Genomic DNA, 72,089 nt, shown 5'->3' with positions numbered 1-72,089 from the left:
GTCATTTACTAATTTACTAATGCTAGGGCAGGATAGGTTTATTACTAACGATTACTAATCTCCTTGTTAAACTTGTCATCCTTCGCACCTGTTTTCCATTTCCTTGCTACGCTCTAACTAATTGTCTACACCTGTCTACACCCGCATTTATAGCCCAGTCGCGCAACTGTTCTTTGCGAAATTGTCTGCCTCTGTTTTCCACGCAACTCTTGAGCATTTACTGTTTTGATTACACGTTACGATCCAAGCCTGTTTACCGACCATAGTTTATTGATTTCTGTTTTGTGACCATCGTTTGTTTTTTGACTACGTCCTCGCCTACCGTTTTTGTACTTTTGCCCCGCTGATTGTTTCATGGTTTCGACTCCCGCTTCGCCCACGACTACGCCTCTGCCTGCCGTCCGCCTGTTCATCTGCCCCGCTGACAGCTCTCCTGCTACCGGACCTCCCAGCACGTCTACCGACTACGAGATTGCCTCTTCCCTCGGCACCGTGCTTTTTGTTTGTTTTATATTTGTTTGGCTGGATCTTCGTGTATGGACTTTGCTTGTGTTTACTACGCTCCTGGGACTCGTCCCGAATAAAGCCCTAACGGGACTTTATTTAACTATTGTTTCTGAGTCGTGCATTTTGGGTCCAACCCCCACGCACCCGTCTCAAGTAGTTCATTAAAGGAATGGAGACACCAATGTGTGTCACTTATCAGAATACTGGGGCACCACTGTTTTCGATTAAATAGGCTACTCTTGTGGCAACTTATGGAAATGGGTATTTATGGTCAATTGACCTCTGGTGGGTCGCCTGTTCTGCCTTTCACTTTGAAATAATGTATGGACATCATGGTCCGCTTGACCATGCTAGTCATAATTAAAGGCAGCCTGTCTAGCATTTTTATACATGACGCTATACATGCTGGGATGTTATTCGCTGAATTAATTTGTTAAATGTCTGTGGTTAAAGGTGTCTGGTAAACAATAGTTTGGAAACTTAGTCATTTAGATCATTTTAGTCATTTAGGTCGGCCTGTAGTGTAGTGGTTAAGGAACATGACTGGGACCCCGCGAGGTTGGTGGTTTGATCCCCGGTGTAGCCAGAATAAGATCCGCACAGACGTTGGGCCCTTGAGCAAGGCCCTTAACCCTGCATTGGTCCAGGGGAGGATTGTCTCCTGCTTAGTCTAATCAACTGTCAGTCGCTCTGGATGGATAAGAGTGTCTGCCAAATGGGAAAAATGTAATGTAATGGTCTGAACAATAGCTTAACCTCTTGACCACTTCTGCATGCTTTTGTGCATTTAGTTGCCTCCACATGATTGGCTGATGAAATATTTGCATAAACAAGCTGGTGTACAGGTCTACCTAATAAATTGCTCACTGAGTGTATATATATGTATATATATATATATATATTTTTTTTTTAATCCTAATTAGCAACCACCCACTTCATAAGGCTAGGAACTGAACAAACCACCTTTAGCATTTGCAACCATGTTGCACCTCAGCCAAGCAGTTGAACAAAGGGATGGCCTTTTTCAGGGAACAGTATAAATGCTCTGAGCGACAGCCATTGTTAGGAGACAAATGTTAGACCAGTGCAGTCTGTACATATGCACGTCCATAGCTTTGATTGTGAAGGAGACTGGGGCAAACTGTTTGAATAACACACAGATCAGGCAGGCACAAAGCAGTGATTAAGCCCAATCCCCCAAACAGCTGTAACTGGTTTGACAGCATTAATTTACCATGTCATCCGCAAATCATCCAGTGACAGAAACACTAAGAACAAACAGACAAACACTAAGAACAAACAAGCAAGCAAGCAAACAAATGCATGAATAAATACATTTCCATCTCTGTTCCTCCAGACATTTCTCAGAGGGGCAAAGGACACGGCAGTCCGTGTATTAAAAGGAATATTGACAGATATAACTACCACCTCATTATACGGAATATAAAGTGATAATTTACGCAGCCCGTGGGTAGAGAATGTAGGCCTGGGCCAGGCCAGTGGAACAGAAGCCACTCAGTGTAGTGACTTTCAGAGAGAGGCAGAGGACACATCCTTCTCTGGCTCACCTCTAAATTATAATTGGTTCTGCTGCAAGATAAACGATGTTTAAAAAGGAGCTGCAAAAGAGCAGGTGAAGAAATATATTACCTCCCTATGTCAGATTGCTATCAGGACATTGTCATTAAAAATAATAATATGATGTTAAGTTCTACCAAGTCAATATTTTAGAAATGTTTCATGGTGATAAACATTTTTCAAACTTTTAAGACTAAGATTTTTTGAGACTATTCCCGGTGGTTATATCAAGTTAGTTGAAATTCTATGCACTGGCTAACTGGCACAGTATTCAAATTAATTTAAGTATTCATTTTTCATAAATTGTCCAAGTTAACTCCTTGTATTTGTGTGTGCCTGGAACCATATACTTGACAGTAAGAGCTTTGGTTGCAGTGACAATGTCATTTTCTGTCTGTGTAAGAGGATGCGATTTTCAAGATCTTGAACAGATATTTCAACCTGAGATATTTTCACTGACTGTGATGAATTGTGTTTTTTCCATGTCATCCAAATTGAATATGCATCCACATCTGAACGAAACCTCAATATCTACCTGCATATCTGAAACACAAACTGAGTTTTATAATGGATTTTATTAAAGAGCCCTATGTGAAGATGTATAATACGGTCTTATATTTATGTCTTTCCTGCAAATATACTGCAGAAGGCACATGATGCTTAATACACTTTCATTTTTGCACTGGTGCACAGATTCTGCAGAAGTGACGAAGGCACTCGTCTTGTCCTTCTGATGTAAATTATCATCAGGAGTCTGAGATAAGAGTGTGAAAGGATTAGCATGATTGTGTTTGAGAGCATGGGTGTCCTCCAATAATTGCAGAAAAACTCCCAGTTTACTGGAGGACACAATACAAACGCAATCAGCGACTTGCACAAATTTACCATTTCCTCTCTGCAATTATACCAAACACCCATTAAATCGCTTTTTTTTCCTTCTTTTTTTTTTACAATTACATGCGTTCATATTTGCCCTTGTGTGGCTAGGAAAGAGCGACAGCTGTGCCGGGTGATTACGCTTGACGTCTGAAAGGGTTTTGTTCTGGAGTGCACTGGGAGCCAAGGAGAGGCAGAGACACAAACATGGCAACATCGTAAAAACGCCAGCCACTCAGAGTTTGGCACTCGAGCTACAGGAAAAGACCATTACCAATCCCGGGCAAGCGCTGGGAAGGAGGGAGGGGGGAGCTTCCTCCCATTCTCACCCACAACACGCAAGACCGACGAACGTCACCGGGCACGCTCAAACGACGGAAGCTGCCAGCAGCCGTCCTCAACGACGTCAACAACGTTATTGGGAGGCGACGTGAATGCTAAGCGTCTCTGCCCTCTGTCCCGTCTCTGAGGAACGCTGAGGGTTTAATGCCGTGGAAACGTGGAGCAGGAGCTGGATCCCAGGCACTGCTGGGGATCTGTCTGTCCCATCTGTGTCCTGCTGTACATTTAAACTCGCTTACCCAATTTCCACTTAACCATGCATTAACGTGTTAAACTGAAGCGTAAATCTATATCCAGGTCAGGCTTGTTTCTTGAAGACAGTGATGCAGGAGAAAATGTCATTTTGTGGCTAACTGATTATTAATAAACAAAAAAAACAAAAAAAAACACTGAGGCACACTCAGAAATAAAGGTATGAAAAGTGCCAAAAATGGCTGTAGCAGTACCCTATGGTTACATAAAATTGCACCCATAATTAATTTGTACCTTTTTTTACTTGGAAAACATACTCAATTGTACCCGAAGAGAACATTACTGAACATTCATGGTACATTTGGGAAATGTGGTCCTTGAAGAACAAAAATGTACTTCCACTGTCACTTCATTCCTGAGAGTGTATTCTCCAGTTGTTCACCTGTAAGAGCACAGTGCGTTCATAGAAAAGCAAGCAGACGAGAACAGCAGATTGTTAAATAAAATCATTTTCTAGAAGTCTTGCGTGTCTGTAAGGCACCTGAATGCCACTGCTCACTACAGCAACTGGGATCTGAAATCTGATGCTGGATAGCGGGTCATTTTGTGTATTCTGAGTCTATTACACTAACATAATCTCAAAATGTCTTATATTCTAACTGAGTCTTTTTAACGTGACAGACTTCAGTTAGCTTGAGGCAAACCAGATGAAGGTAATAAACCCTCACAACAGGGGCAGGAGGCTCCTCGGTCAAGAGTTGACTTCTTCCCAATCTTCTTAGCTGGGCCAGCTGTCCTCCATATTTGCTGTGAGTCAAGTCAAGTTTTTCATTAAGACAGAGAGCAACATTTTCTTTCGGTGATCCTTCATAAGAGCTTTATAACTAATTTATTAGCACATTATAGGCATTCCAGAATTCTTATGACATCAACCCCAAATAGGCATATGCTGTGTGTCACTTGGTATGCCATGGTAATGTCATTTGCTGCAATATCAGTAGTGGAATGTCAAACCACACTAAGGTAAAGGGTACAATGGGTATACCTTTGAGGGTAGCCTGTAGCCTAGTGGCAAAGGACTCAGGAGGTGTAGCCACAATAAGATCCATGCAGCTGTCGGGCCCTGAACCCCACATTGCTCCAGGGACGATTGCCCCCTGCTTAGCCTAATCAACTGCAAGTAATTTTGGATAAAAGCATCAGATAAATAACTGTACTGGGTACACCCCCAGCGACAAGCCATTGTACCACTGTTGGTAACATCCATGAATTAATTGACAGCAATGTGTGTCAATAGAACATCAGTGTGAGGCTACTCTGATTCTTAAGGCCCTTAAAATGACTGTTACTTTGATCTGTGAATCCACATCAATTTCTTGTTTAAATGGAGACAGTCAGCATCTACACTCTACCCGCTCTACATTTTGAAGAGGGGGCAAAATGCCAGCATGACCAACTATACTCTTATCACCGATGTCAAAGGAGATCCAATATGATTAGGGTTGGACAAGAAAGGAAAAAGAGAAAGACTAACAAGGCGGTTGGCTCAAATCTCAAAGGTGTTTCATTTATGTGCATTGGAAATAGCACCCAGAGGCACATATATATGAACTACTGTGGGTCAGCATGAGAAAAGGCTTTATGCTAATGCTTATAGCTTACACAGATTTTGTTTTCAGAGACTTTGGGGATTTAGTACAAGAAAAAAGATAACTTTTTCAGATGAAGGGGAGACCCCTGCATGTTGATCCTTACTCCCACTCAACACATGAAAGCCAGCCATTTTAAGAGATTCAGCACACTGCTGCCAAAGGTATTTTATCCTGCTCCGTATGATTTTGTAGTAAGAGCTTATTTTTAATACAGGCTACAAACAGATTTATTTATACTTGTAAATACACAAAGGTAGAGGGAAAACACATGATCAGCAAAAGTATGACTTTGGAAGGCAGTACTGTTTTGTTTTTAGCAACAGTGATTGTGGGAATTGTGGACAATTCAATGCTTCCCCTGGTGTAAAACCCAGCTATGACCAGCTTGAAATGACCTGCTACCAGCTATTTAAAACCATAGCCTGAGGTGGTCCAACTATGTTGAGTATAGAGCTGGTCTGAACTGGTCAACCAGCTACCAGCTGTTTAAAAACCTAGCTTGAGCTGTTTTTTTCAGCAGAGTCCATGAACTACTCAATAACACAATTGCATCATGAGTGCCACAGCCCTGCAGATTGACATTCAAATATGAAATAATAAAAAAAAAATATATATATATATAGTGGTCTGATGTACAACAGAAGAAATCATGACGTGGAAATATCAACAGCTCATAAGTCCTTATTACAGTAAGACTATCTCCTTGTAAGTGAGCAAAGGGCAAACAGATGCGTATTGTATTGGCTGAACAGTATGCTAGAAACTGCAATGAGATACCCTTTTGCATCGGTACAACTCACTTGAAAGGCACACATAATGCGCGCGTGCTGTCATTTCGCAAAGCGTGAGTGATAAAATGAAGCAAACAGAAGCTGTCAGATGAATTACGTCAAGTTCAGCATAATAACTTGTGCCGTCAGGCTCGTAAAAAACAAGCGGCCAACTCGCAAAATGGTCTAATGGCATCAATGAAGCTATTCTGTGCTCGCATGCATTTCAGTCACACAATTTCAGCAGCTTCGGTCTGCTCCTTTCTCAATACACTTAACACCCCACCCCTTGACAGTGTAATCAAATACATTACAACACAATCAAAAAGCCTGGGTATGACCTGACAGCAAAATAATATCCACTACACAGCCATGCATGCATGCAGATGATTTCATATTATATGTGTAATATGAATATGATGAACTAAACATCTTAATTGAACATTCAAGCACCAACTCTGTTCACTCGTTTCCCCGCCGTCGTTGACTGTAAAAAGCGACGTGACTATTTCTGAGTAATGAAAGTGACCTTGCTTAACGTCATTCCTCATAGACATCATTTGTTAATGGGCGCTCAAGGGATGATGGGTAACATATGAAAGCTACAAACTGACATCATCCATTCCATCGGTTCTGGACCGCCGCGAGTCCCCTCTGGATGAGCCACAGAGGGCGCACCCCAAAAACACGCTCGGTCACGCATCAAACCCAGCAATTAATCTCCAAGTGATTTAATATTTTACTCAATGTCAGCTGATGAGACCTCTTGGAAGAGCCACTGTTTCGCTCAAAGTGCAAAAGGACATCCATCAAGAAGCTTATTTAGGCAAGGTTAAATGAGAACATTCACATGGACCTCCCATTTTTCTGATACCGTCTCGGTGATGATAACAGTGCCTCCACAGACTGCGTCCCAGAAGATGCTGATACAATTTATGCCATGATAGATGAGATTGCAAAAGTTGACTGCAAAATTGCTTCAGAAATAAATGCATCAGTTCGCCTCCCAGTAAAAGTCCAACCACTTACAGAGACACTGGGGTGTTAAACAGCCTGCCTCAGACTGTCACCGGTAGAATTTCCAAAAGATATAATCTGTAGTTTCACAAAATTTCCCTAAAGATTTCCGAATGCATCGCTGGCCCTAGCTAATATTGCTGGCATTGCGTTCTGTATGTGGGTTTGTGTGTTTACAGTACTTCTGTTCACTGGTAAGGCTGGACTCGGGTAAAGTTTTTTTGAGCTCTATGCGTTTCAGCAAAATAAATAAATTCACCAATTTAGGAAGGTTTCTCAATGCTTAGTAATGTAATAATTGACTGAAATTGTGCCACTGTCAAAACCTTTCTCAGCAGGCATGACAATCTTGCCTGCTTTCCGATCGATGGCAAAATAATCCCATTCAGAGGCGTATTCGCAGGCAAATTAAACAAATCGTCCGCAAAGCAGAAATATTCCATTTTGTTTTTATGCATTTGCATCTTGCATGTTTTTGCCATAACAACATTTGAACCAGAGTTATGTGATCTATGTATTTTCTGTTAAGTTAAAATCAAGAAAGACAGAAAACGCACATGGAAAATAGTTATCGTTGATGAACTGTTTGTCCATTGTTTTGTTGCTGGCTATGAACACCCTAAGAGGCATACTCCAGTGCACTGTTAATTCTGACTTCTCCATGGCTCAAAGGCTCTGAATTAAGCACTGAGCATTTGGGCTGCTTTCAGTGCTATTTATTCATTTCCAGCTGCCTTGACCTTTAGCAGGATAAGCCGTCTCATCAGCCATATCAGACCACCTCTCTAGCCAATGAGGTGGCGTGCTCTTGTGACCCAGCCAATGCCAGTCGAGGCAGGCATTGCTGTCATTCACCGAGAAACCTTTAGATAAAATGAAACCAAAAATATTGTATAAATATTCTATCAAAATATCTAATCTCTTTCGTTTTCCAAAGCATGCATAAATAATTAGGTTCATTTCATGCACAGTATATTTTCATTGAGCTGCAGGGAATGTGTTAAAATATATTTAACTGCCCATCTCAGAAAAAGGACTAAGATTGTTGGCTCAGCACAAAAGAAAACATCTTAGATCTTCGGTCTCGAACACAAACCTGCAGCACATTTTCTACTGCAATGTACAGAAAATTACCCCATTATCTGTCTCGAGGAAATTCATTTAAATCGGGTTAGTGATGCATGTTCAACCACATGCCCATTGTTGCCCGGTCCGACTTAATTGGAAATCGCAGATTCATGCCCTCAAATGACACAAACTGAATCCACCTGCAATATAAAAAAGAAAATGCAGCTTTTTCTTTTAAACACAAAAGGCATCTGATTGTTTGAAAAGCAAAAAAAGAGTCCCTTTTCAAAGAGTATAAGAATGCAAGCTGGAATTGGGCGATCAAGTAATCAGCTATTGTGCAAGTGTCCTCTGATTGGGCCGGGAGAAACATTCTTTATCTGAGCTTTTACAAAGCTCTCAGATAATATATACAGGTTACAGAGCGAGCGTTAACCAAATTATTCTATTTTCCTTATCTTAACCTATATGAGCCATACACTTAAAGCAGATATGACACGCTGTTTTCACACCTGCCTGAGCAGCATAGTATCAGTAGGTTGTATCAGACCTAAACAGACCAGCAGAGATTTTACCTCAGTGCCCCATCCCCTTTCTACCACAAGCACCCAGATTACAAACTACCCCCCCCCCCCACACACACACACACACCCTTCTGCATTTGTTACTGTACCACTGGGAGCCATGTGACCCCACTTTGCTACCCTGTCCTCATTTCTGAAAGGTCAGCTTTGAAAATTAAATAGATTTCTCTGAAAATGTGACCTTTATGACCTGCATTACACCTCTAAAACAGTCATTCTGTTGCAGGGAATGAGCTTCGTACTGTGGGCTGATGTACAACTGAAGCACGAAGCCAGACAAATGGTAGAATAGAGCTACGCTAGACTAGTACACATAATTAAATTCACCCCCAGTGTAACACATAGGCTCTAAAGGTTTTTTTAGGTTTTTTCCATTTCCCAAGCCTGTACCACTCACTCCTGCAATCATCCAGCAGACTGTAAATTTGCTCACCTGTTGTGTCGCTGTCATCTCAAAGAGTCCTGAATGAAAGATGGATTTTGTCGCCTTTGTTTGTTTAAGAGTAGTTGCGGATGACTGAAAGTATTGACAGAAACAAAGCTTTAATCCAGCATAGCCGATGGGAGGTAGGATCCTGCAGAAATCAGAGCAGTTTGGACTATACTTTTTCCCAATGAAGTTCCTTTAGTAAGGCTGTGAGCTTCCAGTGTAGGGTAGAGTTGCATTTGGCCTGCTTTGATGTAATAGCCATTCTTGCTATCAAACTTCGGAAGGGTAACATAGGGCATTTTGCCAAGAGTACAATCGTTGCACCCTGCCAGTTTGTCCGAGTGCCCACTGATGAATTTTTTTATTTTAGACTGTTTATTTCACATTGTTTCATGGTTATTATTCAAAAGACTTTTGCTAGTCCAATCACTTTACAACCCTATCTATCTGCTCTGTGATATGAACATTTTAAGGTTGTAAACTGTTGGTTTTCAGGTAGTCCTGGTTTTAACAGTGATTTTGTAGTTGGAATCATTGCTTTTCTGTGTGTATAAGACAGCTTGATTTGTGTGGTTTGGGTAGTTACTCACATGTGTATAGTTATAATAGTTGTAATAATGTAATATTTTAAGGTGAATAGCATAACCATCTGTATTCAGAATGTAAAGTAGTTCAGTTGTGAGAATTAGAAACTGCCAACCTAGAAAGTAACACCAGCAGTCCACTGAGCTCTGTTTAATGTAGAATAAAATAATTTTCAAGGCTGTGGAGACTGCACCAGTTCTTTCATTTGAATGTGAGATCTCTATGTGCTCATTGTGCTTAAAGGTACAATAGGTAATAACACTCTGCCTGTGTTTATAGTCCAAATTTAAGTCAACATGTCAGAGAGCCTTTATCGATGATAGGAAGGGATTTACAATGGTGTTGTAACAATGTTTTAACACAAAATGTTTGACCAGTTGTACCTTTAAGTGATATTGGGCTGAGGCACCCGTCACCTCCTCAGGTTAACAAGGATTGGTGTAATTGGTGTAATAGTGCCCCTAGTGGCAGCCGCCATGCCAGTGAGCAAAAGCCAGAATCTAGACATTTTGGGTGAGAAACGTTTTGACATAAACGGACCTGGATATAGCCCGGCTACATCCTAGTTGGCGCAAGAAACTTCACGTTTCAACCAAATGTTTCACCAGAACACCTAGAACACCCAGTGTTTCATCTTCACTGGAAAGCTTCAGATGGCCTCATTGGATTGTGAGACCAGTTGCCCCGTTCAGTAAAGCCCAGTATTATACAACTTAGTGGGAGTCAAGAGACAATAACTGCTTGATGCTGTGCATCAGTACTGTGATTTTTGGATGCTACAGTGATTCAACTGACATCGTAAGTGATGGTGTAATGAGTCACATGCATTGTACTCACTTGTTATTAGTGTGGTGATTGTAAGTGGCACACACCACATGTGTTCAGCTGATGGACAGCTTCACATCCTTACAAAAGCACACCGAGTGGCAAGGCGTAGATTTCATAAAGAGAAGAGAGAGCTGTTTATGCTATTTTTTTATCATACCCATCTAGCCTGAACAATTTTTTCTGAGCAAAAGTTATTATTGTCATTTTTTAAATCCAAAGGCCCTGTTTTTTACCTACTCTGTGACCACACACATGACAATCCGGTCTCAGGCAGAAAGTGAAAGCTGCGAATGTGCAGAGTGCACTCAACTGTCAAAACTCTTTGCTCCACAGAGACGGCTTCAGAGCCAGGCGGTCTCGCGGGATTTTCGCTGGATGTTTTAGCCGTCTCTATCCCACTGGTCTTCTTCATCTATTTCTGCACAGTATATCCTCTTTGGATCAGATCTGAGAGAAATAACCTTTAACAGACAACGTTGTGTCCTCGGCTGACATTTTAAAGGTTTTGTGAGTTTCTGGGTGGCACATATAACACCTGACTGTGGAAAGAGATGTTACTGCTATACTTCAATAAATACTTTTTGTACTGGACGTACAGTCGTAGTTATTGTTGTTTACTGACAGGATGTGAGCCTGGGTAGCAACATAACAGACAGACAATTAATGCATAAGATAGTAAATCTGCACAAGGTAACAACTCAATGTTCAATAATATTTATGTTTATTTGCTATAGGATGCTGCAGCAAAAGCTAAATACTGAACTAAAACTGAACCCCATGCATTTTTTTCCATCAGTATATATTGCCTCTAACCACCACAACTGAGTCAGATTCTAATTCAGAGACTGAACTGGTTGTAGTGAGTTAAGCCTCTTTAACCATATGAACAAGGGCAAAATTAATGTGAAAGCAAAATATTTTGTTTCGTTTGCTAGTACAAGCAATCTGAGTATTTTGTGTGAACTATTTTGCTTTTATGCATATAGCTGTGTTGCGTAGCTCATGACCATCAATTGATGCTTTTAGCTAGGCAGACAAGATAATGGCCAATTATACAACTCCAATACATTTTCATTTCTTCTGCGGGTGGACTGATTCAGCACTCACCACCCCCAAATCAGCATCTACACATATTATATATTCTTCGCATACTGAGGAAATGCACTGCTTGCTATGCATTTTGCATTACACATGAGCATAGGCATACACACATACACACACACACACACACACACACACTTATGTATGTACTGTTTCTTCACTCACATGTTCCCTTTTGAATGACTCATGGACAGTTCTGTACTTTCCTATACTCTTATATGACAACCACTGCCTATGTAAAGTACAGTACAAATGTGTGGGTTTGTATGGATGACTAAAGCAAAGTCCACACACAGATACTGTATAACAATGTAACCTCTACAATCCAGTAACTAATGGTGGTTACATTAGCTACATTATCCACCTTGTTAGACTCTCTATGAACCATGACTGCTTTAGTCACTGACAGAAACCCATACCTCATGCTGGATATCTGAGGTACTGTCTGTCCATGCAAGCCTGTTTGTTTTCAACTCCTTCATGGGGACTACATATATAAGCTAGCCGTTTGGGCTAACTGGCACATTTACAGTAATGTTATTAATGTGCATGAAATTATCAATTATCAAAATGAGGACGGTAGGAAATAAACTGCTAAATAAACAGTAAATAAATAAATAAAAATGATACTTGCTGCCTTTTTTTAAATGTGAATGCTGCACAATGAGCTCTGTATTCTACAATCAAGCTAAATTTTTAGAGTGCATTAGAGACTGAAACCATAGACCATTTGGGACAAGCTGTCCGCATTTCTCTCATTAATTTTACATTAAAGCCCCTCAGTCTGTTACGAGCTGCTGGATAGTCAGTGAGAGTTGTTATATCAAAGTCTGAATTTGCCATGGGGGTTTTTTTTAGGTGCCTGCATCAGCTGGTGTCACATTAAATACAATAAAATTCACCGATACTTAGACCCAAAGCACCATAGAAATGGGGCCTGTATTATGTTTTATCATCATTAATTGGATTCTGGAAGTCCTACAGGTTCTTTAGTGGTTGTTCGGTCTGAAGCTGGAGGTCAGCTCTGTGCTGCCTTTGTTATGCTGCGATCGAGCAGATAGATATCTAACAGTGCTGTTTTAATTGATATTGAGTTTAAAAAGCATTAAAGTCATGGTACCTGGTTTTCACAACACCGGGGACCACACTGCATACAGTGAAATAATTACCGCTGCACTGTTTGTGCCTGGTAAATGGCATCATGTGCTTCCATTACTTTTTTCTGGTCAATTCCAGGAGGGATTTTCATTGATGTCTATAACCACCCATCCCATGAGTGTGTGTGCGTGTGTGTGTGTGTGTGTGTGTGTGTGTGCTTGTGGGCCTGTGCACATGGGCCTGTGTGTGTGTGGTGTGTGTGTGTGCACGTGCATGTCTGTGTGCATGCTTTTGAGTGGTGTGTGTGTGTGTGAGAGTGTGCTTGCGTGCATGTGGTGTGTGTGGTGTGTGGTGTGTCTGCATGTGTGTGTGCTTGCATGTGTGTGTGGTGTACGTGTGTGTGTGTGGTGTGTGTGTGCATGTGTGTGTGCTTGCATGTGGGTGTTACAGTGTGCTTGCGTGTGTGGTGTGTGTGTGCGCATGCATGCATGTGTCTGTGGTGTGTGTAGGCTATTGCTATGGGAGAATTCCTTCTCTGGTGTGTGTGTGTGATGTGGGTGCATGCATGTGATGTTTGTGTGCATATGTGTGATCTTGCATGCGCGTGTGTTATGGTGTAGCTGCGTGTGTGGTGTGTGTGTGTGCTCGTGCATGTGTGTGGTGTGTGTAGGCTATTGCTACAGGAGAATTCCTTCTCTGGTGTATGTGTGTGGTGTGTGTGCATGCATGTGTGTTAGTGTGTTTGCATACGTGTGTGTTATGGTGTGTGCGTGTGTGTGCGTGTGTGGTGTCGGTGTGTATGTGTGGTGTGTGTGCTTGCATGTGTGTGTTATGGTGTGCTTGCATGTGTGGTGTGTGTGTGTGTGTTACAGTGTGCTTGCATGCGTGATGTGTGTGTATTGCAGTGTGCTTGCGTGTGTGGTGTGTGTGTGTGTGTGTGTGCGCGTGCATGCGTGTGCGTTATGATGTGCTTCTGTGTGTGGTGTGTGTGTGTGTGTGTTACAGTGTGCTTGCATGCGTGGTGTGTGTGTGTTGCAGTTTGCTTGCATGTGTGGTGTGTGTGTGCGTGTGCATGCGTGTGTTATGATGTGCTTCTGTGCGTGGTGTGTGTGTCCGTGGAGTGTGTGTTGGCTATTGCTACGGGAGAATTCCTTCTTGAGGCAGCGTGGGCAGCCGGTGGGTGCTGTGAGTAAGCAGCAGAAATGATTCCTCAGCTAACGGATATCACTGCCCACCTGTATTCATCTTCACAGCAGAAAAAACCGCAAATGGCCTGAATCCTCACAACTCTTTACCGCACATGAAGCAATTGCTCTGCGATTGTGAATATTTCAAATAGCATATTCTTGGGAAGGAATGTGCCATTATTACTGCACGTTGGTTCCACTACACATCAATACCGCATTTCACGGAGAATATGTAGGCAGTCAGAAATGTCACGCACCAACTCTCCAAATAGATTACAGGTAGTTGAGGTCATCAGACAAATTTGGTGCAAATCTGAAAATCACAAAAAACAGCTTTCGCTTTATAATCCTACGGCTTTTTAAACTGAAGGGGGTAATCCTCTTAGTCATAACTGCTAAATGGTGCTCTGCAGGTATTGTGTTATTTGTGGCAAAAACAGCAGGACACTTCTTCCAGTAATCTGGTCCCCACCAACACCTTTCCCCGTTTTAGTCATGCATTTATCATTAAATAAGCACTGACGTGGGACCACAGAATCACCGCCAGACTTCAAAAGCAAGACACAGACAACCTCTTCAGTCATCCTGCTGCTCCAGAAAGAGCCGCCATTGTTCCGGACATTAGGGCTGTTTGCGTTAGCAGATATCACAAAGTTGCCGTCCGGTAATGGCCTCAGACGTTTGAGGAAAGGCTCCTGGTCTCCAGGCCCAGATGGTAATGGTTAACCGTTACCCGCCGCGGCTACGAGGAAGTAAAGCGGAATCGGCGGGGTCTATTTTTAGGCGCAGATAAGGGTTGAGGCGAATCGAACGCCCGCCTCGGCCACGTGTGCCGGGCTCCTGGGAGGGAGGGGGGCACGCGGCTGCGAAGGTGTGAGCGGAATACCGATGAGCCGGACGGCGGGGGGGCAGCGCTCGGAGACAGCGGGCCGTCTGTGGAAGGGGCCAGGACAGGGGGGCAGATGGGGACAGACTGCACACCCCCAAGCGCACACTGGGCCCTCGCCTCAACATGTCAGACGCACTCTCTTCAGCGGATAGCGTGCTTCCTCTCCGCTGTCCAGAGACCCCCGCCCCACTCCCCATCTGTTTGAGCCGCGGAAGCGTCGGATGTATTCCAAGGTGATTAAAACTGTAAACACTGCCCATCGGAAAGGGCTAAAATATTCCAAAGCAAACCTCTCTTAACTCAATATGCATATATGCAGGTTTCTTCTGGGCGAGAGAAGTATAAATGAATTTAATCGGTGTGACTAAGCGGCTGTATTATCCGCTTGCCGACGTAAAGGATCCCTCCTGATCACTTCACGCACTGCACTTGTGTGACCTTCAGTTTCTGCGGGGACAGACGAGCATGCTGGGTAATACATTATTTTTCCCTTTTTCTGACACAGAGCGCAGAACAAATGGAAGGGAATATTGACAATGCAAATGTCTACACAGAAGTCTCTGCCTCTTGAGTGCAGCCTTTATTAGAGAATCAATAGCATGGTTACGAGTGACCCTCCGGTCAAGTCAAAGTCCTGCGGGGGGGATAGAAACGCAGCGGGGCTTGTGCATGTTCATGTGTGTACAGTGCGTGTGCGTGCGTGCGTGCGTGTGTGTGTGTGTGTGTGTTTGTCTGCTCATATGTGCCTGTATGCATATGTACGTATGAGTGTTTTCAGGAACATGTGGGACATGTTATAAAGGTAAGATACATTCATTGTAGAGTGCAAGACTGTGGATGTGGAAGAGTCAAAGTCAAAGAAGAGCTAGACAGCGCAACACAAGTTAAAAATACTAGAGATATCCATTGCCAACAACGTGAAAAACATTTACAGTAACGGAGTGTAAGCATGGATTCCCAAAACACACACATTTCTTTGCTTCAGCCAGGTATTCTCTGGGCATCTACAGAATGTTCATAGCAGAAATCCAGTAGATTTTGCGAATGCTTTCATAAAAATGAGCATATCTTCTATTGTTCACCAGAAGCAGTTACGCAGCATGGTACGTTATTCATAGAAAAAAGGCATGGTAAACTAGGTTTGTGGATGAAAGGGAGCATTGTTGTCGTACCCTTAAGCAAAGTTGCTTCAGTTTACGTACGTCCAACTGCGCACACAGAAAAATATTGAATGTCAAGGAAAAAGATAAATGTCAAAAGCGAGCTGTATAAGCAATGGCTAAAGGCACCAGTAAACAAAAACATAATCTAAAATTAAAGCTCACAATTTTATGATTTCTATAACTTCTAAAAATGCAAGGCAAGTTTTCCTTATCATATTCAGTTTTTTGTTGACAAGAAAATAAATTGTACAGCTTGCTTATCTATTTTTCACAAATATATGGATTTGAATCATAATGTTTTGTCACAATAATTGGTCTGAAAAAGAGCAAAGATAAACAAATGGCCATAGACCGTATACAAAAGTAAAATCCCATGAGTGAGCATCAGTGAGATTCTTCTTTGATATGCAGGTTTTCAACATCATTGAGTACTCTTTTTTTATTAACAGATTCCATAAGTAAGCAATAATTCTTAACAGTTATCACTGACAGAATTAATCAGCTGGCCAGACAAGAAAAATTTAAGAAAACATATTCACCATTAAATAAACAACTTTATGTTGTATGGTCCATTGACAGATTTTTCATTGTTTTTAATTTATTGGCAATTCTTTTTTTTCCTGTTTAGACTTCACAATAACAGTGATACCGCCATGATACATTATACAATATTCTAAAACAATAGATGCATTGTTGGCTAAATGTGCTTTGATGAGTGATTGAATGACTCACTGCTGACTAGGTTGATTGATGGATTTCAACTGTGGCCCAAAATATAGATTTTGTATCAGTATCGACCTCATCCTGCACGTCAGGGGTCAGGCTGGGGGATGGCTTACCTAGTCCTGGAGAGAGAGCACTCCTAGAACACTGCCAGTGTTGTGTTCGTACCTGACATCACACTGTCCCAGCTGCTGTGCCCAGTCTCTCACTTCATTCACAGCACCTGTCCTCCGTTCAGTCAATTCAACCACCTCTCTCTCTGTCTCTCTCTCTCCCTCTCTCTCCCGCTGTCTCCCTCTCTCTCTCTCCCTCTCTCTCTCTACCTCCCTCTCTCTCTCTCTCTCCGCTCTCTAACTCAACATGATAATGGATGAAAGTGTGTCATTCATGAAGCTCCTGCAATCTGTCTTTATACATTTATATTGTTGTTTTGGCAACTGTAACAATCCATCAGAGAAGTTATTCACATTTAACTTTTGTAAAAAAAAAAAAGAAATTGTTGTTGTTATTTTGGCTATGTGGGACTGCAAAATGCATCTCACATCCATGTATAGTACATAGATAGGTCTGTTCCTGTTTGTTAAATCGTTGGTCTTTCATGAATTCATTCTCTTCCGCGTGAGTATTGATTAGCAGCCTTCACAGAGAGGAAGAGAAACTGTCTTTATTTCTGAAATCAATATGGGAACCAAGTCCAATGGGACGGCATCTGTGGAGAGCTTTGATGAAGGGAAAATCACCCCTTTTTCTAATTAAGCAGGTGAATGCGGACGTATTTCAAGTGAGGTATGCAAACTCTTATCTTCATTCGGAAACAGATGAAATTCATGAAATGCATTTGGGTGGGGGGGGGGGGGGGGGCAAATGATGTCACAGTACTGTGACAGAAGCAGTATTAAAGCACTGGGCCTGAAAAATCTCTTTCACTCAACACTGAGCATTTATCATCATAATGTCAGACTGTATTTACATAACCAGCCGCATGGAAGAGAGTGCTGGGTTTATTTTAGGGCGGAATTTAGATAACAGACGAACCGGTCAGGTTAAAAATTCAGATGCAGTAGCCCAGGTTCGTGATTATACAAGGTAGGAAGGGATGTGCTTTTAACGGTGAGCTAATGGCCTAATGTTGTATTCCTGTGAGCAGGTGACTGGAAATTGACTCGAGCAAATTACTACTGGGCTGTCATCAACATGGGCTTCAATAAATAGCGCACTAAAATAGGCTCAAAACATGGTTTATATTCACGTATCGGGTGAAAGTGAAATCAGATCAGGTGAAAGTAACACCGATTCTACCATTTCTAACATTTGCATGTCGTTCAGCAGAAGTCTCTCCGTGACGAATACATGTCAGAAACCGCGCTCGTACAGAATCAGAAAACGTAGGTGTGAAGAAAGATAATAATGTCCACATATGTTCCTGCATGTTGCCTGCGTGTGTTTTACATTATCAATTTCACACTAAGCTCGAACATCAAAGTGTCATCAGAAATTTACATAACCGTTCTGTGTCTACCTTTCGTCCAAAATACATTTGGGTTTTTTTTATTCTTTTTTTTACATACACAAAATCCTGACTAGAGCTGGATTGGCAAATGTGAGGGGGACATCAAAGGGGAGATTAAGGGCGGGGGGATTGTACAGCTGGTAGAGCACCAGAGAGACAGGAAGGAGGAAGAGGAAGCCCTATAAATGATTCATCGAGACGCGCGGAGAGCAGGAAGTGCGCGTGCCATTAAAAGTCCTTCTCGTTTGATCCTCTTTCGCGTTGTCTTAGAGGAGTCCATTATGATGATCTTTCACAACCGTGGATCCCGGCTGATTAAGTGTCCTGGCCGGATGTAGCCAAGAAGGCAGCGACTACCCCGGGTGCCTGAGGATTGATATCTCCCCATTTATGTAGATTCCTACTGGTGAGTGGATATCTCAAATTACCACAGAGGCCTGGCGTCACGCTAAACTGGCTGTGTGATACATACACTCAGTGAGCACTTTATTACATATTTATTTGACTTATCGGCTGCTGTAGCCTATCCACTTAGAGGTTTGACGCGAACAATCATTCCAAGGTCAAAGTCACTTAGATCACATTTCTTCCTGATTCTGACATTTGGTCTAAAAAACAGCCGAACCTCTTGACCATGCTTTTATTCAATTAGTTGTTGCCACATGATTGGCTGATTAAATATTTGCATGAACAGGCTGGTGTACAGGTCTACCTAATAAAGTGCTCACTGAGTGTATATCTGTGAAGTTATTTTATATCCCTTGGAAGGTTGTCTGTGTTCATTTGGCACTAATATTTTGTCACGGGCTCGACAAATCACAGTTGTGCATATGCTCCCAGCCAATGCAATAGAATTTCTTTGCACAATAATACTACAACCTTCCATTTGGAAGGAAACATGGTGTGCCATAACTCATTGTAGGTATATTGCTGTTTTGCATACAAAAGGAGACCCCAGAATAATGCTAGCTATTTTATTGGTGTACTGTAGACTCTCAAGAATGTATACTTTGCCTGACACTTGTTCAATTTGGCTTATGAATAGATTTGATGTCATAACTGATTAAGCTCATAATACTGCCTTTACAGTAAGTGCCTCAGTATCATTTCATTGACTTGTAATTCCCAGACAACACAGGTTTCATTTTGATTTGGATTTACTGATGCAGCAAATCATTGCAGCTGAGTTATTCCCATCAATGCATTTACAATGCATTTCAGGGGAAAAACAAACATTATGCAACAAAAGCTAATTGCAAATATTGCACTGAAATCTTTGATACGTTTCCCTTTTTCAACCAATTATGGTGTTTATTATTGTTTGGGGAAAATATATATCTCCCAAAGTACTATATAATAATGAATTTACCAGGTGTTATCCCTGTGATATTTACAGAAATGATAATCCTGTCCCTATGTCCACAATTCATAGAATAAACTGTCGCCAGTGATGTCACTGTTTGTCTTGGATCACACACAGATATGGTCATTAGCTTTTGCATACATTAAAATGATGTTCAGTTCTGTGCATTCATTGAGTATTAAACATTGTGTTTATATTGTTTATAGAGTTTCCTCTTTGTACAGTGGTGAAGCTACGGCCAGAGCAGTCTTGCGGTAGACATGGAGTGTAACTGCAGCACGATGGGAACAGTACACCACCGGGCAGAGGCACAGAGCCAAGGCAGAGCACAGGAAACACAGGCAGGACTACAAACCCTGTTCATTAGTCTAATGTCTGCTCTATGGATAGGTCCTGTTTCGCTGCTCTCAGAAAATCACTCCATGGGGACCTATTGACCTCAGACACATTCCAATCTGCGAGAGAGTCTTTCAGCGTGCGCGTGTTTACCCGCAGGGGTGGGGGCTCAATTTTAAGACAAATCAACTCGGCGGTAGCTACAGTCTAGTTGCGATGAAGTGCCTCATTTTCTCGGGTCGCAGAACAAGAAAATGCAATTTTGGGTCACTCTGAACGTCTCCGCTGGACGGAGCGCGTGGAAAATCAAGCCTCTTAAGCGGTCGGGGTCTGGCGGCTAGACTCCGCTCCTCTTAGTGTTGGAGCTCGCAGCTTTGGCAGCGCTGACCTGCTGGTACATCGTGGCGCTAACGCTCCAGCATTCCTATAAAGCGGGTATTAATAGACTTCTGGGGAGGAATGAATCAGAGCCGGGCATTGCTGACGACACCGCCGCACACACTTTAGCCCGCCCCACCCCTTCCGCACACCACCGTTACAGTACGCGCTAAAGCTACTTTCACTTTCTGCTTCTAAGACCTGCCGGAGCAATACACGGGGGAAATGCGGGCCTTTTAGCTAGCGATGTCGTCCAGCCTAATGATGCTAAGGCCTCTTAGCACCGTGGCATTCTGCTACTGTATGTGGGGGGCGCAACCTGAACAAATCCCCCCTCAGTCACAGTGATGGAAGCAGAGCCCGCTCTCCACCGGCTCTCCCCCTGGCCTTCCACTACTCACAGAGCACTACTCACAGAGCACTACTCACAGAGCTCTACTCACAGCGTGCAACAGAGCACTACTCACAGAGCACTATTCACAGAGCACTACTCACAGAGCTCTACTCACAGAGCGCTTTTCACAGAGCACTACTCACAGAGCTCTACTCACAGCGTGCTACAGAGCACTACTCACAGAGCTCTACTCACAGAGCGCTTCTCACAGAGCTCTACTCACAGAGCTCTACTCACAGAGCACTACTCACAGAGCTCTACTCACAGAGCTGTACTCACAGAAGGCTACTCACAGAGCGCTTCTCACAGAGCACTACTCACAGAGCACTACTCACAGCATGCGACAGAGCACTACTCACAGAGTGCTACAGAGCACTACTCACAGAGCTCTACTCACAGAGCTCTACTCACAGAGCTCTACTCACAGAGCACTACTCACAGAGCTCTACTCACAGAGCGCTTCTCACAGAGCACTACTCACAGAGCACTACTCACAGCATGCGACAGAGCACTACTCACAGAGTGCTACAGAGCACTACTCACAGAGCTCTACTCACAGAGCTCTACTCACAGAGCTCTACTCACAGAGCACTACTCACAGAGCTCTACTCAGAGCACTACTCACAGAGCACTACTCACAGAGCTCTACTCACCGAGCGCTATTCACAGCGTGCTAGTCACAGAGCGAGCACTAATCACAGAGCACTACTCACAGAGTGCTATTAACAGAGCACTACTAACAGCGCACTAGTCACAGAGCACTACTCACAGAGTGCTATTAACAGAGCACTACTAACAGCGCACTAGTCACAGAGCACTACTCACAGACCCGTGGCAAAGCCGACTGCAGCACATTAAGCCATTCTTATATCCCTTTCAGCGTGGTAATTACCGCGAATATACCTGAAGGAATACGTCGTCAAGCTTTGAGTGCATTCCAATGAATAAATGTATATGCTTAAGTTGCTACAGCGTTACATATTTATAAGGCAATCCTGATATTGCCATGTGAATTTGATCATATGAATTGTAGGGTTTAAAATACTGTGAGGGTGTTATTCAGTTGAAATTCTGGTATAATATCTCTTAATTCCTATTTTTTATGTTGGGATAAACTGTCTCACTTCAAATTACGTTCAGCGTCATATTATCGGGTCTGGCTGAGAAGAGTTAGGGTGAAGATGTGTGAGACCCACACACAGTTAAGTTCAACAGGCCCAATATTTTTCCCATCATACCAATGAGGCACAGCTGGTCAGACTTCACCCGAAATAGAACAACTATCCCACAACCAGACAGCAGGATGCCAAGCTGTCAGCCGGGATGACATTACTAGTAAGAGTTGTACATTTCAACCTCTGTAGGAGATCCTCCATTTCAGCAATATGGTAATGTTGCTTTTCTCTGTGGTACACCAGAGATCTGTTCCTTGCTCAAATAAATGAAAAGACAAGCAGTCGCTTTAGTAGTCTATTAGTAATACAATCATCAATTTAGTGGACTGACACTGAAAAGCTTAAATTGTACATGATTGACGATATAGTTATTTGTAAGACAAGCCAACAAGGCTACTGTGGCATGATTATACATGAAATAAATTACTCTTAGTCATCAATCAAAGCCAAGAACATATATTAAAATACACAAGGACATAACAAGATTGCTATGAATCTCCCATAAACCACCAAGAATTTTTTTTATCAAACAACAGTTTTTTTGTTGGACCAATACAATGGAATGAATGCAAATGATGGTATAATAATGCTATCATTCCGATCACATGGATATTGTATGCATGTACTGTATGTATCTACAACAGAAAAGAGTTCAGCCTGTATCAAGTTTATTCAAGCTATAAGTAACATAATTACAGGAAGAATGCAGACCTCGACTATTACGTAAGACTATTCTGCCTGAATAGCACAGAAACCTCTGCTCTAACTGTCAAGTTAATTCTGCTCATTCTTGAACTAATAACTATTCATAGTTACAACAACGAATATTATTTTAAACGCTCCATCCATGTTTGTATCCATTTCGCAATTCGGAATAGCTGCGTGCCTCTAGGCAATACTGTTATGATACATCTCTCCTGGATATATGCGTGGAGAGATTACATGAAATCAGCGCAAATTGGTTGCTGGGTATCTTTTCGACATAACCGTGATCTGGGAATATGAATTAGCAGAACATCTTTATCAAAAGCACGAGCGCGGATAATTACGCCTCCCCGACAGCATGTAGTCAAGCCTTTTTTATGGAAATCCTCGCCGGTAAATCCAGAAAACGGAGGGAAAACTAACCTATGGCGGAGCTCGATCATCATTAATGGTAATGGCATTCATGCAGAAGGCATGTGCCTTTGTCGTAACGACTGGAGGATACTGAAAGCTCCACTTGCTCTCTATTCATCCGTAAAGAGGCACGCGGCCAGGATGAGAAGGAAGTGGACTTCTGTAACAGGAAATGGAAGTGATGAGAAACAGTCATGGGTGTAAAGAAAGGAGTGGGTTGAGTGACAAACTGAATTTCTCTCCCATTTAATTTGATGGCCGGAATGTCCTCTCCCTTAAAATTGTTCCTCTTCCAAAAAAACGAATAAAAAATACAGTGTTACTCTGCCGAATGATCATGATCGCATTGCGGATACCCCAGCAACATGTAGCACCATTTCAATAAATGATCTGTTGCGATGACTCAGTGGTGAATAAATACATTTACGGGACAGTGGTTAGATGAATGTGTTTATATTGGAGAGGTGCTTTATGTTCATTAAAATTTTCTCACTCATTTCAGCCTACATGCCCCCACAAATGTTATCTATCAACAATGTAGATAAAAAATGACCACGAGAATTCATGTAAGACATTCGCTGCTTTTTGAAATGTTTCAAGAAAAGCTTGCGATATCATGACCAAATTATGCTTCCTATCAGCCTCCTTTCCATTTATATCTTGTTCAGCCATTAATTATTCCTTCATTTTTGAGCGCATGGAAACATGGTTGAAGTTGTTTTCAAAGCTACAGTGCAGTCTATAAGTATTTGGATGGTGGCACAGTTTTTGTTTTTGCATATTTGATTTGCAATGACCATGAGGTAAAAGTAGAGACTGACAGCTTTAATTTGTGGGTATTTGCATCCTGTGAACCATGTAGAAATATACACTGTCACTGTCCAAATACTTATGGACTGCACTGTGTGTGAAGCACTTTCTTGCTCGGTCTCATTGTGCACATCTTGCAGAGGTTAGAAAGACTCACTGCATCACATGTAAACAAGCTCTCATACAATTACGTGAGCTGTTTCAGACACTTATAAACAATTGTAAAGAATGAAAAAAACAGCATGCTACTGCATAACAGTTAACCTGGGGAAGCATAGAGTAAATTATAAAACCCCATTAATTTGTTGCAATGTCTGTGAGCTACCAAGAGGAAAATTATAAGACAAAGCAGCAGAGTATTTTTTTCAATTACACGCACTCTAACTAAATGAGGTATGCGCACTCTATGTAATCTCGGGTTGCGTGCAGCAATGTACCTTAACAAGATACATTTATTGTATTGGGAATTTTGATCATTGCAAATGTTTCTAGTTAATTCTAACTGCTCCCTATAAACCAAATTGCATTGTTATCTTCAATATCAGATTGGCCGTGTACATAATCAAATTGATACTACCCGCAACACACATTCCTCCCTGCATCCATCTTTTCCCACACTATGCCTCCGTCGCAGATAGCCATCAGTCACTTTCCAATTACTCCAGTGCACTTTGCTCATTCAGTTTCAATGTTTCATCACCATGTTACACGGTAATATGAAAACAAGTCATTTGTCACTAATTTCAAGTGCTCTACTCTGAGTACCCGCTCCTCGCCTTGAGTCACCTCGGCTGCCCTTTGTAGGGGCTGTCCACTATTTATATCCATTACGTATACACTACTTATTCTTCAAAAGTAAGAATCAATTAATGAAAACATTCGTCAAAATTCGATGCCAAACATTATTCAAAGGAAACCATTTCGAAAGTGATCAGGTCACATGGGAAAAGGCATCCAAGCAAAGTCAACATAGAGCTCTTAGAGCGGTAAAACGCACTTGTTAATCTCATTCTCATTTAACAGGGGGAAGGACAAGACCTAGTCCAGTCATACCATTCATCATCCAAATAGCAGCTACTCGAACTGAATATCCCTCAAATGCAGCCATGTAAAATAATAAACCTTATTTGAAGACAGTGTGTGTTCTAATTCTGCCAGCTCCACTTAAAAATGTACCCACTGACACCTGTTCTAGTTTCATTAGAGGGGTGTTCCATTTTAGCCAATATATATTCCAGTCTGCACAAAAGACACTGGTGAATTGATGCTTCTCCAGGAGGTGTCAGAGGTCTTGGCAACAATCATGGTGACCCCCTATAAAGATTTTGATTGACACCACCACTCTTGCACAGGCTCATGACCGACCCTAGGAGAAGGTCAAACAACACTCCCCCCCAGCCAAATGCACGCTCTCTTTCTCAAGCTGTGGGCCACTACTGATTTACTCATTACTTTGTTGTCAGAGCCACATCCACTGCCTATTCTTCAAAATAGTATTGTCAATGCAAATCGCAATTACAATTATGGTGTACCATTAATACAGCATTAGACCTAATATTGATTTTACAAATTTTAATAACATCGAAACACATCATTATAGACATAATTGCTGACAGTTTCATATAGGAGAACATAGACAATCTAAGATACTTGTGCAAGTTAATATTATACCTTAATTTTCAGACTGCAGGGGCCGAATGATAAACCATGAGGAAACCATATAACAGCAGTCACTGCAATTTCAAATTACATTTGGGGGAAAGCTCACAGGTGGCCTTTACAGTGTCACAACAACACAAAATCCCACACATGTGGCAAGGACCAGCTGTTTCAAATGGAGAGCTAGAGTGCAATGTGTAATGTGCAAGAGCTTTCTGATGGCAACACAAAATATTTCCACCAGCAAAAAGTATTGAACGGTCAGTTCATGTTGCACTGAAAACCCAACATTAATCCGTTTCGTCACAGGAACACTTTTCACTGAGCATGCGGGTATACTTTATTTCACCAGAAACACACACCTTACTTGATAAGTATAACTGACATCTAAACACATTTGCGTAGGAGGGGGCCTTACCTTTCTGTACACCAGCATGTTGGGGGATTCATCCGCCACCCCATTGCTGCTTTGCCCATAATTGTTTGTCTGCGCCATGACCCAGTGTGATATACAGCCAGTGTGTTAAGTGCGACTGAAAAAAAGAGAAACACCAACTGAAATAATTGACTTGCAGCTATCGTCCGTAACATAAACCGTGTTCTGGACACCAAGTTAGCTCACCATGTTCCGCCCAGCGCGTGGCGAATAACTAAAAAAATACTTCCAGATCAGCTTTGGCTTTTGTGTGTGTGTAAAGTATAATTCCTTTGGTTTTCATAAAAACTTGGTACGAGTCACATAGGCTACGCGATACATTTAAGCATACAGTGACATGATAATAGTATTCCACTGTGACATTGTGGTGGAGAAGCTGTTGCTAACGAGAGACTACGAACCGGGCAGGCATATACGGCGGTGTTCGGGCCACCGTGAGCTAATACGATCTTCCGAACACAGGGACGCTGTGCAGTTATTTGTCTTTTTCTCGATAAATATTGGTCCAATTCACACCAATCAAAGTGTTTCAGTGTGTGGGATAGTATACCATAACCATAATCATAAACCACATCGCTCGGGGGGAAAATTACCATTGAACGGATATTAACTTCTGGTGGAAGCGGTCGCTTTTCCGTTCGGAACACGGTGAGTTTACGTTGCATGCAGTGGTCTTGATTCAATCGGTGACGCTTCGGCGCAGCGGGTAGGTAGCGCTTGCAAGTGGGTAGCTACCTCCGGCTCAGTTCGTTTTTATCGAGCGTAAATGGTAGAGTCAGGTACCTTGCTACGAAGAAACCGTAAAGAGACCGGTATGCTATTGGTACCATAATTAGTACATATGGTTAATGACACTAAAACGAGAGGAGACCGAGGAGAATGGACAATAAGTGATTGTTATTATTAATGGGAAATTGTTATTAATAACAACGGCACCCACAAGCGGTCATTGCAATTGTAAATATTAGGCTAGGGTAATACTTGCATTTAACATGATAATACACCATTTAAATCGTCTAAGCTCTGAGGCTTTTCTGAAATGTCGCCCTTTCTCTCAATCTTGTAATGTTTCTGAATAGGCTACATATCATACGTTTGATCGCCTTACGGTGAAAACAACAGTGCAGAATAGAGTAGTGATGCGTGGCTGCTGTCTCACGATTTCAAAACAAATTCAGTTCTGACGTCGATTAACATGATCGCCCCGAATGCACCTTTTTTCGAAATATAACATTAATGGTCGAACGCCGTTCATTTTACTTCCAGCAATGTACGATCTGCTTTGCATATCAGCATGCACAGCTTGCTCCGGTCATCAATAAATTAATTTCTATCCCTCTCTCTACACTAATGAAATGGCAGGCTTGAATTTGCACAGAGAAGCAAGAGCCATTAGCAGTTTCAGGACCTCAGACAGCTACCGTGAGATCTGCAACGTCCAATCAATCCATTACATTTTCTAAACAGAAAAAGGGTAAGTGAACGTAAATCAACATCGTTATGTGTGAATTACCTTCGACAAGCGCTGCTTGCGAATAAAATCCTGTTTGCTTTCGAAAAATACGCTGTGCAGTTTGTCAGCTGGCAGACGAAGGAATGTAATGATAATTCATTGGAAATGATGAAAATCTGGCACTCGATGTCGACCTGCTACCGCTTCCCTCTTCCTTCAAAACGAAGCTGGAGAGCACAGGCGCGCGGCACCCACAACTTGCGTGTGAACGCGCCTCGACCTCTGACCAATCACGTGCAAGGAATCAAAATGTCCTGAGCGCCTAGGCAACTGCGCACAATAGGGCATCGACCTTCATCTCGATCCAGAATATTTGGGTTTTCAGTCCAGTCATAATATTTATAATAGTCATAATGACAGAAATAAAAATATAGAAAATTTTGATAATGATCACTACCTCCTTGTGATGTAGAAGAACATAAAGCTAGTAATAGTGGTGGTGATGGTGCAGTTTGTTATAGTAATATTCGCAGAAACAGCTGAAACATCAATTTCAACACTAATAATGCTAATCACTATTAACATCAGACATGCATTCCTACATATGGTAAATGGTAAAATGGTAAATTCATATAATTTATCATTCATCTAAAATAAAAACAACAAATACCTAAGTCACAGATAATCATTCGTTTCAGTCTTTGGACCAAAGATCTGTAATATTGGGGCTGGAAACCTATGAAGGGTGCCTGTGTTAACAAAATGGAGGCAAAGACATACAGTGCAAATAATTAATCATCTGGGGAATTTGGAATGTGATGATACAGCCCAGGGGTTCCCGTCTGAGAAACACTAATTATAAATCAGATGTTCCTGAGATTGTAGGCATTTTTACGAGGCCAAATTGTGCATATTTGTTTATCACCTCTGAACTACTATTTGATGTGATGTAACATGATTTCATCTTTACACGTGAAATCGGTAAAAACCTATTTCAGGCTGAACCTGGTTCAGTTAATATTAAGTTTTACAATTGTTACTAAACATATGATAAATCTGTTCTGGCTTCAAAACTGTAAATGTCACCTAGAACACTACTGAATGCTATTTATATTTGCAACTATCAAAAGAGGGTTTGGTGGGTCTCATTATGTTAATTTCTCAGTCTGGCAGTAATGTTCGGCAGTGGGAAAGGCTTCTAAACGTGGGTGTTAGGTCCCACGGGTGGGGCTTAAGAGGCTTGTTTACCTGCATTATGCATCAAAACATTGGCATGAGTCTCTTGTTAGCGTACAGACCTTTAAATGACCATATGCAAAATAGAATGTTGGAGTCTTCCTTCACAAAATGCACCTTATTAAAAACAGTTAAAGATAGATTTTATTTTTTGCTCACCTAAAATGGGGGGATTGTGTTTGAAAAGGGTCATAATTCCTACTTGACTGACCCAATATGGATGTAAGTGCCATAAAAGTTGACAACCAAAACAACAGAAAATGTGCCACCATCCCACCAAATACTTTTGCATGTGTTCAAAAATTGATTGATCGCTGAGCAACTGGACAAGACCCATTTTGTAATATGATTGTGATGATGTAATCGGCTCGGTAGTGCGTGTGTATGTGCACATGTGTATGTCACGGGGAATGTCAGTTTGTTTTATAGCCCTGCACATGAAAGTGTCATGAAAGGGGAACAACTCTAGCTGGATAACAGGAACACAACCCCACTCCCTCCCCTCATCCCCATGACAGTATTTTTCACATGTTGGCATTTTTTAGTTTATCTCAATAATGATAGTTTATTTCTTTAAGTATTTTGTGTGCATTGGCAGTTAGGGGTGTGAGTAATTTTGGAGCCCATGTTCCCAAGGACAAAAATATTAACACATTTTGAAATATCTTGAAATATATGTGCATTAAAATTATTCAAATGAACAGTATATGTAAAATAACAGTCTACACTTCTGGCACATTATGGTAAAGAAAATGGGGGCGACATGGCTCAGGCAGTAAGAGCAGTCGTCTGGCAGTCGGAGGGTTGCCGGTTCGATCCCCCGCCCGGGCTGTGTCGAAGTGTCCCTGAGCAAGACACCTAACCCCTAAATGCTCCTGACGAGCTGGTCGGTGCCTTGCATGGCAGCCAATCGCCGCCGGTGTGTGAGTGTGTGTATGAATGGGTAAATGAGAAGCATCAATTGTACAGGCTTTGGATAAAGGCGCTATATAAATGCCAACAATTTTTTTTATTATTATTATTTTTTTAATATAAAGACTAACACTGCCCAGGGTTCAAAGTCTTAAAACGGCATGTTCCATAATTGTGTTTGCCACAAATACTGTACAAACCTGAAATCACAAGAGTAACCACAAGCATAAAGTAATACTTTCATGTCTTAAAGAAGTGGAGTCCATCTTAAAATAAGTGTATATTGAAAGGACACCAAAAAAAAATCATATTTTTGATTTACGACTTTGCAAACGTAAGCATGACTGACTGCTCTAGGGATTTCACAGAAGCATCTTGTCAGAAATCACCTACGTACACTTAAACCATCATACAGTCCAGATCATGTGCAAATTCATGTGAATTTTTAATTTTATTTTCAAAATAAGAGGTTTTACTCATCAACACCAAGGCCAGATTAGATTATTTACTGGTCTCTGAATGGGGTATCTTTATGCAGATTCATACCAAGGCAGGATAACATCCTCTTCACTCAGCCTCCCCCCTCTAGACAACTCACATCTTAATGCAGGTCATGCAGACTGCGTCACAGAGACCGAGCAGTCCTGGCACTGTGCCACTGGGCAAACGCATTCAACACTGAAACAGAAGCTTATTTAAGGGCTGGAAGCAAAACCAAGAAACTCCTTTTGACAAATTTAGCGATTCTTCAATTCTCACAGCTCAACCTTCTACCGACCAGCTGGTCAGCATCAGCCACCCATTGGTTTATCTCCAAACCCCCTACCTGCATGTTTGGCACAGAGTACCAAACTGTGAGTCAATTCAATAGAAAATCACAGAATGCTGGCCTCGTGCCATCCCAAGGGGTGACCGAGGGATAAGTAGCAATCTCCAATGAGGCTTGTATTAAAAACCCCACAGCTTTCTGCCTGGGGTAATTTAAGAGTGCTGATGGTGACACCCACCCACACACCCACACCGACACCCACACACACACACACACAGCGGTCTCTCTCGCCTCTCTGCCTCGTCTCCAGGTGACGACACTGACGGATCCATCCCCAAAGGTCAGCCGCAGCCATGGTGCACAGGACTGGTGCTGTGGAGACCATATGGTCCCGAGACTCCCGCTGCCGTATTAAAGCCTGATTACTGGGGCTCGCCTGTGTGCTGGGGAGGCCTAATCCAAGATAGAATTAGTCATTTGTGTCATGAGAGAGCACTATAAAGTTCTGAGACAACCTGGGGGTTTTACTCCTTGTAGTTATCCAGCTAAGTGAGTAATCCAGGGCCCTGTTTCACAAAGCAGGATTACAGAATTAGCTGGATAACTGCACTGAGTAAAACGGGGAATCCTCCTAAATCTGGAAGATGGGGCCGAAAGGAAAAGCTGTTCCAGGTTTTACTTTGCAGTTATCCAGCTAACTCAGTAAGCCTGCTTTGTGAAACACCCCCATGTCACAGCTGGTCACATGACAGGTTTCCCTGTGCACTCCCTCTACAGCACTGCATTACATTTCATGGTTTTTAATGATCCACACTGAAAAATGCAGCCAGCTTTCTCAATCTCTTTCCAACATGTTATGTGCCTGCTACCAGCGATTCAGAATATACAAGTGCAGTCCAGTCTGTGGCTATAACTGTGTAAATAATATGGGTTACTGTCAGGAGAGGTCTCAGGGTGTGTAACCAGATCGTATCCTGTAAAGCAATACAAACCAAAAACTGAATTGAAAATACAAAAACAGAAAACTGATATGGATTTCTTGGACAAGGTCAATATAAATCGAGTGAAATAATGATGCAGTGTGAATGTGCCATGCAAGAAAAACAGCATGACATCACCAACAGGAATACACTTTAAGGCCTTACTGGCAGCTTTAGCCCCGGGTGTCTTATTACAGTATACTGTAGTCCATCCTGTAATTGGGCATATTGTATAGTCATAACATAGCCTTAGAGTACCCTCAGCAGTAAAACATGCATCCATAAATGTTCAATTAGTGTTTGTAGCCGATTACTGGTGACAAGACAGGGAGCCCTCTTAAAGGGTAACCCCACTTAAGGCAGGCTGCCAGTTTCCAGGCATATGATGCAGGTGCCAATATTCAAAATCGCACTAGCATAATATTGGATTTGATAATAGTGTACAGTAGTAGATCTGCAAAAATCTCCCTGACTAAATATTTTAGGCTCCATTTCAATTTAAAAGTTTTAATTTCACTCCCGGCACGAGAACCCTAACCCCACCCAAACCCCAAATCCTGGGAGTGGGTGAACCATTTTGAGGCACCCAGCAGCACCCCCCAGGCAGCAACCATCCACCCTCCCATAACCAGAAATTATCCATATAAATACCACCTGGGCCACTGGATCATCACAGATTAATATCAGTCTTGCAATCAGAATGGGGTGGCCTGTAGCGTAGTGGTTAAGGTAAATGACTGGGACACGCAAGGTCGGTGGTTGTAATCCCGGTGTAGCCACAATAAGATCCGCACAGCCGTTGGGCCCTTGAGCAAGGCCCTTAACCCTGCATTGCTCCAGGGGAGGATTGTCTCCTGCTTAGTCTAATCAACTGTACGTCGCTCTGGATAAGAGCCAAATGCCAATAATGTAATGTAATGTAATACTGTTTGTAAGCATTATTAAAAATAACAACTGAAGACTCGGCTGTTATGAGACCCGAGTGCCCCAGTCTCTGTCATTAATTACAGGCAAGTCTACCTTTGAATGTTTTCATTTTAGCAGGACCTAGGCCAGCTGGGGATGTTGTTATAATTGGCATGTTATGACAAGAGAAATATATCAGAAGTAGAAATTTATTGCACAATTACTTGTAATTACTGAACATTTTGGATGTGGGGCACTCTCTGCCTTATTATAGAGTGGGTGAAAGTTTACATTTATCTGTTGAAACGTTTTGCAATGAATTAATGTGATTAGCTATTTTGGCAGAAAATGTGCAAGGTATCCGCCAAGTGAAAGGTAGATTTATCCCAGTCAAAACATATGGCATTACTTTGACGAAACACCAGAAATAATATACTTAAGAAGTGATACACAAAGCAATTCCTCAATTCCGAAATAAATATCCTGTCAAACAAACAGTCAGAAAAAATATATATCTACATCTACAGCTGACTATAATTAGAATCAAAGTCACACACGTAGCATTAATATCTTAGGCATTTGGCTTTCCATTTACATTTGCAAGCAAAATTGGTTTTAATTCCATCACTTTCGTCAATGAGATTACGGGGCATTACTTAGGCCGAATAATCGCATTGAGATAGCATTGATTTTATTTCCCTTCTCTGTGAAAAGGAGAAAATTCCATTACAAGAGTAATTCCCCAGCAAATTTCTCCACTGACAACACCGCCCCAGAACAATGCTGTCAGTGAGTGTTTCCATTTCGCATCATTAGCTCTGATTTTACAGACATAAACACAGTCATCTCGCCCCATGAGGATGGACATGCCATTCTGCAGTGAGTCACCAGGGACTTCTGCCTTTGTCCTAGGGAAGGAATCCGAAGGGACATCCAAGGCAAAAGCATCGCATTACTCAAAAGCCGGCATTGCACTTTTCAGTTCTAGCACTTTCTATTCACATCAGCCTTCGGTTTAACAGGAAAAAAGGGCCTGTGGACATCTATCTCAGAGCCTCACTGTAGAAAAGTATTCACATTGCACAACGCTACATGTGACTCCTTTATCAGGGATCAATACTGCAGCCGCTGTTACTCTGGAATTCCCCTCGTCCTGATGGGTTGTTCTTTTTCCAATCAGCCGTCTCATAAACACCAAAGCATGTGAAAGTGATGTGTACATTAAGCAGTCTGGGTAAGGCTTCAGTTTAAATCAAAATGCACCAGACTTCAGATACTGTGTACCACACCTGGGTCAAATAAAAACACATTTGTATTGGGCCTCCACACTCCAAAATCTTCTCAAAGTGCAAACCCTGCCTTCTAGTACTCTTAGCAGGCTCAATTGTACCAGACAAGATCAATAGAGCACAGAAAAGCATTTGACCCAGGTCTGCGGTGTACAGTATTCAGCAGTGTCCAGAAAAACTTTGAGGAAGGTGTTGGAAAGAAGGAAACAATTATATATATTTAAGAACATGGTATTTCTGTACAGGCAGAAAAAACATTTTTACACATTACTGGTGTTCCGAGAGGCGATTATTAGCGACAAAACTGGATGAAAGTAGCAGTCTGCATGATTGCTAAACTGATGGGTTTGTATCAGAAGAGTCCTGTTCTGGAATAATAAGGGGCAACTGGTGTATGCAGACCAGCTCATTTCGCTGCAGGTGGTCAAAGAAGGGAGGTGCATTTTAACTGCAGGCACCATCTATTTTAACACTGCCACCTTTACCACAATGGCCAAGGCTGGGGGGTTGTGATTCAATACAACAACAAAAAACCCCTTTCATTTTCAAAGTTCCATTTTATTGTAAAAGATGTAGGTGGTGGATGTCATGCCTGGACTGCTCCCTGCTGTTGACACACCTACTTGGGGCCCAGCATTTCGTGAGGCTTGACCCACTGGTCGAACTGTTCCTCTGTGAGATACCCCAGCTTGATGGCGGTCGCCTTCAGCGTCGAGCCCTCTTTGTGGGCAGTCTTAGCAATCGTAGCGGCTTTGTCGTAACCTGCGGGGAAGAGTAATCCCGTTTAAAATATTCCCTCAGATCCCGAGAGTCCCCGCGTAGACATCGGTGGCCATCTTGGAAGGCTTCTGTACACAACAAGCTTCTTAAAAGGAAAAAGGGTCGATGACTGCAAAAAAAAACCTAATCAAATAAGAAGTAAAAGGATTAAAATGTAAAAAGTATTTTGGGCGTTAATATTTATAACGGCTCTTGTCTATCATGAAGAAGACTTTGTTAACACACTACGTAGACCTCATCAGGAAGCTCTGGTCAGACGGTACAATTTATTGGGGTCACACCTCCACTATCCTGGACAATCTTGCGGCTAGATCTAGACAAGGCAAATTAGGTTTTTTTTTTTTTTTTTAAACCTGCTTGAAGGCCTTATGCAGAATGGAGCAAATTTAAATGAGGGTTTAAAAAAAAAAGTCCTGCACTGAGAGGTTAAAATTAGCCTAACCGATAGCTGCAAGCCACTGATGCCACAGATACAAGAGTGCCTTTTCATCTGTAACTCTCGCAGTCGAGACCGCGTGGTGGACCTGACTGCTCCTCCTCCCGACCCCGCCAAACACCGCAGGTAGATAACCGCGCGGCGCGGCTCCGATATCACCCGATGAATAAACATGTCCGAAACTTTCATCTTCTTTTCATCTTAGCGCGGCACCAAATTCCCCCCCCAAGTTCCTGGGATGCAGGCAACCGTGTTCATTATAGAGGCAAATTAGGCCCCAGAGAAAGCTGACCTACTGTACACATCCTGCATACCGGATGCGTGTGCTAACAATCGCGCTGTGACACTGTTTTAATTACGCTCCACCTGCCCGGCAGGTTCAGGGGCCCTGCCGGAGAGCGTGTGCCAGGGAGCGCTCCGTGAGAAACACAGCCGTTTGGGGGGGGAAAGTGGGCACCTCGCTGATCTCGGCCTCCTCAGCATTAGCAAGTCTGATTAAGGCCATCAATCAGCCTCAACTCTCGAGTATGCGACACCTCATCCCCCGCCAGTTCAGTCCCCCGGCACACAGACGTCAAGCGCCCTCTTCACCGAGCTTTCCTCTCCGTCCCGCAGATTTGAGCGTTAAGAAGCGGGAAGGTAAAAAGCGGTTCCGTTTAAAAAGACCTTGCCTGTCCTGCATGACATTCCGCCTCTTTGTTCACCCGCTCTTTGCCTTTTTTAAAGTCCTTCATATTACTTAATATTACCTTTTTTCTTTTCTTTTTTTAAATGCCACAATAAACACGACCCGGGTCGAAGGAGGCGACTCGCTTGGCATTTAAGAAGCGACCACATGCAGGCCTTAGACAAACGGGTACAACCCTGACACGAAATTTCGGCGCGCCTATTCCGTGCTGCGGAGCCTTAGCGTGAGCGCCCTCTAGGGGCGGAAGAGCTCTTACCTATGTGCGGGTTGAGAGCAGTGACCAGCATGAGGGACTCATGCAGCAGCTTGTTGATCCGGTCCGTGTTGGCCTGGATGCCCACCACGCAGTTGTTCGTGAAGGACACCGACGCGTCACCCAGCAGTCTGGCTGAGTTGAGGACATTTTTGATCTGTGAAGACAATCGGCACAAGCCCACGAGGTAAGAAACAACGGGCCTGGTACGGCCAATGACTACTCATGGTATTCATTTTGCACCAATCATTGATTGTGTTTATTAGTTGGAGGCAGAAACACTGGGGGCTTTGATAAGGTGCTCGATACTATTTAGCTTTAAGGCAAACTAAGCATTAGGTACACTCTAGTGGTAGTAAAAGGTGAGCATTGCTGAGCTGAATGGCCTGTTCTCGTCATTCATGTTACGTTATATGCGTTGTGTGTCGTGTTGCGTTATGTTACGCACAAGCTATTAGCAAATCAGGCCCAAAAACTCCTGCTGATCACAGAATAAAGCATCTCCACATCCCAGCACACTGCACTGCAGCAAAAATCTCTGCACCAGTCGTAGAGGGTTTGGCAGAGCAGCATCTATATTTCATGCTTATTGTAGACAAATAATACCTATTCCACACCACAGCCCAGTCTCATCGAGTGCAAGAGGGAGAGGCCACAAGGGCAGCCTTGGGATGGCGAATTTATTGAGCCATACATTTACACTGAGACTAAGCAATGAGCAAGACACTCCGTCAACAGTGCGGAGAAAAACAACTCTAATTACACCAGCCTGTAATCGGTGAAAGATGAAATAATTGATTCAAAGTGCCTACCCTTGTTTTATAAGACAAAACTAAACTGAAGTTATTAACATTGTATTTACCAATTGATCCACCCGTGGAAATAAAACTGCAGCTTTAACCTGTACTTCATCTGATCAATTCCACACTGGAATGCATTTTTAAAACCTGTTCAATCAATCTGCTTTATTGTAACTTTGTAGTTATTACACTCCAATTCACTGCATAAATCAGAGGGCTGTCATCCCATTATATATTTAATTAATACTTGCATGAAATAGGTACTTTTTTTACTTGATTAATTTTATTTTTGTAAATAATACTTGCTGTAATGATATTATAGCACTAAGCATTACACGTGCTGTGCATTATCTATGGCACCATAACTATTATCTTCAACATCCTACTGACTATATTTACACACATAGTATTCTGAATGAGGGCCTTGGTCCTGGTGCTGGTCATATTCTGAGTGAGCAGTTTACATGCTGCCCACATGTAAAAATGCCCCTGCTGCCCAGATGTGTGTGTATGTGTATGTGTGTGTGTGTGTGTGTGCACCCTTATATCTACAGTATAATCAGTGTGTAACATTTTATTTAGCTAATTGACTACATAAATGAAAGCTCACCTATTTTTGTAGATAAAGCCTGACAGTCTCTTATTACATCCCTGCAGTCCTAATGACTCCTACAGACCTAGTAATTTGTCACTGAAGTATAAACAACCCAACAAATTAGAAGTCACAGCAGATACTTTCTGGAGAGAGCTATCCAAGGAAAATAAGAGGTAAATCATGCTGCATTTACGAGAAGACTTCATAGAACGAGAAATGTAAAAAATATAATCTCACACAATTAGCTACATTGCCTACAGTATCACTAGCACAGTAAATCAGACTGGACAACAGTCACAGTATATCATTCTTTTTGCCTGCTCATTCACTAAGGTCTAAAGCACATACCACTTTCTCGACAGTTGTTTCTAGCTATACAAAGCTATTAAAATCAAAAATTGTTTATTAATGAGCATGATGGCTTAGTTTTACACTGCTTGTGCTGCTGAAACTAATGGTGGTGCTTAATTAATGTTTACCAGCAGTGATACCCATGGGTTTCGTATGGGGAAATGAATGGCCTGTCCTTACAAAGCGGTCCACTTCTATTCCTGGAAATACATGGACCAGAGGGTTTTACGGAGCTCAACCGTTAAATTACACTTTCTCTCGCCGACTCAAGCTCCCCACCCAATCACTGACTGCACATTATTAACAGAGATTCATGGAGGAATCGAGTCCGTCATCCCGCGACTCTCCAGTGCATATCAATCAACCGAGCATTATTTAAGTTAGAATTTTTATTTAAGACACGGTGACACGAGAGCTTCGTGACTAACACACCTGTATTATACGACCGCTCTTACCATCATAGGCTTGAAAACGTTCAGTTCGAAGTGTCCGTTGCTGCCTCCGATAGTAACTGCCACGTGATTCCCCATTACTTGGGCAGCCACCATGGTCATAGCCTCGCACTGCGTTGGGTTCACTTTGCCTGGGAATAACAAGTGACAGGGAGCATTAGATGCCTGGGGTACGGGGGGTGAAATGAGATCACTTTGCATTAGTTCACGGGTCATTCGGCATTGTACAGAAACGGAATTATGATGCAGCTAATAGAGACTAAATAAGCCCCATAGCAGCCAGTGCCACTCTGAATTCAGCCAACAGCGTATGTTCTATATGGACAATATCCAAGGCTGCTGCAGAACACTATGAGGGAATACAATATGCTTTTGTCAAAACATTCTTCATTAGATTTTATTTGTGTCCTTGTTAAAGTCTATTTGTTTAGGCCCTTGGGCATGCATGTATATACGGCCTGAGGTGTTTCTACAAATGAACCAGCCAGGGAAATGGGGAGCATGCCTGACCTTTCCAACCATATTACTGTACTTTGTCAGCCAACTGCCAACAGAAATCATTATATTAAGAAATAGGAGGAGCACTCATTTAAGGCAAGTAGGAGAGCTATAAATTTGCTGTGAATGCCCCAGAAATATCTCCGCTAACCACACCCATTTTGGATTGTTCACTTAAGATTACGTCAAAGTTAGCAACCCTCTCAGGGCATTCTGCGGAGGGCAAGCAGGATGTAAAAAAAGACCAGTTGAAACTTGACCCAAAAGGCTCAGAGAGAATTTTGAACAGCTGCAAAACCCACGCAGAGGGCTGCACACTGACTACTGAAGGCTCCACAATCCCCAGTATAACAAAAAACATTTAAGCTATATGAAAAAATATTTGGGAAAAGAATAGTCAAATTCATTGACACATATGAAGAAAGATCGTCTATGGTGTAAACGATACTTAAAACTATGCAAGACAAATCCACTGTATTAATTTGTTGTCCTCATAGTAATATTGATACCATCATGAATCTTACCTCATGTGTACACTGTTACTTAGAAATATGGACAAAGATCAATTATGGTATCAATGTCACCTAGAACTACCGGAAACAAATCAGTTACATTCTTTTGTTGTCCTTTGTAGTTCTAAGTAACACTAATACCATAGTTGATATTTCTTCACAGCTCCAAAGTGCACATATGAAGAAAGGATTTGTCTCAAATAGTCATTTTGAACCAATTTGAGACCCTGTATTCAATCACAATATATCCATAACTGGGTGATGAATACATGCAAGCCTACATTTACACTTACTTCGCAGTTCTTCAAGTTCATTTTCCAAGTCAAAGTTAAGCAGACATTTTTGTCTGAATTCAGCCTGAATGTTTTACAAAGACAAAGAGAGAGAGTGAGAGAGAGTGAGAGAGAGTGAGAGAGAGTGAGAGAGAGTGAGAGAGTGAGAGAGTGAGAGAGTGAGAGAGTGAGAGAGAGTGAGAGAGTGAGAGAGAGTGTGAGAGAAAGAAAGAGAGTGAGAGAAAGAGAGTGAGAGAGTGAGAGAGTGAGAGAGTGAGAGAGAGGGAGAGAGGGAGAGAGAGGGAGAGAGAGTGAGAGAGAGTGAGAGGGAGTGAGAGGGAGTGAGAGAGAGGGTGATGGAGAGAGAAAGAAAGAGTGAGAGAGTGAGAGAGAGTGAGAGAGAGTGAGAGAGAGTGAGAGAGAGTGAGAGAGAGTGAGAGAGAGTGAGAGAGAGTGAGAGAGTGAGGAAAGGGCTAGCGACACCCGGCATAATAGGGAACGCTCACCCGGCATAATGCTGCTTCCCGGCTCGTTCTCGGGCAGGACGAGCTCCCCCAGGCCACAGCGGGGCCCGGAGCCCAGGAAGCGGATGTCGTTGGCGATCTTCATCATGCTGCAGGCCACCGTGTTGAGGGCGCCGCTCAGCTCCACCAGGGCGTCGTGGGCCGCCAGCGCCTCAAACTTGTTAGCGGCGGTCACAAACGGCAGGCCTGGGCACGACACAGGACAAGAGAGTTTCAACACAGGACAAGAGAGTTTCAACACAGCACAGCTTAACCGTTTACATGACACTTCTCCAGCTTCTCTCAACATTTCGCAGCAGAAAAACAAGAGGAAAACTACCTGAGGAAATAAGTTATATTTGTATACATGTCAAAAATGATAGACTTTGACTTGATTTTATACAGTTATTGCTTACATTCTGTTTAGGGTGTCAGTGCATAAGGGCAATTCCATGGTAACCAACATTATAACTGCCGTATACCTGAATGGTAATGTCCAATAGAGCTACATAAGAGACTGACAGGATTATTTTGACCAGATCGTTATAGAACCTGATATCAGTCTCCATCATGTAGCTGTATAGAACTCAAATATCTGGTATTTGTAACATCTGTTAACATGGAATTGAGCAACAATGTATGGAAGAACCGAGCCCATCTGGTACCTGAAAGAGCGGAAACCCTCTCCGCTACTTTCTCAGCGAACCCGATGCGAGTGTTCAGGCCAGTGCCCACTGCAGTCCCCCCAGCTGCCAGCTCATACACTCTGGGCATGGCCACCTTCACCCGCTCGATGCTGTACTTAACCTGCTGGACATACCCGCCAAACTCCTGGAGCAACGAGAGACACGGCAGGCCAATGCACATTACATCTGCACAACAGCTTCTGAGTCAACTACACACACTGCATTTTCACCCCCAAGAAAAACCAACTGAAAATCCAAACAGGGGAAAAAATACAAATAAAATGAACAAGCAGCTTCTTTGTGACCAAATAGATTTTTTGGGGGAGGGAAAACTCTCTCACACTCTCTCATACATACAGTATTTGTGTGCACCCACATATGTAACTTGAAACCAAAGGCTCTGGGCAGCCATGTTCAATTCAAAGGACAACAGAGAGTGGTGACAAGCAATTCAATTTGTTGCACCAAGTAGCAGATTAGGCAGCCACTCCAATCTAATTTAGGGCACATGGTGCAAAATTAACTCAATCATCATTGTGCTACACGATGCATACGAGTCCACATCTGTACCGTTTCCTTAATGCTTGGGCTTAAAAGTGAAATAAAAAATTTTTAGGGCCAATTTCACATATTAAGCCTGAATTCAATTTTGAGTGGAGATTCTCCATACAAAACTCAATTTAGTCCAGGACTAAGCTTAAACTGTGTCCGTGAAACAAGCCCATAAACTGTTCAATGCCAATAAAGCAAACTTAACTTGTTTCTGCGATCTTCACACTTGTGTTTGTATTGTGTCTCAGGATACGTGCATTTGGATAACTGGATAACAAGCTTACAAGTGCAAAGTTCAGGGATAAAAGTGCAGCAAATTAGTAAAATCCAGGCCGTACCTGTCCGAGGGAGAGGGGCACCGCGTCCTGGGTGTGTGTGCGACCGATCTTGATGATGTGGTTAAAGTCGGCGGCCTTGGCAGCCAGGGCATCGTGCAGAGTCTGCAGGCCTGGGAGGAGCACGCCGTGGACCTCCATGGCTGCGGCGATGTGCATCGCTGTGGGGAAGGTGTCGTTGGAGCTCTGCAGCGTTAAAACAAATACATTTCATAATGAATAAATAATTCACGATTTGTCACTTAGCTGACGCTTTCATCCAAAGGGACTTACAGCTGATTTAGACTAAGCAGGCAACAATCCCCCCGGGAACAATGTGAGGTAAGGGCCTTGCTCAAGGGACAAAGAGGGGCTTTATCGTGGCTACACTGGTGCTTGAACAACCAATCCACTCAATATTGACAGCCAAGATCTATAGCACAGAAATTATTGGAAACAAAAAAGGTGACAAGAAGGGAGTTGGGAGATGACAGGTTACTGTAAAAACACACCTGGCTCTTGTTGACGTGGTCATTGGGGTGCACTGGATCCTTACTCCCCAGCTTTCCGCCCATGAGCTCAATGGCCCTGTTGCTGATGACTTCATTCACGTTCATATTCGTCTGCGTGCCTGAACCAGTCTGCCAGATGACCAGTGGGAAGTGATCGTCCAGTTTGCCAGCAGTGACCTAGCAACAGTCACCAAAGGCAATTAGAGGAAAGTTAAGAAATATACATTTAGCTACGATGACAAAAATACAGGGCATGCAATTAAAATTCTAACCAAGCAGGTATACGTTATCCCATTTTTCTTTCAAACTGAGAACAGATTTTTTCCAGTCCTTGATTTGGGCCAGATTCATTTTCAGGTGAAGGTGTGGTCAAGCTCTTTATGTCAAACAACAGCAGAGGTGACCAACTGCAATACCTCATCTGCAGCCTGGACAATGGCATCAGCAACCTTTGGATCCAGGCCGTAATCTTTGTTCACCTCTGCTGCAGCCCTCTTCAGGATCCCAAAGGCTTTGATTACTTGAATCTGAGTTGCATGGAAAAGGTCGAACGGTTATGTGCTGCCATTTTCATGATGATACTCAGGCCTTTTAGGAAGTTATTCAAACTTTTTTTTTTTTTTGGTAAACCACACAATATACACTAGATCCTCAATCTCAGGCAGAAACCACATGTTTGTCCAACTCCTTGTCTGGGCTATGGTATACTGTTTCCTGGACAACTGCAACTCCCGGCTTGCTGGCTTCCCTGCTACTCATCCAGAACACTACCAAACCTCCCCCTTAGCTGCAACCCCCCTAACCCTAACCCCGTCACAGGTACTCAAAGCAAATGAAAAAACCTGGAGCTTGCCTGCCCCTGGAGCTTACACCCCCCTGCATACGTTCAAACAATCATCAAAGCACACATGTGGTCTGGGGAGTCTGGCTGCCCCTCCTCTGTATGCCTGCACTGCATATCTGGTCTGAATCCCCGTCCCCAAAGAGACCCAGCACTTCAGAGAGTATCTAGGCTCTCTCAACCCCCAAACCCTCTTTCTAAACACTTCTAGACAGTTTAATACTGAATATGGTAGTCTGTATAGTTGATTATGCTAAAAATACATCCGAAGAGCAATTCATGTTACACGTTTACTCAGGAATGGGTATGATATCATGTAAAATGCGAGTAATATTTTAAAACCGTTCACTTAAAGTAACTTACTGGCATTCGTTCAGTAACGCCGCCAATTTTGAAGTTCATTGTAGATCTGACCGTCTGGGCTCCATAGTACTTGTCACTTGGCACTTTAAGCTCCCCAAAGGTGTCTCGCTCAATTCTGTAAGACTCTGAGCTTGCCTGAGAGACATTTGACAAATGCACATCGAAAAATACTGTCGGTAATGGCACCAAGAATTGTAATGCAAAGCAGAACGAAACAACCAAACGTATTCGTGTGTTATTATTCGAGCCAAAAATTTCTTTAGACACCTAACGTTAGTGAAACCTATACAATGTGTTTCTGCATCTGCGCTGCAGAAACCTGCTTGCTGACCAAATAGCCAGCAAACACGAGCTAATCAATTTGCAGTCAACATAACTAGCTAGGTACTCAACGTTCGTAATATTGTAGACTAATGTGAGAGAGTTCGCGGACAAGACATTAGATTAGCGGTCTTTGACCTTGTTCGCTGGAGAGTTCACTTGCTAACCAGACAAAGTTAGCCAGCACAAGATATTACCGTAGCTAGCTACCTCGACTTGCTACCATCCAGCACCAGCTAGTCAACCTGCAACAATGTTCCTTGTTCTTTCAAGGTCTTTTCCAGGTGATTAGCTAGCTAGATAGATGACATTTTTCAGACTGGTTGCAAGCGATGTGCAGGGAACACACCCACAAGCTAGTTGAGAACAGTTCACTAGCTAGCAAGCTGTATTTATGCTACAACGATAGCTGTAACTAAAGGTCACACGCGGGCCTTTACTACGTTGTGTATTAAAATGCACTTTGAAAAACAGGAAACCTACCATTCTAGACGAAGTAAGAATTGCCCCAATAGCAGGACTGCGATTTTTAACGGCAATGCTCCTTTGTAATGCCAGGAGGTTGCAATTGAATCGCTGGACGCTTCTCAGAGAGCGATACATGGCGCTGTTCCTGTCTGTGACACTGCGGTGAAGGGCGGAACTTTGATCAGCCAACCAAAGACCTTTGTTAGTGGGTGGAAGCATTTATCGGTAGGAACGGTTGTGTGCACGGGGGAAAGTACAAAAGCAACACAGGCATATTAGATCAATTTAGATTAATAAAATAGAATATGAGCACAAAAGAAATAAGGCGACCATGATGTTTTGAGGGTACAATACATTCATTTGAATCCACATATTTTAGTTGTATTTTTATTTTTAGCGACATTGTATCATATTCAATGTGATTTCTAGTATTGTAGCTGTTTTGTAATATTACCTCCAAATGTACATTTTATTACCCGAATGTGATGTGGACAGAATTAAGTACCGGAACTTTTTAAATAACGCCGGAAAGCGAATGGTATCCCTTTCATCAAAACGCTCTCTGTTGTCTTTTTAAATTCGTGGACGTCCCATGATTCCTTTCGTCATTTGTCGTTTTAACCAATGAAATTGCTTATCAGGTATTCATGCCTGTGGATTGGCTAGATACCCAAGAGTAGCAATATTCAAAGTCTAGTCAACTGCAGCGGATAAAGACTGTAGCGGAGAAAGACAGGCGGAATCTGAAATATCAGTGAAGTGTTGGTTTTAAAGTTTTAATTGATTCGTTTGAAGTAAGTTTTACGTGTGGTATACTTTAAAGACGGATTTACGTGGGAATATCCGGATACAAGGTAATGTTGATGATATAGCGAGAATGTGAAAGATAGATCTTTAAAATCTGCCCGCCTTGTTAACGCCAAATTAAATATTTAGCTAACGCGCTAGCTAACGTAAGCCTAGGATAGCTCTAGTTAACGTGAATATTTTTTTCAAAGAAGAAACGTTCAAAATTTCTGAAATTAGCAACCGAAACAAAATAATCGGTTTGATATTAAAACCATTATTATTTGTCGATTACATAGGCGAAGATGTCTTCATCTTTCAACGTCAAAAAGGAAGAAAAGGGAAGGAACATCCAAGTTGTTGTACGATGCAGGTGGGTTCTTTTGTTTATAAGGTCATTTACGTTAGCTATGTATACATGTAGCTAGTATTGTTATTATAACGTTAATGATGATATTGGCTCATTCTTACCTGTATACTTACACCCTGGATTCCTTGTAAAGTCGACGGTCTATCTAGCAGCATAAAACTATGTCGTAGCTGGGTTTATTTTATTGCCGCCGTTGCATCGTTGTACCATCGGTGCTGCATTGTATTTAGCGATTTGTTAGCTAACAGTTCGCTCACCTAGGTTATGACCTAAGGTTAGCTAACCCAAATTACATATTCGATTTTTGTTGCAGACCTTTCAACACAGCAGAGCGCAAACCCGGGTCCCATTCTGTAGTGGAATGCGACAACGCTAGAAGAGAGCTAAATGTGCGTACTGGGGGCATTGGTGATAAATCTGCCCGGAAGACCTACACCTTCGATATGGTAAGCTGCAAGTTACTAAACTCTAGTACGATGGGGCGGGGGAATAACTATTGTACTCGGTCGATAACTTGCCGCAGATTCTAGGAAAGGGTTGCCAGAATCTGATATATCTGATATATGTCCAAATATATCAGGACAAAATATTATTGCAACAACACTTTGAAAGATGAAAGATGCTGGAAGATAACAAGAGTTCATGCTTTAGTGCTCGCACACACACACACCGTTCCCATGAAGTAACGTTAGGGTTCTCTTATAATGAGGGCAGATGCTGGTTGGGTAAGGCACCACAGTTTCCCATGTTGAATTGTTTACAAAAAAATCGACAAATTGGAGACGTCTGAAAATATAAGAAAAATAAGTTAAAGAAAGTCTTCATTCATGCCACCTTGTTCCCTGTACGATATTTTTTAGCAGAATCCTACTTGTGAACTGTCACTAGTCTGAGCACTGTAGTCTGCATGAGCTGAAACGTTTGTCCTACTCTTGTCTAGCACCTTATGTGCACTTTTAGTTTTTGCACAATGTTTGTTTTACTATTAAACTACTTATGTTAATCTTTTTTGCAATTTTAGAGTGTGCAAAAATGCACTGTGAAATCCAATCCCCTCTGCTTCTTTCCTTTCTCTTTTTTTCTTTCCAGTTATTTCTTTTAATGCAAATATGACTTGAATTCTATCTTCTAGTCTTCCTTCTCCAAAATAATTTGGGCCACTTCATGTGCCTGTATGCAATTTATTCCACCTCTTTCAGAATCCATTGGTCATATTTTTCTTAACTAAAATTAGAGTATTAATTTTACCTGACTGATAAAATTCCAGTGAATATGGGATGTGCGTTCTTTGTCATGCATTAGTCTCTTGCATATATGGGGCCGTGCAGCAATAATCCCCAATATGCAATATAGTGTTTGATTAGATGCAGTTCACAGAGTTGTTACAGAGGTTGCATATTATAACTGACACGCACACCCAGGATAGCTATCAGCATCATGCAAATAATTGAGTTTAGTTCTGTGTATACTAACTCAGGCTGTTTGTGAATTTAATTTAGGTTTTTGGACCATCGGCCAAGCAAATCGAGGTGTACAGGAGTGTGGTCTGTCCCATTTTGGATGAAGTGATCATGGGATATAACTGCACTGTTTTTGCGTAAGTATTGGTTTATCCAGGGAAAGTAACAGTTTTAGTAGCCATTTCGGTTCATCGTTTGATTTTTATAACCTTTTAATTTACAGATATGGACAGACTGGCACAGGAAAAACCTTCACAATGGAGGGCGAGAGGTCAGCAAATGAGGAATTTACATGGGAAGCGGTAACTAACTTTTCCTGGTATTCTGTAAACATTTTTCCATGAAAATGTATCTTGCTATGTAATTAAAATCAACTTCCTAATTTTACTTTTCATTTTAAAAAAAAAAAAAAGAAAAGAAAAAAAAAAGTATTGCATTGGTGCATTAATAAAATTAGATTTGCTATTCAGCACAGATGTTTTGTGTCATTCCATATGTGACATTTTTCTCCAGGACCCCCTAGCTGGCATCATTCCTCGAACACTCCACCAGATCTTTGAGAAGCTTTCGAACAATGGGACCGAGTTTTCAGTCAAGGTTTCTTTGCTGGAGATTTACAATGAGGAGCTCTTTGATCTTCTCAGCCCTTCCCCTGATGTGACCGAGAGGCTCCAAATGTTTGATGATCCTCGTAACAAGGTAAGGGAAATGCTGCTCTGTCATCTCCTTCTTTTTAAATGGTCTTGCATCTCCATTTCACTTCATTTATTCCTATTCAAAATCACCTGGTGGAAATTAATTGAATGTTAATCTGTTTGGTCACTTGATGGCGAGCAGGCCCGGTCCTGCTAACATGCTTTTGCAATACATTTTGTGCGTCATTGTTAAAGGTACAATAGTTAAGGTTTGTGTTAAAACATTGTGACAAGACCATTGTAAATCCCTTCCTATCATTGAAAATATGCAGTTGACTGCTCGACACTCTGTACCAAAACATTGTATAACTGTTCAATAATTCAAGCTCATTGGTTGAAAATTGGTTCTAATTGTTACAGCTAATGGTGTTTAAACCTCAGCAAGTTTACAGAGAAGGGGGAGGGATAAACGGTGTTGTGGTTTGAAGGTGTTTGTTGCTACTATTCCTCTCTTGACCATTAGAAGTCCGAAATTACCTATTGTACCTTTAACATGTAACCATTTGCATACACGCACAATTGTTGTACTGTGCAATTAATACAGTGCCATTTTAAATTCCTGTCTTCCCTGCTTCACTTTGTCAGCGCGGGGTCATCATCAAGGGCCTGGAAGAAATTACAGTGCACAACAAAGACGAAGTTTACCAGATTCTGGAGCGCGGGTCAGCCAAGAGGAAAACCGCGTCCACCCTGATGAATGCGTACTCCAGGTGAAGGCACACTACTGCCACATTCTAACCGTACAGCCTTCAGCCAACAAGCTCCACCCCCCAGTGGCTCACAGTTTCTCCTGTGTTTCAGCCGCTCCCACTCCGTGTTCTCCGTCACCATTCACATGAAGGAGACCACCATCGACGGGGAAGAGCTGGTCAAGATCGGGAAGCTCAATTTGGTAAACCTTAAAAATATTCCACTGAATTTTTGGAGTTTGAGTTGCCAATGCGCTTTAGTTTTGAATTCCTGTAATTAACCCTATCAGTCCCAAGGCTGCCGTATGGCACTCTTGGCCTTTTTAACCTTTTCAACCAATCAAATTGACTGCTATACTATTGTTCTGGTATTGGTGGAGCCACTTCATATTGAGCTTGGGACTGAAAGAGTTAAAGGGCTTTTTCGCATGTATACTCTTGTGTAAATGTGGAGAAGGGGTAGGGTGGTAGGAATTAAGTGGTTTTATTGAGACTATCCACCCATGAATAAGGTGCCTTGACCTTTTCCATCCCAAGCCCAATATATGTGGCTCCACCAAAATCCCAAGGGGTTTCTGCTCTGGTTGAGAGAATTGGGAATTTAGTAGCGTTTTAATAGAGGCTCAAATCAATTGTATATCAGTTTGGTTGAAAAGGTGCAGGGTTGAGTGTCATATGGCACTCTTGGGACTGAAAGGGTGAAGTGAATCGGTTAACTGAAATTTCTAGCTGTGCAAGTGATTGTTTGGTAAGATGAAGTCACCCTGCATTAAGTTATCTGCTAAGCGAATGCCCTGCTGATTAACATTCTCTGGTCTCTTATGTGCGTACGGCTTGCTGTCCATCCCCCAGGTGGATCTTGCTGGCAGCGAGAACATCGGTCGTTCGGGGGCTGTGGACAAACGGGCGCGTGAAGCCGGCAACATCAATCAGTCGCTGCTGACCCTGGGGCGGGTGATCACCGCCCTGGTGGAGAGGGCCCCTCACGTGCCCTACCGGGAGTCCAAACTCACCCGCATCCTCCAGGACTCCCTCGGAGGCCGCACCAAAACGTCCATCATCGCCACCATCTCGCCCGCCTCCATTAACCTCGAGGTCTGGTTACGCTGCTTTTGCCGTTCAGTCAAACCGAGGCAGTTTAAAGAGCTTGAGCTTGAATAGTGTCTTTTGGAAGACTGACTTTTATTTATTTTCCTCCCTCCAAACAGGAAACGTTAAGCACCCTGGAATATGCCAATAGAGCGAAGAACATTATGAATAAGCCTGAAGTCAATCAGAAACTGACAAAGAGGGCCCTCATCAAGGTATGCATCCTCTGTCAGAAGGATGGGCTTTTATTTGATCTCTAAAACTATTATAATCTAAAGTATTGTGGAGAGGATGACACAACTCTGTCTGCCATACTTCCTACCGCCATTATGAAATGTGCATCAACAGTTTATGTATCTGGTTACTGAATGCTTTTGATCGTTCCCCCTGTTAACTGAAAAGCGCAATTTGTTTCTACTTGCCAGGAATACACTGAGGAAATTGAACGTCTGAAACGGGACCTGGCTGCCTCTCGGGATAAGAATGGAGTGTATCTGTCGTCTGAGAACTTTGAGTACGCGTCTCTCGCGCACAGATGTGCAAACGGTCAAATTAATCTCATTTGAGGTGGCAGGGAGTTCACACCTGAGGGGTTAGTGATGGTTGGGTTTTTCTGTTTCATTCAGCTCGATGAACGGCAAAATAGCAGTACAGGAGGAGCAGATCGGGGAGTTCACTGAGAAGATTTCCGCTCTGGATGAAGAGCTCAAGAGGGTACGTTTATCTTCAATGAGTCTTTAAAAGCAGAAATGCAGGGGAACCCAACACTGGTGAATGTGCAGAGATCGTTTGGTGAGATGAAGTCACCCTGCATTAAGTTCTGCTGAGCGAATGTCCTGCTCATTAACATTCTCAATGGTCTCTTGCATGCTGCCTCTTACCAATTTCTTTGAATTTTGTGGTAACACTTTACAATAAGGTTTCATAAATTGGCTTGAAGTAATAGTAGTTATTAACTATTACTGAGAAGTTGATCTGTACAGCTCTGTTAATGTATTTGTACCCTGCCAATTCATGAACCTTATTGTAAAATGTATCCAATTTTGTTTTTGGTTGGGGACTAAATGTCACTGTCTTCTCTCTCCCTCTCTTGCTCTTTTCAGCTGACGGAGCTGTTCTCTGACAGCAAGCGGGAGCTGGAGCAGTGTTCAAACAGCCTGAATGACGTGAAGCTGCAGCTGGACGAGGCGCAGACAGACCTGCAGGACACCAAACAGAGGCTGAGCGTGGAGCAGTTCGTCGTTTCTGAGCTGGAGACTACGGAGGAGAAACTGTTCAGCACTGCAGAAAAGGTCAGGTTGCCTCACAACGCCACCGCACTGTTGTGAAAGAACTAACTGCATTCACCCAACGTGATCGTTTTGTGTCACTTTTGCTGCCCCCTACCGGTCATCAGGGGTAATGTAAAATGGAAGCTGGTTTAATGGGGTTAATGTGCCGAGCTGGTATGTGTTTCTGTGAGATTGCCAATGACACAGATATTATTTCACTCTACTTTTGCTGTAACTGAAGTATTGGTTAGTCCCAGGATGGTCAGGGATGAAGTTAAGAGGATCAAATTATTCAAATACTGTGTTTTAAAAATATATATATGTTAAGACTGGGATGAGGGTGAACTCCTGAAATTCTTGGGAATGGCCACATGCTTTAAGGCTCAAAATTTGAAAACATGATTTGGAGAGATTTCAAAGTCTTGGATGCGATGACCCTACCATAGTTACCTCACTGAACTGAGACTGCCATATTATGTGCTATCTGCCTGTGTGGAATTTTGCAAATGATGTTGCAAGGTGTAACCACAAAATCGAAACTAGCATTTAATGTTTTTTATTTATTTATTTATGTATTTTTTATTTAATTTTTTTTCAGGAAAAAATTAAAGGTACTGACTTATTAAAAACTGACTTTTGGTGTCAACCCCACCGTTAACGGTTATGAAATTGATTTCTGTCCTCTTTAGTTGTTGACTACGGCTGACGTCAGCACCAGAGACGTCTCCGGTCTGCATGAAAAGCTGGACCGAAAGAAAGCGGTGGATGAACACAATGCTCAAATGCAGAAGGGCTTTGGAAATCAGATGGACACCATCTTTAACCAAATGCAGACGTCCGTCAACGAACAGCGTGCCAAACACCAGGACGTGTTCGGCTTCTACAAAAGCTCAGTGGGTGAGTGTGCAGAAATGTTTCTGCATTTGAGTCGGCATGGGAAGACAGAATCTGTAGGGAAAAGGTTTGATTGTGAGCTCTGCTGTGAGTATTAATGCGTCCTTGGTCGCTTGTTCCCCCCTCCTCCAGCCTCCCTCCTGGATGTCAGCGCTACGGCTTTCAGTGAAGCGACGTCGACCGTCACCACGTCTTTTAAAAGCATCGGAGATCTTGTGGGCGCCAGCGTGACCAAGTGCGTGGTTGAGATGGAGGAGCAGGAGTCTCTGTGCCAGGAGGGAAAGGATCGCATGAAGCACATTTTGGTAAACTCTTGATTCATGACTGCAGAGGAAAGGAGAAATTTCACCATCCCATAGGTTGTTTCCGTCCAGTAATTTGTGACTGAAGTTTAAAATCCCTCAAGCCATACAAATGGCTTGCATTTTGACCATGTTCTCGAGGCGATTTATTTTAGAAATGTTGTGGTTTTGGTGAAATACTTGAAACGTGTGTGAATAAATAACCCCTAGATTTATTTATTTAAACCTGTACAGGTCAGCCTTTTACAAAAAAGATTTTAAAAAATCATTTTGTGCTTAATTTATTCTTTTTTTTAAAATTTATTTTAACAATATTTGAGGTAAAGGTAAAAGTTCTGGCCCTAATTCCGTGTTTTGATTTTACCGTGACAGGAGGAGCACAGGCATGAAATGGAAGAGGGGATATTTGCAGTAATCCTGCCGAGCCTCACCGCTCTTATGGAGATGCATGAGGCACTGAAGCGCTCGCTGCAGGATCACTCTGCTGTAGCAGAAAAGGTAAAGCGTTTCATGAGACCCAGGTGGAACGGGTGTTTCATTCGGTTTAATAATCCTGGAATCCAAAGATTCAGTGACGGGGGATCGTGTCCTTAGTTTAGGGGTGGAAGAGTGGACTGCTTTCTACTAAGGAAGGTCACTGCATGATTTTGTCTTCCAAATTTGGGGTAAAATGTGGTGTCGTCTTTAGCTATAGGTGGAAGAGGACTGCTTTCTACCAAGGAAGGTCTCTGCTGTGATTGCATGATTTTGGGGATTTGGGGTACAATACGGGGCCTAAAAGAAGTTGCTTGTCCTCAGATGGAGAGCATGAAACGGGAGATGAGCTCGTTCTTCACGGATCACACACAAGCTCTGGCCAGACTGCGCGGCACAGCGGACGCTGGATTCAGCTCTCTGCTGGCAGAGAACGAGAAGCTGAAGCAGAAGATGAGCTCCACGGGCAAGAAGCACGAGGCGGTCGGTATCCCCTTTTCAGCGCGGTAGACAGACCCGTCTTTCATATTCCTGTCATTCTGAATGTGGGTTTGTTTTGCGTCTCTGAACAGAGTGTGGCGCAGGTGATTTCGTGCCTGCAGAACCAGTTGAGCCTCTTGGCTTTGGAGACCAAAACTGACCTCGGCGAGCTCCTGGCCCAGTCCGAGGCAGTGCAGGGGCCTGTGGCGTCTCTTCAGAAGGACATTCAAACGTAAGTGTCTTCAGAAAGGCCTCCCCCCTGTCTCACGCTTCTGACTGATGTGTGGAATAGTCATCCAGTGATCACTGTCTTTTTGTAGGCCAACCATAGTTTTCCACCATTGGTTCCCTCTGTTTGGGGGGGGAGGGTTCCCTCATAGGGATTCAGATTTCTGCAGAATATAAGGTCTGGTTGTACGCTTAACGTTAAATTGCATCCATTAATATCTCAACTCAATATCTCAACTGTGTAGTTCTAAGTTAATTGCTAACTAGTTGCTACATTGAAATCGCAAAAATATTGTATTTCGCCGGCCACCACAAGTTTTGATACCAGCGAGCTTGCAGGCGCATTAGTTGTAGATTCAATATAGCATCTTGTTAGAAACGTCTCTTTTTAAAGCACATAACCGCTTCGAAACTCACGGTTGAGACATTAATGGGTGTAACTTGCCCCATAGAACAAAACCTGCAGCATATGTTAACCAGACCTTGTATTTGGCAGAAATCTAAATCACTGGGAAATCGGCCAAGGAAACCCATGGCTGAAAGATGCTAACTCCTGTAGCCACAAACTGTAGCACCCTATTCAGCGGTGGGAATGAGACCACAGGACCATTGAAGCATGACTTGTCTTCCCTCGGCAGGCAATGTACGGCAGCGGAGAAGGGCGCGGTCGCCCAGCGGGGCCATGCGGACGCAGCCTCAGACAGCCTGGCAGCTGACCTGCGCCGGGCAGCCGAGGAGGCCGAGCAGACCCTGGAGGAGTGCTCCGGCCAGCACGGGTACCTGAAGACCGCCGTCACCCGGCTGGGCCAGCAGAGCCTGGTCTGGTGCGACACGGCCCAGGCCACCGCCGCCTCCCTGGCTGAAGAGCAGCTCTCCAAGATGGCCTCCTGCAAGACCTCCGCTCAGGCTCTGCAGAAGGTAACGGTCCTGTTTTAACTAAGCGTGGGGGTAGAGAGATAGGGCAGATTGTAGAAGAGAGGAGTGGGAATTGGGTGGGGAAAGGGAGGCTCCTTAACGATAGCAAAATAAGATTTTCGTTTTTTTTTAAATGTATATCGTCAAAACCCTGTCCCTCGTTTTCTCCTAAATTCCTTAAACGTTGCTCCTGCGTTTCCCGGTGCAGGACGTGGAGGCGGGGTGTGAGGGCGCAGCCCGGGGGGCCAGCGAGCAGCTGAAACTGCAGCAGAGCGCGGTTCAGGAAACGCTGGAGGTGCTGGAGAAGCAGATCAGCTCCGACGAGGCCGCGCTCCAGCTCTACTCCGCCGAGCTGGCCAGCCACCCCTGCAGAGGCCTCTCCAAGGTCCGCGCCTTCCTCCACGAGGAGCTCGCGCACGACGTGCCCACAGGTACCGGCAGCGCGGCCTATGTCTTCTACTTTGTCGTGTTGACAATTCTTTTAATGGTATGTCGACTCGTTTATTTTAACCTCCTAAGACCTGGCGTACACATGCGTGGACTCCACATTTTGGGCTGTACAACCATAATACTTCATTCTTAAGACCGAGAGTCCACATATGTGGACATCATTTTTCTCAAAAACTACATCATGTCAAAAGATGATGCTTAGTTTTTATATTTTTCAGGTCCCAATAAGCCCAAATGGCAAAGAGAAATTAAAAATGCATACCAAAAAAGAGTGCGGGTCTTAGAAGGTTAAGAATTTGTCAAATCAGTCCAACCAAAAAAGCCGGACAGTCTCCCCCAGACCGCCGTCCACAGCTTGCGGTTTTTATGAACGCACCCGTGTGCCGGGTCGAACTCTCTTCCTAGGGTTTGCTACCTCTCCTTTGTTTTCTTTTTTTTAGGCAGAACCCCGCAGCGCAAAGACTACGTCTACCCCAGGACGCTGGCCAGAAGCCGGAGGAGAGAGGAGCTGCTGGAGAGCTTCAGCAAGCAGCAGGAGCTTCAGGCTGCTCAGTCTCTGTGCGAGGCTGTGCAAGAGGAGCAGGTTGATGAGGTACGGCGAGAAGAGCAGATGGAGGAGGTACGATTGTCTCAGACGGGCTCTCGGAAACGTTTCACTTCGGTCCACAGGGAAGCTAACGGTACTTCTCTGGGTGGCTTGTGTTCCTGCAGGACTCCCTACAGGAGGAGGTTAGCAGTTGCAACGACACCACCATCCCTGAACTGTCGTACGTTGACGAGAACGTCATGTGCTACGAAAGTCAGAGGGGCCCCTTCTTCAAGGTAAGAGTTGTTTGGCTGTGTGTGTGTTTTGTGTAAAGAAAACCTCCTGTATGTGCAAGCAGTCGAAGGGAATGGTACCATTAAGCCTGTGCGTCACTTGACATTCTGTTTTTCTTCTGTGTCAAGCGCAAGAGAGGTGGCAAGAAGGACAAGTCTTCTCTCGACCACTCCAAGACGACCGAAAACGAGCGGGAATCTCCCGTGCGATCCAAGCTGCCTCTCCGGGTCCAAAATTAGTCCTTTTTATATGTGTCTGTTCTATCCTGTCTTTTTTTCCTTCAATCATAATATTTTAAAGTTTCCTTTGTGTAAATGGATTTTTAACGTCCCATTTTTATTTGGTTTTTTTTTTAAGTGTTCTAATAAATGCAGTGATTTCCCCTTTCTCTTTGTGCTTTTATTTTGTTTTTATCCTATTTTATTTTCTTCACAAACGCTGGTGTGTGTCTAATTTTATCCTGAAAGGGCCAGGGTGGGTGCTGGTTTTTGTTTTAGCTCAGCGCAACCACACCTGATTCTGCTCATCAATCTTGATTGACGACAATGATTAGTTAATTAGTTGAATCCTGTGTTGTTGCGCTGGGCTAAAACAAAAACCTGCATCCAGCCCTTTTCAGAGAAGATTGGATACCCCTGGTCTAAAGAAACTGCACTTAAATCCAAAGCAGTTTGTACAGCTCTGTGCATGCATGTGCAGGGTTTTTCTTGCATAGTAAATTCTTCGGCAGCCACCAAATTGGAAAATCATGACCAAGATGAGAATTGTTTACATTATTAGATGGAATAATTTTCTGTTGTATGCAAGGAAGCACTGGTATGATAAGTCTTTGGTAAAAGAAACATGGACACATCCCAGTCCTTGCATAGGTGCTGGACTTCTAGGTAAATTCACATGTTAACCGAATACTTTATCTGATCAAGAACTTCAGGGTTGGAACCTTGTACATGGCTCAATAAATGTGTGCAAGGAAAAGTACTGTGGCGGGTTTTCCTTTTTACATATGTAAGGTCTTTTATTCACCCTGTCTTCACCTTTCTGGCTTCCTTTGCTTGCCTCCCATGATGGGTGGAGTGAGGAGCAAGTAAAGGTGAAGGTGAAAAGCGATTGGAATGAGCCCCAGCTCTGTGCTGACCTCACTCAAATTCTCCCCTTTCCCTTCATTCCTGGGGCTCATTCCAATTGCTTTATTTTATTTTTCTTTATTATACTTTTTTTTTTTTTTTTTTTTTTTCTCTACTCCCAGCTCCACCCATCAGGAGAGGCTAGGAAAAGTGGCAAGAAAAACAAAAACAAAAAAACTGCGAAATCAAGTAAATGTGAATTAGGCAAATTAAATGTGAATGTCCTTGCTCCTTCAAATGTCAGTTTGAAGCCACGTCAGTTACTCGCATGCCAGATGGGGAGAGGTGGATCCACAGTTTGATCATTTATATCTCAGGCTTTTAAAAAAAACAAAAAACATATATATACGCTTTCACAAAGGATGCACTGATGTTTTCTTGCTCAAAGAAACAATTGGAAGTTCCTAACTTCTAATACTAGCTCCTAGAAGGAACATTTCTATGTCCTTAAGGATGGCAGTTTCTGGGTCAGGAGCAAGTAAAAGATAAACGGAGGGAAAATAAGCGTTTGGAATACCCACCCAGTTCTAATCTCTCCCACTATATAGACCAGTGACAGGCAGCTTGAGTCCTGCAGGGGGGCTTTGTGTATGGAGGACTGAAATCTTCCCTCAATCACAGACAGGGTTCAGATGGTTCAAATGTGGAAATAAATCGTATTTGCTGTTACTAAAGACTGTCCCCTTCTCCATCTCAATTCCCATCTACCCTATATTCCCCCCCAAAAAAACTGAGTTCATGAATATGCATTTTATCAAATCAATTTTCTAAATTAGAATTAGAATTGTTTTTGTATTTATTTATTTTTTTGAGGGGGGGGGGGGTTAAGCCAAACCCTACAGCTCTTGTGAATTGACTTATGGCTTTCAAATCAGGATTACAATTAAGTGCTGTCTGGCACAACTTTGCAACTCTACCAAGGTCCATATAAAGCAAAAACTTAAAGTAAAACTCTACAGCTGAGCAGTAAAATGCATTTATTATAAAACTTCAAAGAGTTCAGCACCTGGCACCCTTTTTCAGGGCAGGATGCAAGAGACCACAATTCACATACCTGTGAGTGTCAATTAATCACAGTGACCACTTTCTGCTGTGAAGTAGCTGCAATGTGATGTAATAGAACGACTTGCTACAGGAAAACTGTTGAACAAATAAGGTGACAACATTCCAGAAGATATTTTTACAGCTTGTGAGAAGAGAATGAATGTCTCAAAAATTAGTGAATTAATCTTTCTCTATTCCTATGAAAGAACAGAGTTTAGATGTTCGGTTAAAATGTCTGGCTATAGGATTTCATCCCCATGTTTAATTGCACTCATATTCTGCAATAAGATCTTTTAAAGCAGTGGTTCCCAAACTCAGTCTTGGGGCCCCTGTGTATGCTGGTTTTTGTTCCAACCACAATTGCAATCCCACAATTGCAAAGTTTAACAAACTGTTAAATTCTTATTTTTTCTTATTTGTGTTCCATGGGCAGAGGGATTATTTACCCTCTTAAGCACACATTTTCTCAGACATAGCTATGCATGCCATGAAGAATAAAACTAATGTTTTATTGTGCTATATTGCAAACACTTACATAAAAAGAGATCACATTTTTCTATCCAATGTTAGACTGAGGTGAGGTTAAACAATGGGCTCAAATAGGTTGTTGAACACCTATTTGGTTGAAATGTATCAATACAATGCAGGTTTGGGTCATTATAATTTGCTTTGTTTTTAAAATTTTTATCATCTTCCACATGGTTAGTTTTAGTAGCCAGGTGTCCACAATTTCACCAATTAGGAGCCTATTGATTCACCTCAGACTTTGGTTTGATAAGTTAAAAGTAAGTTGCCTTTTTATGGAATTGCTTGCTATATAGCACAATATGAAGATGGGAACTGTATTATTTGTGGCCATGTCTGACATAACGTGGTTCAAGAGGGTAAAACAAAAACCAGCATACACAGGGCTCCCCCAGGACCGAATTTGGGAACCACTGCTTTAAAGGATGCTCAGTCTCACCCATGTACGTTATGCTTGTTATCAGCATATAACTGGTATCATAAGTAGACTAGGCCTACTTTTCAAAAAATTATTATTCATTTCTGCCTTAAGTGGGAGGTGTCAGGTCATCTTTTTCAGACTTGTGTCGGCACTTCACTCCCGTTTTAATATTTAACCACATCACATTTGAAAAGGTTTTATTAACTTTGTAGAAAAAAATGACTCGCTAGAGGGCGCATATGCATTTGCTGTCCGTCTAGGCATAATAAATAAACTTGTATGGGAACAGCTTGAAGGTGAGTGAAGTTCATATTGAAATATTTCGTTCGAAGAAGGCATAGACATATGTTTTGATGTTCTTACGCAACAATACGCGTCATACTGTTCTGCCTGGGTTGATGGCTTCATCTGGGTGATGTATCGACCACTGACATGAATTGACACTTCATGTTTCGACCTGTCAATTTCTGACTAGGTGTAAGCCTACTGTTATAGTACTGTCATTTTTCTACAGCGCAAGGCCCTGCTCATTAGCATACGAACTGGATAAAACGTGATTTTGCTACCTGCTATCGCGGTTGTCCCTCCCTTCCAGACCCGAAGACCTACTGTGTGTAAACTTGCCTAGCCTATAGCCTATTGAAGGCTATGGAGAGGACCTTATTGTCTACGTAAACCATAAGATGAAAGAAAGAAAAAACGTGCATGACAACAACTATGTTCACTCGTAAATTTAATTGTCAGAGTTGTTGCGAAATAATCCAGTTTACAAGACGTTATTCAACGTAGTCTCGCAAAACGTCTCATCTATTGTTCCACTTCATGCTATTTGAGTGGAGAATGTATATTCTAACCCGTGCCTATAGTTAATTAAAAGATTAGTAAATGCCTCCCACCAACAGACTATTCTGATAACCCCGTTGAGCACTCTCCCTTGTTTAAAATGGGCCTATGCTAGGCTATAGCTCAATCTAAGCAGTTTATTTCACCAAGTGGCGATGCGATGGATTGGATGTAGCCTGTTATCTTTAAAAAAATAAATAATTCTTATTATTTGTATTGTTAGTCAATCACAAGGCACGCCAGCTTATTGAATCTCGTCCATTATGGCACTCGTTAGGCCTACTAAATTGTAGCATCAATAAAGTGCCTTTTTCAACTCAAAGGGGAAATTGCGAACAATCACATATTCAAAGCAAGGATATTCGGGGGGATGCGAAACTTAATTCTGGGAGCTTGTGGGCCGTCTAATGTTTAAATGTGCCATGCTTACAGAATTGGAACTACGGCGCCAACAATCACCCATCAAGACCTCGATAACAGCATTGGATTTTGCGATAACTAATCTGCTTTTCATATGGGTCGTCTCTGCACAGCAGTCTAGATGCCAATGGAGTGCAGTCCAATCAATTAGCGCTAGGCTAATGATTGTCAAACTCCAAATATTATCCATTTACCGATTGTCTTTCATGTGAACTACTTTTCAGTCTTTTATCCCCAATGTTACGATAATTATTTATTATTATCTTTGACGACGATTGTAAAGTGACCGATGTAACGTTTAAACGTTTAATGCGGTGGTAACATTTTGTAAGGTTTGAATTATATCGATAGTTTCTAGATGGGTATATATAGCCGAGGCGGCGCGTGCGTATGTGTGTTTCTTTTAATTCATTTTAGAAAGATTTTTATTTTAAAATGTTCTTAAACAATCACTATAGGCTATATATGCATTGTGCCATCGGTTAAAATGTGAAACTGAACTGTTTTATTTTGGATAAATATGTTTATTCTGCAATGGACTGAACGTTTAAAGTTTTTATTAGGCTGCGTCTACGTAGCAAATCGTGCATGAATGTTTATTTTAGTCTGTCAAGATCAATAGCATGTGAATTCAATTAATCAGCGAATTATTTGCAACCTGCGGCCAGGAACGATTGTAATGACAATGCAGTAATTGACTTGACAAAAAATGTAACTGAGTCAATCATGGGCTATATCGTTGCATTTGTCGTATATACATTTGCAGTTAACTTTAGTGATAACATCCTAATTTTCTTGAGGTAATCCAGTTAGTCCTCTTCTACCACTACACCCATATAATGGTATAATGGACATTTCCCTTTGTAACTGGGATAAATACTTGTCTTGGTCTATCTTTCTTGTATTAGTACTATTACGGAACAAGATGGGGTACAATTACATACAATCACAATTCGATAAAAGGGACAACTAAAAATACATTTAAATGAGCTACTCAATCAGATCTTGGACTATGCCTATCTAGAAACTAATAATTGTCTATGATGGGCGTAACAGTTTCAGTCCCAATTATTATGACGTTTGCTTTAAAATGTTTATAGGCATGACTTCTGTAGGCTAACTCATAATATTAGGCTATAATAATAATAATAATAATAATAATAATAATAATAATAATAGGCTAATAATACTACGGATGTTATTATTTGCTAATAGTCTACTGGGTCAGGCCTGTATACTTTTTATTTAGGTAAAATCTCAAACGCTTTACAGTAATTCCAGCTATGTAATTAAAACAATTGAGTCTTTTTTTTTTCAAGACAATCTGTAGCTTCACTATATTAAGAGTCGGACGTCTATAGTTGTACAGTAATGATTTTTGAACTGTTTTTTGGAGAGTATGGATGGCATGATATAAACAACTGCACACAACGCCTATTAGCTTTTATCCTACCTTCTTATTGGTATAGGAGTGTTAATGCAGCCGTCCTTGTTTCGGCTTCTAGTTCTCGATCAGGCTTTACCCACACTGCGCCAGAACGTCTTGTGCTACGCGTTGACCTGGATCGGAATAACTTACTATATCACTTGCTTATATGGTATATTTGCCTATATTCCAGCTGTTATGCTGGTTAAATCTATAGCCTATTTAAAGAGAAGTGAAAAGGCGTTCGTTTTTCTGGTTACCATGCCATTAATTCAATGTGGTAGATGTGATCCTGTTGTAAAATGCATATCTTTCGCGATAGCCAATCAGAATCTATGCTTACCTGCAGGAAGTTGGCCTGCTCTTATCTCCTCCCTCTCAATACTTAGATAGCGACCAAACTGGTACAAGTTTTGCCAACAAGCCTTCAGTAACCGATGGAGAAAGGAACACCCTGTAATTCTTCATACGTTTAGTAGTTGATGAGCTACAGGATCGTTGTTAATCTTTTTTACGCTTTAAATTGGATAGTGGCAGTTTTTAGTCATGCAATACCAGCACCCTGTGTCTTCAGCCATGAGTGTTCCTCTTTATGCACCGACCCCACTTCAGCCCGTCCATCCAACTCCGTTCTACATTGAAGATATCCTGGGCAGAAATGTGACTCCGACGTCTTCTGCAGTCGTCCCGACTCCAACTCTACCGTCCCCAAATTCGTCCTTCACGAGTTTGGTACCCCCTTACAGAACTCCCATCTATGAGCCAACGCCGATTCATCCAGCATTCTCGCACCATGCAGCACTGACAGCTACATACGGCTCTAGCGCTTTTGGTAATTCAATGTACCCATTTCACCGCGCGGTCGGGGAATACGCCCATGCACTGATCAGGCATGATCATCTTGGTAAGTAGCTGGTTTAATTAAATGGCATATAAAATGCACATATAGCCTACCTACTGTGTCAGCAAATGGGAGACTGGACATGCGTGGTGTTTTTTTTAGGTTAAATACAAAGGTACTATGTTCTGACGTCTATTGTAAAACATGACTGTGCAAAGTAGCTACCGCAAAACATTTTTAAATACTTTTATGCGGCCACAGCCTATAGGCCATTTGCAGGCCGAACTATTTACTGAGGTCTGTAACGCCTTGGCTGCTGCGCGTCTTTCATTCACAACAGTTCTGTAAAGTAATGGGGTGGCAAGACATTAGCCAGCCTTCAGTTGTCGTCTCCGAGTTTCTAACTTCAGAATACATTTAGTTTCTCAAGAGTTGAAGTCGCAGTGGTTTATATATATATCGGTCACTATGTAGCAAACGATGTTGTGTGTTACCCGATATTTAAAGTAGCATAACTTCCATTTGGGGCATGGCATTATTATGTTATTTAAGATGTCGTTTCGTTCAAACTGATTCCTATTTCCTAATTGAATTATTGTGGAGAATTGTGGAAAATGTGCTATAGCATATGTTATCTGTGACATAAAGTGACGAAACAGTCTATTTGCCAGGGATGAGCATATATTATTTCACCTTTATCTGAACATATCAGTTAGCCTACGATTTCATGTCATGGACGTAATGGGATATACAATTCTGGAAAAAATAAGAGACCACATAATGTTCACAGTTTATGGTTTTCCTGTTCTTTCATGAGCTATTGGCCACATTTGATTTCAATTACAAACCAAAGCATTGTCATTCAGAACAATTATTTTGGGAAAATTACTACTGGTTACAATTCTAAAAATTCAATGCTAACAATAGAAATTGAAACGCCTTCGCTTAAGAATGCTCCAGCAATCAATATTTGTTGGAAATATGAGGTGGTCTCAATGTCTTTCCAGAGCTGTTCAACAAACAGCTTCAAATTCCAGTTTAGCAACAAACTCGGCTGCTTCAATGGGCAAAATATTCAGGCCTACAATATTCATCTGGAGGAGAATGTTATTATTGCATCCGAGTAGCCTGCCGTTTGAAATGTGTTTCAAACAAGGAAAGGCCCAACACTTTTAACAAGAGTTTCCACATTTTAATACTTTCAACAAACTGCTATATTGTTTTTATGATATTAATCATTTAGTACCTTATTTCTGTACACATGGACAGTTTTCCTCGTGTGAGCCATTCAGGGCCATGGGGCCAGATAGCGCGACCTTGAGCCCTATTTATTTATTTTGTTTATTTATTTTAAAACAACCTATTGGTCGCGCAAACAAGTCAAGTCCACCAAATACAATACACCCAGTCACTTGTGTTGGCAATGACGTGCTGGTCCGCAGTTAACAGCCTGTGTTCAGCCAGCCCTGACCCTTTTCCGTTCATACAGGAAATCTTGAGCTCTCGATAGGAGTAAATCTGGTTTCAGAAGCTGTTAAATGTTTTCCTGGCTACCTCAAGCTGGCTCTTCCCCGGGAGTCGTGCACGATGCTGATTATTTTATCGACATCCTCAATACAGACATATTCAGGAAACACTCGACTTCTGATAGCCGGGATCCGTTTTTCTGATATTGTTCATTTCCTCTGAGTGGGATGTGACTTTATGGCAGCTAAAATAACTGGTTGCTTCCTATTTTTCGAAACCGCACAGTAAACGAAGCATGAACTGACGCAATTAACCGAAGTGGTACTTTTTTTCAACAGAAAATGTAGTCTACTACAAAGCCTATGTTTATTGTAGCCTAATGGTTTTCATGGACTTTTTAAATGTTTTCTTTTTTTAAAGGACAGTTAAACAGACAGATATATAATATATAGATATATAATATAAAGGTAGGTTTAGAAAATATAGGCAATCAGTGCTTGTTCTCATATTTTTCATCAATTAATACACAAGGATTTTAAAATTTCTTCATTAAAAGACAATAAAGCTAAACGAATAAATAAACCTCAGTGTCCTACGGTTATTGTGATAATAGAACGACGGATGTTAAAGTCACACAGAAGATAAACCAACAGGAAACACATTGACGGAAATTTTGCCATAGTTTTGTTGAAGGCCGGCTGAGGTTGAACGGATGTTGGTTGCAGGGCAGCGAATGGACTCAAAATGTCTCATATTTATCCACACGTAACTTAATCTCTCATTCATGTGTCATTTATTCCCTTTAAAGCCTTGTTTTCTTTAGAATTGATTGATGAATGTTGGAACTGTCACCGTTTTTTCCTATCCCTACTAGGCTAGGCTATATGTTAATATGTATGTAATATATGTTATCTAATTTGTTTTTTGTTTTGTTTTTGTCTTGAAAGGTAAACCACTTTTATGGACCCCATTTATTCAAAGGCCCCTGCACAAAAGAAAGGGTGGCCAAGTAAGATTCTCCAACGACCAGACAGTTGAATTGGAAAAGAAGTTTGAGACGCAGAAATATCTCTCACCGCCAGAACGGAAAAGATTGGCTAAGCTGTTACAACTAAGCGAAAGACAGGTAAACCCATGTGGTTCGCAGGAAAATAATTGCAAGAAAGAATAAATGCCTCGGAATGTTATGTCAATGTTATGCTCAATAACCTTACAAAACATTTAAATGTAAACTATTATAAGATGCATTCAACATAATAAAATGTAATTCTGTTGAAAAAGTCATACAATAACCTATAGCCTACTAGGCAATTTGTTGGGAATAATAATGAAAATGTTTACACATTTGCCAGATTAAAATTTGGATAATTTTTACAGTTTATTCATTCTTATTCATCCAGTTCAAAACAATATGAAACTAATATGTGTTTTCGCACGATTATAGGTGAAGACTTGGTTCCAAAACCGGAGAGCGAAGTGGCGACGACTCAAACAGGTAAATTAATAAAGGATATTTCGTTTTTGACTGTATTATTTTGCGGTTTCTTCATTTACTTTAACCCTTTTCTTTGTCAAATGCAACATGGCGTTTGTCAATATAATGACCAAATGGTTATTGGTATATGCAACATGTCTGATCACAAACCAGGTTTCTTTAACTTTGAAAGAAAAAAAAAAGTTTTTGTAAATGGAATAGAAAATATCAACATAAATTCTGGTTGGCTTGCTTAAAAAGCTGTTTGAAAACTATGAATGGTATTTTTTAATATCTCTGAACCTATTTTTTCATAATACGTGTATTAATGTACAATGCTTGAAGAAGCTCAAGCGTTTTGGTGATATTGCTTGTGCACTTAACTGTATGTTGTGTGTGTGCGCGCGTTTGTGTCCACCCACAGGAAAACCCACAAGGTGTAAAGCGAGAATTGGAAGGCGAAAACGCCGAAGTAAATTGCGAGGCGAGGCAGGAACTGGGTATCACTGCCAACCAGAGAAGCACAGAAATTGCAAACAGTCGGTCGCAGTGTTCCTCTTCTCCGGTATCGCAGGAAGAAATTGAGTCAGACATTTCGGACGATTCGGATCAAGAGCTGGACATTGAAGACGACATTGATGCGTCTTTAAATGCGCAAATATGAGAAAGGACTGACTGGGGGAATAGGAGATTTCCGCCTCCTGACCATTCCCCCTAAACTACATATCACTTATAAATAAATTGTGCTTCAAAATTAAGTTTGTACATATGTGTGTATATTTCGTAGAGACGATGTTGTTGTTAATGTAAGTTAAGAATATATCTTAGGCCTATGGTATTTTGGGGTTTAAAATAAACAAAATGTATGCATGGGGTCGGGGGTGTGGTCACGGCAGTGAAACCTTTTCCAAATTTTAAAGAGCCCGGCTTGATTATTCACTAATTGGGCCTACTGCTTTAGTGGGGAATATTTTTCACGTTCTTTAAATTGCCGTTTTTGTGTTTGTGATTTTTAAATAAAAAATACTCTTGTGATAGACGTGGGAATTTATTTTCTCTTTTTTCTGCAGTACTCTTAACTTTTATGTATTCATGGTTCTTTATTAGGCTAATTTTGTCCAATAAATCTTCTTTTTTTTTTTTACGTAGTGGGCTACTAGGCTACTAAGCGTAGTACTACTACTACTGTACTACTACTAGTAGTAGTCGTAGTAGCAACTACTATTGCTAATTATTTTATTAGAATTTGTGCATGCTTGTCCTGGGTTATTCGGGCTAGACCGTAAAAGCCGTCAAACTGCTGTTGGCTTAATACGTGTGGGCACTTTTCAATAGCATTTAGTTGCTATGAGATAAACGCTCATTTCTGTGAGGCTGGTTTTTTTTTTTGCTGCAATATTGTGAAATTAACTTAAAGATAACGAAGTGTGTTACTGCCGCACAGTAGCTTATTATAAAATTAGCCTAAATGTTAGATCAATTGCTAAATGTTCTTTAATAAATTAGGGGGAAGTTTAATAGAGAACATTTGAACATGGAAACAGAAAGGAAACCCTCTTAGTACTGTATCTCTGTTGGAATTTTCTCCAGAATACTCAGCAGCTAATTTATAGATTTATACTATTGTTTTGAATGTATAAAGTGCTTTATTCTGCTATGTGTCTGTGAGGGGGAAATTACCCATGTACTACCAAGTTAAATGCCAAAAAAAAGAAACGGCAACTAATTTCTGAAAACCTGCTCGAGTACTCACACAACGCCCTCTCTGTCCTGAAAACAGGAAAGAAACGGAACAGAAAATCCAGGACAATTGAATAAATGGGAAATTCGGTTGAAAACAGGAAAAATCTATTATTCAAGATTGATTTCCCTGAAACTGCTGATATCCTGTAGTGCACAGTTGACAGACTTGAATGATTTAAAGAAAATCACTACCTGTGGTCAGTTATATTTGTTATTTCTTGCTTCAAATGTACCTTATCAGTTAAATTAATATAACACAAACTTACTACTACTACTACTACTACTACTACTACTACAAAAGGCAATGGGAATACCTCTGTTGATAGCAAATATATGAAGTTCAATAGATTTCACCTGCAAGGCAAGGAATTAATCTATTCTGACAATATATAACAACTACCCTGTTTGCAAGTGGCTTTGTCCATATACACTCACCAAGCACTTTATTTGGAACATTTTTACTTTATTCAACCTACTTATTCATGCAATTATCTAATCAGCCAATTATGTGGCAGCAGTGCAATGCATACAACATGTAGATACGGGTCAGGAGCTTCAGTTAACGTTCACATCAACCATCAGAATGGGTTGATGATAGTTGGTGGGAGACAGGGTGATTTGAGTATCTCAGAAACTGCTGATGATCTGGGATTTTCACGCACACTAGTTTCTAGAGTTTGCTAAGAATGGTGCAAAAAAAAAAAAAAAAAAAAATCCAGTGAGCAGCAGTTCTGCAGACAGAAACACCTTGTTCATGAGAGACGTCAAAGGAGAATGGCCAGACTGGTCGAAGCTGACAGGAAGGTGACAGTAACACCAATAACCACACATTACACACATAACTCTAAGTGGATAGGCTACAACAATAAAAAATATAAATAATATAATAAATACCTAATAAAGTGCTTGGTGAGTGTATTTGATGTAAACAACACAGGTTTGCTCTTGTCTTTGACTTTATATCAGCAGCATTCAACTTCAAAAAGGTTGTCATTTAGCAGAAAGATAAACACAGAAGAGATTTCGATAAACAGAATGTTAATGATTGGAGGGGCAGGAATGATTTCAACCTGACTGTGTGTGATTAATCTTTCTGTTGTATCCACTTCCATGCCTACTCGAACAGTTCAATGGCCTTAAATATGCAAAACCATTCCAAAACCAATAGTATGTGTATCGATTTTTCTTGTATTGTGTAATGGTTCACAAATCATGTAAAGGCAAAACCAACACTGGGAGGAGAACACACACAGCTTGTACAGGGAAGATTAGGTGAAACATTGGCTTCTTTGATCGCTATAGTTGACACTAGGTTCCAAAGGCCCAGGAAGGCCCTTGCACTCAGTTCACACATGTGATAGCCATAATCTCTTAGCATCTTGGCAACAGCGCCAAGCACTGGCATCACATGAGGTCCCCTGTGAAGAAAGAAGCCTTTAAAAATATTATTAAATGCAGGGCAGAGGGCATGGCAGTTGGTATAGGGCTTCTGCCAGCTACAATGAAAATGAATTAAAGGTTTATCTACAGTATCAACTTGCCACAGGCTATTCATATTGTAAATGTAGCCTGTGGAAAGTAGATAGACCTTGATAAATACAGGCTATTTCGGTTTTTTTAAAACATTGGAATTTGGCTTTACTATAATTGATATGGTATGCTTTGTTAATTTATTTTTTTCAAATTTGATCAACTATTTCTAAATTATGATAAACTATTTATTTTATTAGATTTTAACTAATTTGCACAGTTGCTTTGGCCATTGATGATATAAAACACAAAGAGTTGCATATATAATGATGCAATAGTAAGACTGAAATGAGTGCTTCAGTGATAAAGACGTACAGATGGGGATGATTCCATGTGATCTTCTCATGGAATTATTAGAACAGAATATGGGGTTGCCTTATAAGCAGTGGATTTTAGTTTTTCAGGATAGGAGACTGAAAGAACATTGTTGTACTTTTACCTTGTGTGGAGTAACCTATGGTCTGCAAGAAAATACAGGGTAGGTCAAATATAGTGGGTAGTAATCCAAGTATAAACAAAAGCACACATTTGACAAATGAACCTGTTCGTTTGAAATGATTTTTGATTCTAGAAGCATCTGTTTGGGTTGATATGGCTAAGTAGGTGCTGGTTCCTATGACTGCTCATTTGTAGTGGAGGGAATCAGGAACACACTTCCCCTTACTTGCCTCCTGAAAAATAAACCTTTTGGAAATCATTAGTGAATAACCGAGGGAATCTTAAGCATTATATTCAGTTATATTCATATTTCATAGTTTATTGTTTACAATTTCCCATTCAGACTAGGATATACTATATGTTATATTGTTCAATGATGTGCAAATATACACTAAAGTATACATACACTATAAGCTATTTTCTCTAGCCTGCATCTGTATCAAAAAGATACTGATGTCTTCTTGATGCATCCAAGGGTATTTCTTTCAGGTTTATCAGTTTCCAAAAAGTTGCATTTAACATTTTCTATGGTAGAATCGGAGGGAAAATACCTACAGGAAGAGCATAAGGCAGAAAATAGGAGTGATTTAATGATCAGGTGCAACATACATTACATGTATACTACTGTGTGTATACGTTAGATAAATTAGTGAAAATGTGAAAATACATGAAATGTTCATGAATGCTTAAAATGAAAAACTATGGGTGATGCCTTTCTATTTTTAAACTTCCTTTTGAAATATCATGATGGGTGGACATTTTTTTCTTATGAAAGAAATTGGGTTTCAATTCACTCTGCTCTAACACTGCCAACTGCAGTAAGAAACACACACATACACACACACACACACACACACACACACACACACACACACACACACACACGCACACACACACATACATACATTTAAACTTTGTTATAGTGGTCCCTATTATTTTTTGAGAAAATTCAAACTTAATTTGTTTGCTTTATAAGTTGCAAGCATCTTTGAACATTTTGCTAGTAAGTTATGTTCTATGCAAATAATGTGTGTGTTAAATGATTATGCTACCTTATCATTGTGATTTATGTCTACAACACCATGGAGGGAGATGGCATTGTTTGGACAAGGCTATTATGAGAAAGTATGTTGCCATTTTTCCACTGTTTGAACAAGTAATTGTTTTATAGCATTATCTAAATTGGATGTTCAAGCAGAAAATCTGGTAATCATTTAAAGTGGTAAGTGAATGCTTTTGAAATGCCATATCTCAATTTGTATTGTGCCTAATTGAAAAGCAAATAGCACAGCTGAATGAACAGCAAACCAACAATTTATATTTCCTTAGCTGCCAATGGAATCCTCATTTCATTTGAATTTTCCTTGCTGAGAATAATGCAGGACTTAATGAATTAATGTTTTAGAAATTATACTCTAAATGCTGTCATTAGTGAACAGATGATGTGGTTTCTGTGACAACTCCTAACCAAATATTGACCTGATTGCAAGAATGAGACAGCAGTGCGACTAGTGTACCATTGCTTAGAGGCTATTCAATTAATTGTTTAATTGAGGACACTGGCTTTGCCTCACTGATCAATTTACTAGGTCTTGTTTAAAAGCTCTTTTGAGCAAACAAACTGTCATTAAACTATCCACCAGGGCCATCAGTTTCATTGTGTATACTCTATTTATATGTGCTGAATTATAAACCATGTTTCACCATGATAACACACAGGCAGGGATCCTAATGGGTTGTTTTATCTTCTTACATCTGTGATTAAGGCATTGGAATAACATTTGCACACAAACATGTGATATAGGCTTCACATTGTATGACTTCTAACAAAAAAAGCCATGACACTCCACCATCCAACAGATCTATCATGCTTTTTAATAAATTTTAGTCAATGTAAGCATGAATGAGACTGATAGCTAAAACATGATCTTACATAAGCATTAACATTTGTATGCCTATGTTATTCGTGTCTCTAAAGAATAGTAGAAACATTGTTTCGATGACTCATGTTTTCACTTCCTGACCTCCTTTGAACTATTCAAAATCTGAAGCACTAATATACATACAGTACTCACGGTCTAACAGCAGAGAATAGGTTAATTATAGAAGGGAAATGAATCACAGAAATGGATCACAGTACCCTTTTTTTAAACACTGAACGACAGGGTTGGTATCTGTAAACGCTACATTAAAACGCTGATTCTGTCTCCATCCACCAGCCAGATGAACCACTGTTTGCTGTCTTTTCAAACTAATTGCTCCATGGATAATTTAACATTTTGTCCCTGCAAGTCACTAAAAGAAAAACGGGAGCTGTGGACAATGCGTTAGTGTACGCCCCAGATTTATAGCCCCATGCTGCTGGTGGTAATGGGGCTGTCCACGCACTAACACTAATTTATTTGGGTGCTTCGTTCATCTGTGTCACTTGAGTCAATGACAGGAGTTTCAAAAACGGTTGAGAGATACAGTATCAATGCAAACACTGTCCTTTCATTAATTTATCAACCGCTTTGGAGATAATGGTGCCTGCTCTTCCAAGGTCAACAACCACGGCAGCCGCATTCCACAGTTGTTCAATTATAACAACACATTAACTAATGTCTCTCAAGTTCCCTCTCTGATTAATTATCATGGAATTGTACACGCACATTTCCGTATTTGTCCACACAGGCCAATGGGACACAGCCCAGTCTATTTCATTGTTCAATTAGGCCCACACCTTCAGACACAACTGATTCAGGCAAAATCTCACATACTCCAAAGGACGCACAGATTTGTCCTCATTAGGAGGGGAATAGAATGATTTTTCTGACATTGGCTGGTACCAGAAAAAGTTTACCAAAAACAATGTAGTATGCATATAGACACACTGTACATACTCCCACACACTGTTGCAACAAAGGACAGGGTGAAGTTTGCATAGGTTCAGCACGCCTCTGGCCAGTGAAATCAATATCAGCACTCTGCTATGTCCTTGCTTACTTTAATTACTTAGCTATAATGTAAAACTGTAAGTAAACCTATTCCTTTACCAGAGAATAAACAATATGGATAATGGCTGTGAGCAATGTGTCATGAGCGTCCCATCACCCTGACCTTTAGAGGCACGGTGCTTATTGACTCCACGGAACCAGAGCGGGCCAGTGCGACTGAAAGCTAGATCAAATATTTAATGCTCCATAATCACTGGGTCAGTTGTAATCAAGGCTAGGGCCACTTGGCCATGGTGCAGTGGTCTGTGTAGAATCCAATCCGGCTCATTCCACCGTCATCATACAGTTGCCCAGAGGAGGAGGGCATCACCCAGTAAAGTATTCCCTGCCTCATCAAACAATAGCATCTCATCTGATCGACTGGATTCCCAAAGTCTGCATGCACCAGGCTTGACACACTGAGAAACTCAGCTGATGGACTACAGTGTCTCCAAAAACGATATCCCATGGCACTCTGGTGTGCTGTCAAGCAAGATCAAGTGTGCCGTGAGCAAAAATGTGAAAAGTTAAAATTAAAAAATGTAAGGAATTTAATCCACAAAAGCCAAAATAAAATCCATTACATTGCACAAAATGCATATTGCTCAATTAAAACCCGAAAAGGCCCCATTTTGACACATCACATCCATGTCAGTATGTCGCTTGCTTCTGAGAGCGATGCACCCTGAGAGCCTGTACGTTTTTTGCAGGTGTGCCGCAGATTCTTGAATGAAAAAGAAAAAGCAAGAAGAAGAAACAAAATGGTGACTGGCGGCACACAGTTTGGAGGATATGTTGACAGCAAGGCAGTGTAGCAATGGAGCAGGCCTACGAATCCATCAAAAAAGTATGAAGTTATTTTTAAAGAGATTAAAGGTTTGTAGTACATGGATAGCAGTTGCTGACTGTAGACACCGAGAAACTGCAGAATGTAAGATGGGCTTAGAGTGTGATGGTGGCTGCTATATATCTATTTTTGTGAAAACTCCATCCAACACAAATCCTAAATATTTTGCTGACATTTAACTTTCTTAAAACAAAGATTGCATTGTACTGAAATATGTAACGACAGCCAATGCAGCTGTGGAATTTTAAAGTGATGTATTAAAAGATGTGATTACAATCTTATCTCATTGGACCAGCCTGAATAAGCTTACACTGGCCATAAACAGCCATACTCATTGTGGTAATAATGTACAGACAGTCTTATCAGCATGCAGAGATGGCATGTCCCATTTGCCTGTTAACAGCTTATTGATTGCTAGTAGTTTTATGATAGCTGGTGTTGTTGTTATAGCAAGCCCACTGACTGCTAATGTAAATGGTTCCCTTGTAAAGTTAACCCAATGGTAAAGAAAGTTTCGACCTGTTCTTTGTGTGAGT

At 41.6% G+C, this 72,089-nt stretch overlaps 4 protein-coding genes across 5 annotated transcripts in view; 2 read left to right on the top strand and 2 right to left on the bottom strand.

Annotated features, from left to right (window-relative positions):
- LOC133117744 (regulator of G-protein signaling 7) overlaps positions 1-27,432 on the bottom strand; it is a 78,272-nt gene extending 50,840 nt beyond the window's left edge. Inside the window, exons 1-2 of the mRNA XM_061227327.1 lie at positions 27,284-27,432; positions 25,753-25,867 (exon numbers count right to left, since the gene is read on the bottom strand). Coding sequence (XP_061083311.1) covers positions 25,753-25,830 — 78 coding nt within the window. The 5' untranslated portion in view covers positions 25,831-25,867; positions 27,284-27,432. The remainder of the gene's footprint in view (positions 1-25,752; positions 25,868-27,283) is intronic.
- A 6,080-nt stretch (positions 27,433-33,512) lies between these two features.
- Positions 33,513-43,714, bottom strand: fh (fumarate hydratase). The gene is made up of 10 exons (XM_061231009.1): positions 43,528-43,714; positions 42,724-42,858; positions 41,936-42,046; positions 41,520-41,696; positions 41,032-41,214; positions 40,121-40,286; positions 39,459-39,662; positions 37,674-37,801; positions 35,476-35,629; positions 33,513-34,077 (listed from the first exon to the last, which is right to left on the bottom strand). Exons 1-10 carry the CDS (start codon positions 43,645-43,647, stop codon positions 33,935-33,937), a joined length of 1,521 nt encoding a protein of 506 aa, XP_061086993.1. The 5' UTR covers positions 43,648-43,714; the 3' UTR covers positions 33,513-33,934.
- Positions 43,715-44,221: 507 nt separating this feature from the next.
- kif11 (kinesin family member 11) lies at positions 44,222-54,822 on the top strand. Of its 2 annotated transcripts, none has more exons than XM_061231397.1 (23): positions 44,222-44,366; positions 44,598-44,671; positions 44,982-45,114; positions 46,168-46,265; positions 46,352-46,430; positions 46,642-46,827; positions 47,409-47,533; positions 47,625-47,715; positions 48,365-48,607; positions 48,721-48,816; positions 49,027-49,115; positions 49,228-49,315; positions 49,705-49,893; positions 50,562-50,769; positions 50,899-51,071; positions 51,441-51,566; positions 51,867-52,025; positions 52,115-52,254; positions 52,889-53,168; positions 53,374-53,596; positions 54,056-54,207; positions 54,327-54,437; positions 54,564-54,822. In XM_061231397.1, the coding sequence occupies exons 2-23, from the start codon at positions 44,604-44,606 to the stop codon at positions 54,672-54,674; spliced, it is 3,168 nt and encodes a 1,055-aa protein (XP_061087381.1). In that variant the 5' UTR covers positions 44,222-44,366; positions 44,598-44,603; the 3' UTR covers positions 54,675-54,822. The 2 variants fall into 2 exon arrangements, with proteins under 2 accessions (XP_061087381.1, XP_061087380.1); XM_061231396.1 differs by having other exon boundaries at positions 54,056-54,234.
- Positions 54,823-60,583: 5,761 nt separating this feature from the next.
- hhex (hematopoietically expressed homeobox) lies at positions 60,584-65,059 on the top strand. The gene is made up of 4 exons (XM_061231745.1): positions 60,584-61,142; positions 63,494-63,672; positions 63,991-64,041; positions 64,445-65,059. Exons 1-4 carry the CDS (start codon positions 60,785-60,787, stop codon positions 64,682-64,684), a joined length of 828 nt encoding a protein of 275 aa, XP_061087729.1. The 5' UTR covers positions 60,584-60,784; the 3' UTR covers positions 64,685-65,059.
- Positions 65,060-72,089: the final 7,030 nt, after the last annotated feature.

Source organism: Conger conger, chromosome 2 (genome assembly GCF_963514075.1).
Source record: "Conger conger chromosome 2, fConCon1.1, whole genome shotgun sequence".
Classification (NCBI taxonomy): domain Eukaryota; kingdom Metazoa; phylum Chordata; class Actinopteri; order Anguilliformes; family Congridae; genus Conger; species Conger conger.
This window is presented reverse-complemented; position numbering and strand designations above follow the sequence as displayed.

Excerpts from the sequence above, each read along its gene's own strand:
- hhex (XM_061231745.1), top strand. The coding sequence starts at position 60,785 with ATGCAATACCAGCACCCTGTGTCTTCAGCCATGAGTGTTCCTCTTTAT. Across the intron at positions 61,143-63,493 it reads GATCAGGCATGATCATCTTG|GTAAACCACTTTTATGGACC; the intron begins GTAAGTAGCTGG and ends TTGTCTTGAAAG. Across the intron at positions 63,673-63,990 it reads TACAACTAAGCGAAAGACAG|GTGAAGACTTGGTTCCAAAA; the intron begins GTAAACCCATGT and ends GCACGATTATAG.
- kif11 (XM_061231396.1), top strand. The coding sequence starts at position 44,604 with ATGTCTTCATCTTTCAACGTCAAAAAGGAAGAAAAGGGAAGGAACATC. Across the intron at positions 45,115-46,167 it reads AGACCTACACCTTCGATATG|GTTTTTGGACCATCGGCCAA; the intron begins GTAAGCTGCAAG and ends AATTTAATTTAG. Across the intron at positions 47,716-48,364 it reads AGATCGGGAAGCTCAATTTG|GTGGATCTTGCTGGCAGCGA; the intron begins GTAAACCTTAAA and ends TCCATCCCCCAG.
- fh (XM_061231009.1), bottom strand. The coding sequence starts at position 43,647 with ATGTATCGCTCTCTGAGAAGCGTCCAGCGATTCAATTGCAACCTCCTG. Across the intron at positions 39,663-40,120 it reads GAGGGTTTCCGCTCTTTCAG|GCCTGCCGTTTGTGACCGCC; the intron begins GTACCAGATGGG and ends TGTCGTGCCCAG. Across the intron at positions 37,802-39,458 it reads GGGAAGCAGCATTATGCCGG|GCAAAGTGAACCCAACGCAG; the intron begins GTGAGCGTTCCC and ends TGTTATTCCCAG.